General features: G+C 33.4%; 3 protein-coding genes and 1 pseudogene across 3 annotated transcripts; 1 reads left to right on the top strand and 3 right to left on the bottom strand.

The window, feature by feature from the left end:
• The first annotated feature begins 20,662 nt into the window (after positions 1–20,662).
• LOC107849795 (auxin-responsive protein SAUR68) lies at positions 20,663–21,500 on the top strand. The gene has a single exon (XM_016694352.2). It carries the CDS (start codon positions 20,937–20,939, stop codon positions 21,381–21,383), a length of 447 nt encoding a protein of 148 aa, XP_016549838.2. The 5' UTR covers positions 20,663–20,936; the 3' UTR covers positions 21,384–21,500.
• Positions 21,501–30,147: 8,647 nt separating this feature from the next.
• Positions 30,148–30,243, bottom strand: LOC124889823 (annotated as a pseudogene).
• Positions 30,244–30,330: 87 nt separating this feature from the next.
• LOC107851272 lies at positions 30,331–36,479 on the bottom strand. The gene is made up of 6 exons (XM_016696225.2): positions 36,427–36,479; positions 34,886–34,958; positions 33,246–33,490; positions 32,223–32,310; positions 30,812–30,878; positions 30,331–30,693 (listed from the first exon to the last, which is right to left on the bottom strand). Exons 3-6 carry the CDS (start codon positions 33,454–33,456, stop codon positions 30,640–30,642), a joined length of 420 nt encoding a protein of 139 aa, XP_016551711.1. The 5' UTR covers positions 33,457–33,490; positions 34,886–34,958; positions 36,427–36,479; the 3' UTR covers positions 30,331–30,639.
• Positions 36,480–42,958: 6,479 nt separating this feature from the next.
• LOC107851229 (probable cysteine protease RD19D) lies at positions 42,959–46,731 on the bottom strand. The gene is made up of 5 exons (XM_016696170.2): positions 46,475–46,731; positions 45,010–45,350; positions 43,924–44,043; positions 43,578–43,821; positions 42,959–43,463 (listed from the first exon to the last, which is right to left on the bottom strand). The coding sequence occupies exons 1-5, from the start codon at positions 46,665–46,667 to the stop codon at positions 43,192–43,194; spliced, it is 1,170 nt and encodes a 389-aa protein (XP_016551656.2). The 5' UTR covers positions 46,668–46,731; the 3' UTR covers positions 42,959–43,191.
• Positions 46,732–61,426: the final 14,695 nt, after the last annotated feature.

The following is a 61,426-nucleotide window of genomic DNA, read 5'->3' as shown; positions in this document are numbered from 1 at the left end:
TATTTTTTTAGATAGAACGGAGATTGAAGAGTACACAATTGTAAAGCGCGTCATATATATATTGAATACTTTATTATCAGAAAATTTTCACGGCTCACTTTTCAATTTGGTTATTAGAAGTTCTAACAATCTAATCTTTGATTGGAACATTTTATGTATACTGTTTTGACTACTACACACTTCTACATACACGACTATTGTTCCATTGCTGTGTAATACTGATAGGAGTAGTTAGTTAGTTACCCGATAGCTGAGTTAGTTGTAGAAGTTGTTGAATGTTGTTAGAGGTTGTTAGATAATGATTAGTTAGTTACAATGAGTTGTCAATGAGTTGGATATATGATTCACTTCTTAGTTCATTCTTAGCTCAAGTCTATAAATAGACTGATAATTGTAAAGCTTCACAAGAGAATAATAAAAATTCAGCTTCAATCTATTTTCTTCTTCTCCTTGATTGCAATCTACTAGGCTGCAATGCTTCTATTTCATATGGTATCAGAGCCACAAGCTCAACACTAAGTGTGTTTTCCATCTTATTTCACTGAGTTCACTGCGCAATTTGAGATCTCTGTTTCAGTACATTTTCGATCTCTGTTTTGAGTTTCTTCTTATTCGCGATTTGGATCTACATTACAGTTACATCCTATTAATCATGGCACCTAAAATTGATCAAAGTGATCTACTTTTCATTGGTGCATCTGATAGTTCTAGTGTTGTACTTGTTCCAATCAAATTAACTGGTTAAAAAATTTATAGTTTATGGAGTCGATCGATGCGTATTGCTCTCTTAGGTAAGAGATAGTTTGGATTTGTCACTGGAACCTTTAGCAAGGAGTCGTATAGAGAGTAGATTCATGAGCAGTGGGAAACATGTAATCTAATTGTGCTTTCCTGGATCATGAACACTATGAGTGAAAGTCTGCTATCTGGAATTGTTTATGCCATGAATGCTTATGCAGTTTGGGAAGATTTGATGGAGAGATATGACAAGGTGAATCATATGCGTATATATCAATTGCATCATGAAATCAATTGCACTCTCAAGGTACAGATTCAATCTCAACTTATTTTACCAAATTGAAGAGTTTATGGAGTGAGTATGATGTACCAGTGCCAAATCCTAGTTGTGATTGCCCTAAGTCTAGAGAGTACTCAGATCATATGTGTCAACTTAGACCTTCACAGGTTTTAAGTGGTCTATATGAGTCCTATGATCAAGCTAGAAGACAGATATTGCTCAAAGGAGTGACTTCTACTCTTAATCAAGCTTATACTATGCTTATAGAAGATGAAATCCAACACTCAGCTTGTATGATGACTGTAAATGACAGATCAGAACCACTTGCTATGCAAGTGAATTGAAATTGTGGTTTTGGACAAGGCAACACTAACTATAAAGGCAGAAAATATAAATACTGTCATCTCTTAGGTCATACCAAGGAAACTTGTTATAAGTTGGTAGGGTATCCAAATGACTGGAAGAACAAGAAGAAACAAGGCGACAATTCTAACTTCAAATCACACAGAACACTGGCAGTAACAGCTTCTCCACATGCAATGGTGGTAAAAACTTTGTAAACACTGGTAATAAGTTTTCTTAAGCTCCAACTATGGTAGCTAGTCAGGTTGATGCTTCTAGTTCTAGTCATGAGGTGACTCGCACACCACTGGCCAAGCCTCATACATTTACTGAGGAGAAGTACACTCAGATTATGACCATGTTTATCAAGAATACCAAAGATATGAAACGAGTAAATATGACAGGTATTACTACTTGTTTTCTATCCAAAGCATGTCCTGACAGTTGGATTATAGACTCCGGTGCTACATATCATATGTCTGCACATAGGCACTTCTTCAAAAGTAATACCAGATTATATTCTAAACATTTGGACAAGTTGCACCTCCCAACAGTGATAAAGTGACAATCTCACGCACTGGAGAAGCCTACATTTTTGCAGATGAAGTGATCAAAGATGTTCTACTTGTTCCGGACTTCAAACTTAATTTGTTGTCTGTTTCTAAGATAACCAAGGAACTTTCATGCTTTGTATACTTTTATCCTAATTTTTGCATCTTTCAGGACCTCTTCAATGGAAAGGTGAATGGGATTGGTAGACAAGAGGGTGGACTATATGTTCTTAAAGGTGGTTGGACAGGAAATACTAATCACTCAAGATCAAAAACTTGCAAATTCATTGCAAAAGTCTCAACTTCTAGTTGCAGCTTATGGCACTTGGACACCCTGCTTCTTAGGTTCTCAAATGTTTAGGCATTCTGAAGAATCCTAGTGATGTAAATATGTTGAATAAATGTACTATGTGTCCACTAGATAAACAAAAAAGATTGTCATTTCCTACAAGTACTACTAGATGTTCCACTTATTCTGAAATTGTATACATGGATTTATAGGGTGCATATAAAACTTCTACTTTGGATAACAAATGCTATTTCTTGACTATGGTAGATGGCCATAGTAGATACACTTGTGCACCTATTGCAGTTAAAGTCTGAGACCATAGTGGCCATTAAAACATTTATTTCCATGATTAAAACTCAATTTGGAATGGTGGTGAAAACCATCAGATCTGATAATGAAACTGAATTTATCAACTCTCAATGTAAGACATTATTTCAGTACCTAGGCATTTTGCATCATACCAACTATCCTCACACTTCTCAACGGAATAGAGTTATTAAGAGGAAGCACAGACACATATTAAACATATCCAGAGCACTCAAGTTTCAGTCTCACTTGCCCATTAAGTATTGGGGACTATATGTAAAGGCTGCAGTGTATATAATGAACAAGTTACTATCTTCTGTTCTGAGTGGTAAGAGCCCATTTCAGTTGTTGTTTTTCAAGGATCCCAAGTTGTCTCATCTCAGGGTATTTGGATGCCTATGCTATGTAACTATCCTACTAAGAGGTGATAAATTCACAGAAAGGGACAAACCTGCAGTATTGGTGGGATATTCAGAGTCTCAGAAAGGATAGTTGTTGTTGGATTCCACCTCAAAGAGACTATTAGTCAGTAGAGATGTTGTGTTTGATGAATATACATTTTCTTTTGCTTCCTCACCAGCACAAAATACACAAGCTTCCTCATCTGAAGAAGTTATCGCTGACTTCTTGATCCCCATAGATACTGAAATACTTATTGAGATATCTACTGAGAGTTTTACTAAAGATGCTCCAATTAAGGAGGATGGCATTACTGATGCTACATTACCTGGTACTACATTACCTGGTGCAACTTCACTTGGCATAAATCATGTAGACACCTGTCAATATGAGCCTTCCCTGCCTCAACCATCATCATATAGACCAACAAGAACAAGCAGACCACCAGTATGTATGCATGATTATGTTGACACTTCTAGAAACTAGAGATAAAAGCATTCATTAGCCAACAACTTGTCTTACAAAAATCTGAGTCCTACTTATTAGTGCTATTTAACCAAATTCTCTACTTTAACTGAGCCTCAGCACTTTAAACTAGATGTACAAGATGAAAGGTGGGTAGAAACTATGAAGTCATAAATTCAAGCCTTGGAAGCCAACAACACATGGATCATTGTTGATCTACCTAAAGGGAAGAATACTATTGGTTTTAAGTGGATATACAAATCATATATCTTGCAAATGGTGAAGTGGAGAGGTTCAAATCAAGGTTAGTGGCCAAAGAATATAGTCAATAGGAAGGGTTAGATTATCATAAAACCTTCTCACCGGTGGCTAAGATAGTTACAGTCAGATGTGTGATTGCAGTAGCTGTATCTAAAGGTTGGAATCTTCATCAAATGGATGTGTATTATGCATTCCTACAAGGAGATCTTGAGAAGGAAGTTTACATGAAAATACCAAAAGGATTTAGAAGATAGGGGGAGCACAAGGTATCTAAGTTGATCAAATCCTTGTATGGTCTTAAGTATGCCTCCAGGCAGTGGAGAGGCAGTGGAATCTGAAGCTCACGCATACCTTACTTGATGCTGTTTTTACCCAGAATACACATGACTATTCCCTATTCACTTTGCATTAAGGTGATGATATTGTTATAGTGCTTATATATGTTGATGATTTGCTAATTACTGGGAGCAGTGCATCATTGATTAATGCCACCAAAATCAAGCCGTATCAGCAGTTCAAAATAAAAGACTTGGGGGATCTCAAGTATTTTTGGGGTATTGAAGTTTTAAGATCAGCATCAGGGATCATATTGAACCAAAGAAAGTACATTCTTGAGTTGATTGCTGACACAAGACTTAGTGGTTCTAAACCTACTATTACTCATTTAGAGTCTAATGCCAAGTTAACCTCAATTAAGTATGATCAATTCATGGCCGCACAAGGAGGTAAGTTGCTATCTGATATTTCATCTTACCAAAGACTTGTTGGCAAACTTATGTATGCCACTATTACAAGGCCACACATTAACTTTGTTGTCCAAACTCTCAGCAAATTCATGCAACACCCCAAGAAGTCTCACTGTGAAGTAGCTACTAGGGTGCTCAGATACCTTAAAGGTTTTGTTGGTCAAGGTGTCTTGTTAAAGGTTGAGCCTGCTAATACTCTGACTTGCTAGTGTGACTCAAATTGAGCTGCTTGTACAAACACCAAAAGATCAGTTACTGGTTATGTCATTTACTTTTGTGAATCACTAATATCATGGAAATGAAAAAACAACACACTATTTCCAGGAGTTCTACTGAAGCTGAGTACAGAAGCATGGCTTCAGCAGTTGCAGAGCTCACTTGGCTGGTTGGTTTGTTACAAGAACTCAAGGTTCATGTCACCCTTCCTGTTCCAGTCTTTAGTAGCATTAATTCAGCCATTCAGTTGGCAAACAACCTTGTGTTTCATGAGATAACCAAACACATTAAGATTAGATGTCATTTCATCAGGGACAAGATCAAAGATGGCTTGATTAAGGCTCTGCATGTTCGGTCTCATGATCAACTTGCTGACCTACTTACCAAGGGCCTGAGCCTTGCTCAACATACTCATTTACTTGGAAATCTTGGTGTGCTAAATATTCTGCACCCTGCAGCTTGAAGGGTAGTGTTTTGACTACTACATATACTGCTACATACACGACTACTGTTCCATTGGTGTATGATACTGATAGGAGTAGTTATTTAGTTAGTTACCCGATAGTTGAGTTAGTTGTAGAAGTTTTTGAATGTTGTTAGAGGTTGTTAGATAATGACTAGTTAGTTACAATGAGCTATCAATGATATGGATACATGATTCACTTCTTAGCTCATTCTTAGCTCAAGTCTATAAATAGACTGATAATTGTAAAGCTTCATAAAAGAATAATAAAAATTCAGCTTCAGTCTGTTTTCTTCTTCTCCTTGATTGCAAGCTATCATTCTGCAATGTTTTTATTTCACATATACACACATAAATCTTTGACTAATAAAAGTACAATTGACAAAAACCAGGAGAAATGATAAGTGTAACAATAACAAAAATTTTAGTCTAATATAATAAGTATTGCATTCTATGGATCCTTTGCGATAATTGTTTATTGTTTTATGTTCACAGTTAAGTTCATATTGGCTCCAATAGAATGGTAATATTTTGAGCACTTCGTGTGATATTTGGTCTAACTTGTTCTGTCTTACCACTGTACATCTGATACTAATGCATCTACGGATATGTGCATCTGAAGATCCACAGAGGATGGATCGTATACATTGACCTTCCTCATATTATCATATCTATATTTGCTCTACATGTGCTCGCACTTTTAGAGTTTGACCTTTAATAGTACTAATGCTGCATATAATTATGGCTCAGTCCCAAATAAGCGCTGAGATAATCTTTAAGGATCATAACTGTTAGGAAATTAAGATTTATCTAGAAACTCCTAGTTAGTAGATATTTTCATAGTAGAAACTCCTAGATATTAGATATTTTTTGGAATAGGTTCTTGTAAAATATCCTAGTGTAGTATCTTGAATAAATATCTTGTAGAATTATCTAGAAATTCTAGAGAAATAAAAGATAAGGATCACTAGATTTTTCTTATAGATGTATCTAAAAGGATATCTAGAATCATCCATGGACAAGTATAAATAGGAGGCACATTGTGCATTTATATCCATCCAGCAAAAATAGAAAACAAAGTTTAAGCTTTTCCCTTCCTTGCAGTTTCTTTTGTAGCAATTTACAGCTGCATCGTTTTCACTATTTCAGCTTGTTGTTTTCCAATCCTTCTTACCCTTCTTTTGACATGGTATCAGAGCCCATTTCTTGCGGGATCTGAATCTATTTTTTTGTTGATTGGCTCATCTTATTTTTAGCTCTTTTTTATTTGATCTATTTGCTTAAAAACATGACACCAAAAAATCAACCAACAATGGGTCCTTTAATTTTCTCGGGGGAGAATTACCATATTTGGGGAATTAAAATGAAGGCTTATTTGAAGGATCTCAACTTGTGGGATGCCATTGAGAGAGGAGAACCTATTTTTCAGCCATTAAGAGACAACCCAACTCTCAATAATAGCAAAAAATATGATGAGTTGGTAACTAGATCTCCAAGAGATCTCACTTACGTACATTCAAGCCTTACAGAAGTGATGTTTACAAAGATTATGGCTTGTGAGACAGCCAAAGAAGCCTGGGATAAGCTAAAGGAGGAGTTTGAAGGTAGCAATTGAGTTAAGTCTATTAAGGTCTTAGCTTTGAAGAGGGAGTTTGAGCTCTTGAAGATGAAGGATTCAGATAGTGTGAAAGAATACTCTTCCAAGCCGATGGATATTGTGAACCAAATAAGGATACTTGGTGAAAACTTTTCAGTTCAGAAGGTTGTAGAGAAGATCATGGTCAGCCTTCCGGATAAATTTAAATAAAAAATCTCAGCTATTGAAGAGTCTTGTGACTTGACTACTCTTTCAACAGCTGAGATGATCTCTAAATTGCAAATCAAAGAGAAACGAGTAACCATGAGAAACGGAGGAAAAGTTGAAGATGCGTTTCAAGTAAGGCATAAATTCAAGCAATAAAATAAAGACCAAAAAGTATCTTTAGACCACAGTGGAGAGGGGAAATCTGGTGGATACCAAGGTGAATCGTCGAGGAGAGGAAAATTTTCACCTTGTGGTATTTGTAAGAAGACAAACCACTTGGAGAAGAATTATTGGCAGAAGTCCAAGAGATATCCTATTTAATACAGATACTACAAGAAGTATGGGCACATTGAGAAGTATTACAGGTGAAAGCAAACTCAAAGTGGTCAGTCTTTCCAACGAGTAGATTTTGTGGAAGATCACCAAGTTGAAAAAATAGAGGAGAAGGTATTCATGGCTTCGCACAAATCACGTGTTGATAGATATAATTGGTATGTCGATAGTACATGCACAAGGCACATGACAATTGATGAAAATCTATTTGTTAGCCTAGAAAGGTCTGGTAGGACCAAAGTGAAGCTTGGAGATAGTGTACTAGTGCAACAAGAAAGAGGATCAGTGAAATTCCCTACGGACGAAGGTATGAAAATCATAAACGATGTTGTTTATATGTCAAGACTAACTCAAAACTTGTTGAGTGTTACTTAGTTGCTTCACAATAATTATTCACTTACTTTTAAGGATAAAAAATGTGTCATTTATGATCCTAAAGATTGTGAAGTAGCTAAAACTAGCATGATTGGTAATTCCTTTCTAATTTCATGCTATTCTGCTGAAAGTTGCTCTTTTTATGTTGAAATGAGTGATACTTGGCTTTGGCACAAAAGATTCGGTCATTACAACCTTAGTTCATTGGTGTATATGCAATCCAATGGTATGGTGCGTGATGTACCCAAAATTGACATGTGCCGAGATGTTTGTGAGTCATGTCAATTTGGTAAATTACATAGACGATCCTTTCCTAAAGGAAGTCTTTGAAGGGCAAAGGAAAATCTAGAGTTGGTTCATATGAATATATGTGGACCAATGAAGACGGCTTCTTTGAGTGGGAATAAATATTTTATTCTCTTTATAGATGATCTAACTCGAATAACATGGGTTTATTTTTTAAGTAACAAAGTTTAGGTGTTTTCTATTTTCAAAGAATTCAAGGCTATAGTAGAAAAAGAGAGTAGCTGCTGATTGAAGTATATCAGGTTAGATAATGGAACAAAATATACTTTGCATCAGTTCAGCAAGTATTGTAAAGATGTGGGCATTCAACAACAATTTACTATGAGCTACACTCCAGAACAAAATGGGGTTTCTGAGAGGAAGAACAGAACAGAGATGGAGATGGCAAGATGCATGTTGGCATAAAATAAAATTCCTAAATATTTTTGGAAGGAGGCAGTCAATACTGCAGTCTATTTTTTGAATAGATTACTAACTAGACCACTCCAAAACATGACACCATTTGAAGCATGGAAAGGTATAAAGTCGTTTGTGAGACACTTAAAAGTCTTTGGTTCAGTCTGCTATGTACATCTTCCTGATGCTAAAAGAGGCAAATGGATAACAAGGAAGAACTCTGTATTTTGTTGGGATATAGCACAACTGCAAAAGGGTACAAAGTGTATAATATTCGTACGAAGAAGGTGCTTATCAGTAAAGATCTTGCGGTGGATGAGTCTAGCCACTATGATTGGGATCGAGATATTGTTGTAAGGAACCAAGATGGGTGTACTTCAGTTGCAGCTCAAAATCCGCAGACGATTTATATTTCTTCCAGTCTTATTATTGGAAAACACAATTCAGATATTGAATTAACTTCAAATTCTCCTGTGTTGAAGACCAGGTCACTAGTGAAGTTTATGAGCAATGCAATTTTGCTCTTATGGAACCATCTTCCTTTGAAGAAGAAGCAGATCATGAAGCTTGGATTTCTACAATGGAGGAGGAGCTTGCCATGATTAATAAAAATGATACTTGGGAGCTGGTTGATAGGCCCAAAAAAAGAACATCATCGGTGTCAAATAGGTCTATAGAACGAAGTTCAATCCAGATGGCTCCATTTTCAAACATAAAGTCAGGCTCGTAGTTAAAGGCTATTCCCAGTAGCCTGGAGTGGACTTTGGAGATACATTTGCTTCTGTCACGAGGCATGAAACAATAAGATTTCTAGTCGCTCTTGCAACACATACAAGTGAAAAATCTACCATTTAGATGTCAAATCTGCATTTCTAAATGGATTTTTTGAAGAAGATATTTATGTTGAACAAACGGAAGGTTTTATAGTTGTAGGTGAAGGTTTTATAGTTGTAGGTGAAGAATACAAGGTGTATAATCTTAAAAAATCTCTCTATGGCCTTAGACAAGCTCCTAGAGCTTGGTATAGTAGGTTGGATACTCATTTGTTGTCTCAAGGCTTCAACCGAAGCCTAAATGAGCCTACTTTATACTTCAAAAGGTAAGCTAATGGGAAGTTAATTGTGATATCCGTTTATGTTGATAATTTGATGATCACATGTGAAGATTCTCTTGCGGTTCAAGAAATTAAAAATGTTATGCTAAAAGTTTTTAAAATGTCTGATCTAGAAGAGATGAAGTTCTTCCAGGGAATGGAGATGTCTCAATCTTCTGAAGAAATTTTCTTGTCCCAAAAAAGGTATGCCTTGAATCTCTTAAAAAAGTTCAAACTTGATAAGTGCAAACCTGTTGCAACTCTGCTTGTTATGAATAAAAAGTTAATGAAGGATGATGGAGAAAAACGGGCAGGTTCAAAACTTTATAGGAGTCTTATTGGAAGCTTGTTGTATTTGACTGCTACCAGGTCAAATATGATGTTTGCATCTAGTCTACTGTCCCGATATATGCAATGTCCCAGCACCAAGTATCTTGGAGCTGTTAAAATGATGCTAAGGTATATTAGAGAGACAACTGATTATGGCATTTGGTACAGAAGTGTGGAGAATGGAGTTCTTATTGGCTATTTAGATAGTGATTAGGGTGGATGTTTGGACGATTACAAAAGCACATCTGGTTATTATTTTACATTTAGTTCAGGTATTTTTTTCATGGAGCATAAAGAAGTAGGATATTGTAGCTCAATCTTCAACAGAAGCCGAGTATGTGGCTACTGCATCTGCTACAAATCAAGGAATTTGGTTCACAAAAATCTTGTTTGATTTGGATCTTCTGACCAGAACACCAACAGTGATTTATGTGAACAATAAATCAGCCATTGCTATGGCTGAAAATCCAGTACAACACAAAAAGACGAGCATATCAACATCAGATTTCATGCTTTGCGAGATACCGAGAAAAATGGCAAAGTTAAGCTAGTGCATTGCAGAAGTGAAGAACAACAAGCCGATATTCTAACCAAGGCTCTTCCCACAAACAAGTTTGAGTTTCAAAGGTTGTTGCAGGGAGTTTCAATGAAAAATCCTAAGGAGGAGTGTTAGGAAATTAAGATTTATCTAGAAACTCCTAGTTAGTAGATATTTTTGTAGTAGAAACTCCTAGATATTAGATATTTTTTGAAATAGGTTCTTCTAGAATATCCTAGTATAGTATCTTGAATAATTATCTTGTAGAATTATCTAAATATTCTAGAGAAATAGAAGATAACGATCACTAGATTTTTCTTGTAGATGTATCTAGAAGGATATCTAGAATCATCCATGGACAAGTATAAATAGGAGGCACATTGTGCATTTGTATCCATCCAGAAAAATAGAAAACAAAGTAAAAAAGTTTTAGATTTTCCCTTCCTTGCAGTTTCTTTGTAGCAATTTACAGCAGTAATTTCCTTATATTTTTCTCCCTATAGCTTTACTTTCCCCGTTCCCTTTGTTTTTGATAGTAACTTACCATACTTCTCCATTTAAACTAATTACAAGATAACATTATACCAAATAAAAATAGAAGTAAGAATATTAAGATTTCTCTATATCTTCGTTGGCATTAGGCATATCTACATTTAACTATATGTAACTTCTTGAAGGGGAGCCTTGGAGTAACTGATAAATTTACTGCCAAGTGACCAGAAGGTCATGGGTTCAAGCCTTGAAAATAGCCCCTTGAAGAAATGTAAGGTGAGGTTGCTTACAATAGATCCTTGTGGTCGGGCCCTTCCCCTGACCCTGCACATAGCGGGAGCTTATATCACATCCCAAAATAACCCCTAGGCATGACTGGCTCCAGACAAAACCACTTGTCGAGAGAACTAATCTTCTATATATTCACAATATCTACAAACACTGAGATAAAAACATATACAACTCCACATGTACAAAATAATCATTAACACAGTGTAATTATCTAACAAGATACCGCATAGCGATTTATGAAAACAATAATAGTTTAGATAACAAATCTCTAACCCAAGTTCCACACTAAGTTCATGGAGTATCTAAAAAGAATTACACGAGTTCAACTTTCGGGCATACAAACCCAACGAAAGGAAACATAAGCTAAAAATAACTAAAGATGAATGGAAGCCTTCACGAATAATGCGAAACCTCACCTCAGCGACAGAATCCATACGTAAAGACAATCAGCCACGAGCCTCCCTCTCTACAACCGTATATGCAGGTATTATAATGCCCCAAAAATCTATCTCGAGACGTCACAAGGTGCTTAGGACCACAAGTGATCCCAAGCTAACTCATGAACTGGCATACTAATAAGCAACTGATTAAATATGTAATAAATATTGAATTTACTGTGCGGAAACATAATAATGATGGAACCTGTGACAGTATGATACTGATACAATTTTACATTCTGATAAAACTGAAGGACGAAATTGAAGTTTACATAAATGACTCTGACTGACATCTGTGAAGCCTCTACTATACTGACTATAGATAGCTAGGACGCGAACCCAACTACCACTAATCAATACATATGAATAAGAAAGTAAAGAACATAAACAAATCTAACTGAAGTCCCCGAAGTAGGAGGACTCATCATCTGCTGGCTGGAATCTGCAACTGTCTGAGTTTGAATGTGCATACTAAAACTTGTACCTACATTATGAGACAATATAACACATAGACATATATATGGATCAGTACTTTGGGGATGTACTGAGTATATGGGATGAAATGCATAGGAAAAACGTAATATCATCACAATTTATAAAATTATGCATGCTAAATATAAATGACTCACATAAGCTAGAATGTCTGAAATACTGAAATCTGGAATACTAAGAAACAAATCATACTTTATAAATATAGTAGTCATAACATTTAGTTCTAAAAGCTGTGCTAGTACTTTGTCTGTAAATCATACTGTCTAAGTGTAAAAAGGGCTCACTCTTAAATCTAAAAATTTGGAAATCTGAACGCTGAAATCTGAAGCTAATATCTTTCTATAAAGCATAATCAGAGTAAATTTATGAGCCTTTACACTTAGTTTTCTAAAAGCTTTTCTGTTCTAAAATTTGTAGTTTGTAAGCTTTACAACTTTAGGGAAAATACTTTATCTGAAAAGTTATTCATTATCTTTTACTAGCAGGGAGGTTCTCTTAATCGACATAAACTATGCGAGCAACATGGAGTCCAACATCTTACCTACATTGGGGGGAGCTGTTCTGCCCCTTGCCATCGGAATAGAACCTAAATCCATGCGATCGATCACAAGATAAGTCTGTCATCCACGTAGAAGTGGGAATAATCTGGCAATCTGTACCTACGCTGGCTACGTAGTTCTATGGAAGATAAGGCACGCTAATCCCATACTTCCCACTCGGTGCTAAATACTAGTCCCTTAACTATATGCTCATATTGTTGGAAAATCCGCTTTTAAAAGCCATAATGTTTCATACTGAAAGCTAACTGTGTAGTTGTTCATACAAAACTGAGTTCAAGCTGTAAAGTGGATTTCATGTCTTAGCTAAAGATCAAAAGATCAAATCTTTGTTCAAAGTTGTCTAAAATCATATCATGGGATTCTTAGAAACATAATCATACTTGAAATAGTCATATTCAACTAGGCTTTAGAAGTTCATGCTTCAAATTCATATCAAAACATTGTAATGCTTATGCTTGATAATGTAATGTTCTTAATTCAACTAAAAATCTGGAAAATATACCCATACGCATCAATTGACATAAGTAGTCATGTATTTCAACATCAAGAACACTTAAAACATCATAATCTTCAAATAGCAATAAGTGAGTATGAACCCTAAATTGAAATTCTTGTAAAATCATGTATATTTATAATTTAAAGCTAGTTTTGGACACAAGGATGAAAGATTTATCCTTGTTCAAACCCCACATACCTTAATAGTTTGGATTTGATGAATTAAATGTAAAAGCTTGAACTTTGAATCCTTTGGAGATGATCTTGGAATCATTCTTAAAGTTCTTGGATTAGAAACCCGAAATTCTTGATCTTTTTGTTGAAGAGAAGAAGATGGAATTGCTTATTCTTGGAGGAATTGATTAGGGTTGTTATAGAGGAAAAAATTGGAGAATGGGGGCAAATAATGCCCCAATTGAAGCTTTAGATCGTGTTTTTACGACCTGGGTTGAGGTGGAAAAAGACCCCATTGCCCCTCCATAATTTAAAACAAAAATTTGTGACCCGTATTTCCATTTGAAGGGTCACCACGACGCGGTGTAATCGCGTTGAGCTACTGCCTCATACGAAAAATGTCATAACTCTTAACTCGGGTAATGGATTTTGGCAAAATTGGTATCGTTGGAAAGCTAATTCAGTTATCTATGATTTGGTGGGTCTTGAGCTGAAAAATTCTACATACATCAAAAGTTATACACTTTCAAAGTTGACCTTTGTAGAATTGAACACCAAACATTGGACGAATTAAAGGATCTAAGCTCAACTTGGCTCTAAATGATTTGTAGGAACATTTTTCACCTAATAAGCATTTCATATACTGGGATAAAGGTCATGAAACATGCATTTCTAATTATCGTTAAAGGACATGGCAAATATGGCTTCACTGCAACGCGGTGATCCCCCCATTGCTATACTCACCGTGATGCGATGGAATCGCGGTGAGTCACTGGAAATTGAAAATTGCCTCTTTACACTCCACCGCAATGCGATGGACCTCTTGGCGCTATAATCACCGCGATGCAATGGAATCGCGGTTAGCTACTAGAATTCGACAATTATGAATTCACTCTTCACCGCGATGCAGTGGTTGCTTGAATGGCACACTGTCAACACTAAAATGCCATAACTTCTCAACTGCGTATCTGATTTGGGCGAATTTGATATTGATGGAAAGCTTATTCGATTTACCACACAATGAAAGGTCTAAATCTGGAAAATTCCATATGAAATAAATGTTATTCATTCTTAAAGCTAATCTTTGGCATTTTAGGGATGAAATTAAGCTAGGAAAAATGTGGGGTATTACATTATCTCCACCTTGAGAAAATTCGTCCTCGAATGTGGCTGGTTAGGATGAAAATACTGAGGAATTTGAGGCTATAAGTTATCATGCACAACTGAAATAAACTGTATGACTGAATCTCAACATAGTGAGCTACTGAATTGATCTGTGAGTGTATGAACTTACATGAAAATAGTCATATGGCTGAATCTGAGACTGGAAAAGAACTGAATAAAGAAAGACTATTACCTTCGGCTGAACCTGAGTTCATGAGGAAAGATAAGAGGTTTATGACATGAAAACTTGGGGTATTACAACACCCCCTCCTTGGGATTGTTTGTCCCCAAATGATACTGATTTAGTTGAAATACTAGGAAAAGACTGAAATGATATACAGGATACTTACGAACTGAACCATGACTTAATATCCGAATCTAAAACTGATGCATGATGTCAGTACTGAGCTGAATTTCACAATTTACTTGGATGTGAATAAACTATCTCTTGAAATGGCTATACTCATGAAATTGTTGGTATTAAGACTAGCCTAAATCAGAAGATGGAAAATGATAGAAATTTGACTGTCTGGCCGTCAAACTGGAATGTTGGCTATACGGACCGATTCATATTGAATGATCACACCCCAAATAAGGTGTTTTCTTTAACACTCTTTCTAAGGAGTTCTAACGATATTAGGGGAGCAAATAACTCTGGGCATGATCTGAACAAGACATCTGAATAACAAACTTCAACATTGCGATAACTCTATAGCATGGAACATAGACCTATAATTCATACGTCAAATAGAATTTCTAGGCCTTAACCACTGCAGCTTCTTACTTTCAAGCTTAGCAACACTTCTCAAACACTCTCTCAACTATACTATTCCCCTCAAGTACTATACTCGCTGGACTTACTTAAAATTCTCACAGGGCATTGATAAATGCATCTACTAATGTCTAAACTAAACTAAATTCTCTCACCATCTTCAAGCCTAACTCAAAATCACAAGATACACTACATAATACTGTAATACTAGTCTGAATCATAAATTCAACACACACTGCATTTCACAACTTCTCATCTCATGCATAATTCTCATTACCACTCTAACAACCACATTCAACCTCATACTAGACATTCACTAACACGTAGTGCATTCATCCAAATATATACAAACATGACATTCAAGCCTATCTTCATAACCACATATGCACTTCTAAACAAACACTCATAAAGCATCTTTTCCATATCCCACCAACCCCTACCAAAAACAACTTCCATGCACTATTCTTAAGAAGGCTCACTTAAAATATTCCCAACTAACCAAGTCATACACAAAAAACTTCACCTCAATATTCCTCTTTTTATAGACCTACATAAAACAAGCATACAACAATCTTCCCAAACATAACACATAAAACTTCAACTAACCATGACATGTATCAAAGACTTGGCCTCAATCTTACTTAACTTTTACTTCCTTAGCTAAAACAAGCATACAACGATCTTTCATCAACAAGAAATATTTACTATCTCCCATCTAGACAATTATTCGTCATCACTATCTTGACCTAAGGAAAGGTAACAAAAAGTTAGAACATGAAGACCTGAAATATGAAGGGATACTATGTATAACTTGACACTCTACTGAGACCTGAGGAATAGATCATTCACAACATGGATTCATTAAAGAGATCTAGTCTGAGGACGTACATGATACGAATCTGAATTTTTTGCTAATCGTTAGGAGTGTTGCATGAGTACTTGAAACTAAACATACTATAAAGCATGAGTACATAAGTCATGAGTTGCAGGACCTGAATTTGGAGTTCATAACTTATGGAATGTGATTCCGACTGCTAAATGAACTGGAACTCCTCATTTTAGGAACTAGGAGAGTATATGATTCTCTATCATATGCATGAATATGAACTATGATCATGGAAATGAAACGTAAGGCATGAGTAGGTGTTGGGATAACTGAAAATACTAAAGTAAGAATGGGTTGAGCCTTATCCTCACTTTCTGATGCTCTATAACATTCTGACATCATTACTAGAATCTAGAAGCCTGACTTGATTACTTATTCTAGCATCTCCCCTTTAGCTTTAAGACATCACTCTAAGTTGTGAACCACTATATAAACTCTAATCTAAACTGCAATCACTTTACTCTAGAGTCTGGGATATAATCAATACACATAAACTAAACTTACCCTGAGGGACTATAACTTCACGTATAACACCCAATGCTAATATCTTCTTTTGAGATTCAACTCTTAGATTTCTATGGCCCCAAAATTCATCACATAACAACTTAAACACTCACCAACTTAGATTCTAACACTTAACATGGATATCTCTAAAACCTTGCTGAACCATACTAACTTCTTTCATACTCTGCTAATATCACATCTCTAACTTACAACATCATCAACTTATAACCCATAAGTTAACTAACAAGGACATCGTATACCATATAGCCTCATTCATACTTATCAATTCAAGGGGTACTACTAACCACACAACACTTGATAAGTTTATAAAATAATGAAGCCCCATATCACCTTGGGTACTCTTCTATATATACCTGCAACATCATACATCATTGAAAACAAATAAACTTAAGCTCTTGCATACACTGTTCAAGCCTACTAAATCACTTCCATACAACTAGCCACACTAACCAAAAAATTATTGCATCCACCTTGCTAATCATATACTATTCAAACTTAGTGTCTGGTGCTAGGCATGATTAACCTCACATACTAATCTCACTTGGAATCTATAGAATAAAACATCAAGAAACACTAGTCCAGTAGTTCAAATCCCACATACCTTAATAGTTTGGATTTGGTGAATTAAATGTAAAATCTTGAACTTTGAAGCATTTGGAGATCTTGAACTTTGAAGCATTTGGAGATGATCTTGGAATCATTCTTGAAGTTCTTGGATTAGAAACCCTAAATTCTTGATCTTTTTGTTGAAAAGAAGAAGATGGAATTGCTTATTCTTGAGGGAATTGATTAGGGTTGTTCTTGAGGGAAAAATTGGAGAATGGGGGCAAATAATGCTCCAATTGAAGCTTTAGATCATGTTTTACGACCTGGGTTGAGGTGGAAAAAGACCCAATTGCCCCTCCATAATTTAAAACAAAAATTCGTGACCCGTATTGCCGTTTGAAGGACCACCGCGACGCGGTGTAATCGCGTGAGCTACTGCCTCATACGAAAAATGTCATAACTTTTGACTTGGGTAATGGATTTTAGCGAAATTGATATCGTTGGAAAGCTAATTCAATTATCTACGATTTGGTGGGTCTTGAGATGAAAAATTCTACATACATCAAAAGTTATACACTTTCAAAGTTGACCCTTGTAGAATCAAACACCAAACATTGGACGAATTAAAGGATCTTAGCTCAACTTGGCTCTAAATGATTTCTAGGAACATGTTCCACCTAATAAGCATTTCATATACTTGGATAAAGGTCATGAAACATGCATTTCTAATTATGGATCAAGGACATGGCAAATATGCCTTCACCATGATGCGGTGATCCCCCTATCACTATACTCACCGCGATGCGATGGAATCGCGGTGAGTCACTGGAAATTGAAAATTGCCTCTTTACACTTCACCGTAATGCGATGGACCTCTTGGCGCTATACTCACCGCGATGCGATGGAATCGCAGTGAGCTACTGGAATTCGACAATTATGAATTCACCCTTCATCGCGATGCGGTGGTTGCTTGAATGGCACACTGTCAACACTAAAATGCCATAACTTCTCAACCGCATATCTAATTTGGACGAATTTGGTATTGATGGAAATCTTATTCCATTTACCACACAATGAAAGGTCTAAATTTGGAAAATTCCATATGAAATAAATGTTATTCATTCTTGAAGCTAATCTTTGGCATTTTAGGGATGAAATGAAGCAAGGAAAAATGCGGGGTATTATAGGTATGCCAGTAAGAAGTGAGCTATATAAATATAACCCAGTAAGATCCTCGACCCGCTACTTTAATACCCCTGGAACAAGTGTTAGAAAATACAAAATACACAAACAATATGTACATAATATCTCTCATAAAGTAATGTCAATAAGATACAAAGGAAGTTCAAAAATGTCACTCTATATCTCAACTCAATCAATTCTCACGACTTATCATAAACGGCAGTGAAGGTGATTGGCCTAACACCCCGACAAGTCCACTGCAGCATATATAATGCTCCAAAAAGGTCTACTATGGCAGCATGTACAAACCTCTAACATATTACGGCAACATAAGTAATGTCCCTAACATGTTACGGCAGTATAAATAATGCCCTTAACATATTACGGCAGCATAAATAATGCCCCTAACATATTACGACAACTATGTATGCCCCTTGAGACTATAACGGCAGCGACGAAAAATATGTACAACACCCCTATATCACCTCACATATTATCACTAAACAGCTCTCACTAAACTTTACAAATACATATCCACAAATAATCAATACCACCAATTCTACCAAGTCACGCGCTTTTTCCAACACATGGACTAGGTAGAAAAACATAATTTTAATAAAGCAAATTTTAAAAGCAAGCATCAAAGCTTAAAGTCTCACTTACCTCGCTAATGACAAGTTCCACAACCTCAATATGCGTAGAACACCAATCAAATAGCCTTTAATGGATTCAATCTATGCAAAATATTAAATAATGATGTCAATTATACTATTTGAGGTCAAATCCCAATATCCTTATTGTACAAGGTTAAAGCTAAACCTTACTATCTCACACTATTATCCATGAATCAAGAATAATCTAATAAGGAAAAGTTGCCGAAACAGAAATTTCGAATTAATAACCCATGATTTCTAACCCACAAGATCACTAACTTCACTGTTTTCTACTACTAAGAAGCGATACCTGCGAATAATTCCTCCCACCACCAATCAATCATTGCCCTTCACATTATTTACCTATTTGATGTTTGCTTAGCAAAGAAAGTTACCAACAAAACACTTGGGAGCAATGACAAGTTTCATTAACTACCTGCTTCGTTTCTTCTTCTTTATATATATAAATACTTTTTCCACTACATATTCAACATTAACCAATATTAATCCCTTCACTTCAGATCAATCATAAGCCCCAATTAATTCTATTCTATCACTTAACATCATGAACAAACACCTGCACTAATATCATGAGCAACTATTATCCTACTGTACGTGTATTTTACTTTCCATGTCAAAGAACAATGAAAACAGAATTCTTACCTTAACAACTGAAAATCTTCAATCCCACTTTTGTGTTCTTCAACTTATATGTTTTTTTTTCGATGTTGCTTGCTTTCTCTTCCCAGAATAATGGGATTAAAACTGCCCTAATGTTCTGTTTATGCTAAACTTAACGTGAAACTGAAGCAACTTTTGGTTTGACCACTTTTAATTTCCTTAATTACTATTAATAATTGGTTATAATTACCAATTAACCCTTTATTAAAAGAAAATAATAAGTTGGTCCATTACAGCTTAGTGCACCGGACTATCCTTTTTAACTGTGTAACTTCTTGTTACTTGTCACAAAGGCCATTCTGCAAAATGACCACAAGGTGAAGCTGTTGCAATTGAATTTTCCTTCCTACTGTACAATGAATAGTCCTCTCTAACTATTCTTACAAAATTTCATTTGTTGAAGAATTCGCACTATGATACTACTGATGATCTTCTTAAGCGGGAAGTAAGATCAATAAACACATCGTCATTGCAAGGTATTGTAAAACCACCCATTGGATGATCAAATCCGAACTCCTCTTCGGATTAATTAGTTAAAAAAGTCTTGAAATAGAGGCAGCCTCAAGTATGATACTGGCACAACGAATCTCTTCTTTTGGCTCTCTCCTACATATACTGCACAATGACGTTTTGGAACTCCTCATGGATGTTGAAGACCTCATTAAGAACCGATTTGCAAGAATAAACGGAGCCACATTGATACCCATTGTCTCGAGGGCTATTTGGTAATTCCAAATGATGAAGGCGAAGGAGAAGAATTTAGAGAACTACACAGACAACAATTTGGTAATTCCATATATAAATGTTGTGGTGAAGAGAAATTTGAGAGACAACAGCACATGAAGTTTCACATGGTTTTGCCTATTCCATTAGTGTCCAAATATTCAGGCCATAAATTTGTTGAACAATAACACTACATGCCCCACTACTACTCATGATTTGGAGCAGAAAATACACCTAAAGATAAAAGCCACAAGAATGGATGAAATTGATGAATTTGTGCTGGACCACTTGGTTTAAGATATGGCTACAGCGAATTAAATAAATGCATCAAGCACTTTGGTTAAAACTAGACAACTAATAATCGTTAACCCTTTTAACTTAGCTTCATCCACAAATTTAAGGCCCCATATATGCACAGCCAACAAGCATGGCACATGGCTTTGCCTTCGGTGGTTAGTCACGATAACTTCAGCTCCAACCCAAAGCCTGTCAACAGCATTCTATATAAATAACCCCTTAACCCCTCTTCTGTAATATGTTTTCATCAACTACAACTACAAGCATTATCTGTTCGACACCAAATTGTTCTAAATTTCCAGTTTACTTTCTTGTTTCCGATCTTCCAAGAAAAAATGGCAATGCTGAGCGCTAAGAAACTCATCAAGATGGCCAGGAGATGGCAGAAGTTTGCAGCCAAGCAGAGGAAGAGGATTTCATTTCCAAGAAACAACAGTAATGCAGGCGGTTGCAGTACACCCTCGTCCTCTATAGTCGAAAAAGGTCATTTTGTAGTGTATACAATAGATCAAACGCGCTATGTATTTCCCTTGACGTACTTGGAAAATGAGGTCGTTATGCAACTTTTGAACATGTCTGAAGAGGAGTTTGGACTACCAAGTGGCGGCCCTATTACACTACCGTGTGATTCATCCTTCATGGACTACATCATTTCACTCATCAAGAAAGGCGTTGCTGCAGAAGATCTTCACAACGCGTTTCTCCTCTCAATTCCTTCATGTTGTTGTTCAACTTCTTCTTGTCATCAAGAAAGTGGCAATCAACAGATTTTTGTTTGTTGAGTCATGACATCATGTTTTATAAATGTTAGCTCAAAATAGACTTTATAGTAAGTGAAAAATAGGCAACTGAAAGCTTGTATCATTACAGATTGAAATAGAGACGCTTTAACATTCTCATCTTGGGGTAGAATTATTATCTTATTTCAGAAAATCAACTTTGTCCATCAAAATTTACAGACATATGAATCATGTCAACTGGCAAGTAAGCACTCCAACTTTGAGAGCACTCATCCAGACACTTCAACTTGATTTCAACTGGCAACTTAACAATCCAACTCATCCCACGATGTCATATGAACCCCAAACGCTGACGTGACACATAAATTTTGGAGGTGTCTGAATGATCATTTTATAAGTTGAAACATAAGAGTGCTCAACTGATGCAGTGGAGATGAACTGAGGTGTCTAAATATACATATTCAAAGTTAGAATATTCACTTGCCTGATGAGGCAAGTTTGAGTGTCCGTTTATACATTATGCCAAATTAATTGTAAAGAGTTCAAATAAAGTGAAAACATAGTACTATAAATTGTCATCCGGACAACTCAACCAAAGGACAAATAGATACATCCAATTTCTCTTAGTAATCTTCAATTTATTAGTGGTTTAATATTTTGGAACTTACAACATAATTAACAAAATGGGCCAATAATTGAGAACTATTCTGAGTTCCCTATAAATGTGCTAAACAATGATTACCATAACCCACACTTAATTACTCTAATTGAGAAATTTTCAGATGGCTAAATCTCAAATTTTCTCCCTGCTGTTTTTCTGCTTCCTCCTACTTGCATCAAAAGGTGTGTAAAAAAATCATTCTTTTACCCTTCTTTGTTCTTATTATTTTCATTATTATTATTGTTATTTCTATTATCATAAAGGAAATAGAATGTGATGCATTTAGATTCTAATTTTGTTAAAATTGTGTGATCATCCCATATAAAAGTGTATTGTTAAAAAAAATATATTTTCTTTACTTAATTATATTCCAACACGCCATCATGTGTGAAGTTACATAGAGTATTACTTTGAGGTTCGGAGGAACCCAATAATTTTTACTTGGACTCTGTATTAATATTAAAAAATAATATTTTATTGTGAATCCAGTAATTAAGACCAGCTACAAGTTTGACATCAATTCAAAACCCATAACATATAAATTAAATCTTAACTCAAGCTATACCGACAATATAAACAAACTCGCACAACCACATACATAAAATATTTGACTAAAACAACTTATTAAATATGTGGATGTTGAATTTTTGTGCAGAGATAATAAGTGTGGAAGGTCAAGACTGCAAAAGGTATAGTGGTACATTTGGAGGGGCTTGTTTTATGGTCAGGTTTGGTGAGTGTAACAACAAGTGCACCAACTTAGAAGGAGCCCTACGTGGAGAATGTGAGAGTTATAAGTGTTATTGCATCTTTTGTTGATGCAAACGGACCGCTCGATGCATAAAATATCTCACGGTTTGAAAAAGCGCTTTTGTTGATCATGAATGAAGTAATTGTATGTTACTTGTTTGGCTTAAAAAAAATAAAATAAAGACTACCACTATGTATGTGAGAAAAAAAAAAGTTGTGGAATGATTATATTGTTCTTTTTAATTAATTATATCGTATTTGAAATTTACTCTATTGTGTAACACCTACTATTAAAGAAAAAACACTCCTTAACAGAAATTCTTTATTGTTAAAATTAAATTCGAGACAAGGGAAGGGAATTTCTTGTTAAAATTAAATTCGAGACAAGGGAAGGGAATCAAGAAAAGGAAATGTAATTTTGCCAAAATCCTCTTAACAATATGTAACAAACTTTGTACAACTCATTTATTATATGCATGGCTCATTATAAATCCTCCATCATTATAAATCCTCCATCAGTACTATTTGATGAAATAAGATCTCTTGCTCTCGATTTATTTAAATAGAAGAAAATAATTTTTTCAGATTTCTTATATAAAAAAAGTAAAAAAATTTCTATGTGTAATCTTCAATATTATAGTTGTTTGCAGTAATGTTTTGAAATTTACTACTAAATTAAAACTACAACAACAACAACAAAAAATCCAGTGTATTCCCAATAAATGGGGTCTGAAGAAGGTAAAATGTACGCAGTCCATACCGCTAGCTACCACTAAATTAGAACTATTCCCAATTAATTATAAATGTGCAAAACTACTCTAATTGAGAAATTTTAAGATGGTTAAAATCCCAAATTTTCTCCCTGTTGCTTCTCTATTTTCTCCTCCTTGCACCAAAAGGTGTGTAAATTATCATTCTTTTGTTTCGAAACCTGCGTGAATACAAAATATTTTATTCATCGAGCTATACTTTTTAGTCTTCATTATTCTCATCATCTTTATTATTGTTATTACTATTTGTATTAGGAGTATTATAGACGAGATTAAATATGCAGCATGTAAATTCTAGTCAACTAATTCAAAAATATCCTTTCTATTAACGATTGCTCCAAAATAAGTGCAAAAAAACATTTAATTAAGAGCACTTAACGGTAGGCCAAATTAACCCATTTTGAAATAATTTCTAATAGTTCAAAGATAAATCGACCCATTCTTTCCTACTTTTTTTTATAGTAGAAATGTATTTTTGATCTAACTTAGATTGCACATTTTTAAGCTACTTAACTAACTGCGAGGACATTTCTTTCCAAAAAGAAAACGGTGGATAAAGTTATTCTATATTTTGAATAATTCAAAAATATTTTTAGTATCAATTGTGGATGTTATATAAAGAGTAAGTTGTTCTTAGTTAGAAAGTCCAGTCAGCTAGTAATTCGTCAAGTCAACTAGTTAGTTAGTCCAGTCATCTAGTTAACTAACTAGTACAAAAGTTAGTTATAACTACTATATAAACTACCTTTATGTACTAGTATAACATACTCTTTCAAGACGTCTAAACTACAGCTTCTACTTCCTCTTAATCTGAGTGTTCTTCTTCTTCTTCTTCTTGATTAAAGAATTCTCTGTTTCTGCCATAAATTCTGTATCATTTGTTGATAATATGATATCAGTTAGTTCTATGAGAATTGCATTATTGGCTAGAAATAAGTTGGGATTGGTTGATGGCAGTTGTGATCAAGAATCTTTCCCTGAAAATATGTGGAATCACTGGGAAATGGTTAATGCCATAGTTCTGTCTTGAATAATGAACTCAGTATCAAAAAATCTATTAGGTGGTTTTATGTATGCTTCAGATGCTAAAACTGTGTGGATGGACTTGCAAGAAAGATTTACCAAGATTGATGGTTCAAGAACCTTCAATCTGCATAAGAAAATTGTCACACTCACTCAAGGAAATGCATCTGTTTTTGTGTATGTTTCAAGACTGAAGAATCTATGGGAGGAATTTGAAACCCTTGTACCTGCATTTACCTGCAATTGTAACAAGTCAAAAGAGTATGTAGTGCATCTGCAACAATTGAAGTTGTTTCAATTTCTTATGGGCCTAAATGAATGTTATATTCAAGCAAGAACACAAATTTTGATGATGAGTCCAGTACCTACTGTGAATCAGGCTTATTCAATGAAAATTAGTGATAAAATTCAAAGAAGTATAGTTGCAAATGCTGGGATACTAGGCAGTAATCCATTGAGTGGAATCAATCAATTTAAGGTGCAATGTATACTCGATCAAATGGATATCAAACAAGTGGTTCTACTGGACATCAAGGAGGGAATAAGTTCAAGAAAAATCAACATCTGTATTATGATGTCTGTAAAATCAAGGGATAAAGTAGAGATAATTGCATCAAGATGGTAGGTTATCCTTCTGAGTTTAGGTACAAAAGGAAAGGCACCACAAATTATGGAATCTCACATGGTGTTGTTTACAATGTCACTTCTGATGCTGAGACAAAAACTAATGGTGTTGATCTCTACAGACAAAATATATCTTGTGATATGGTTACTGGTTCATCAAACCAGGTCCCTCGTGATGGCCAACAATATCAACAGCTTCCAAGTACTGGAACTACAAGTTGCGTCAATTCTTATATACCAAGGGGAAGTGCACCAATCACAAAGGACCAATATGATCAAATACTCAAACTACTCAGCCAAATCAATCTTGGTTCAATTGAGGCATCTGCAAATACAACAGGTATGCCTGAATATGTGGCATTAATGACATCTAAGTACCCTGAATGGATAGTGGACACTGGTGCCACCAATCACATGGCCTTAAGCCTCAATTTAATTGATCAAATATCAATAACTAAGGCTCCCTCTCTAAAAAGAGTACACCTGTCTAATGGTGATGTTACTTTAGTTACACACACAGGTTCCAGTGCTATATCTAACAAAGGCACAGTTTCTAATGTGTTTCATGTGCTTGAATTCAAATTTAATTTGCTATCTGTTTCCAAATTGACTAAAGAGTTACAATGTTATGCTTCCTTCTATCTTGACTTTTGTCTTTTTTGGGATCTCTTCAATGGGAGGGTGAAGGAGATTGGTAAACAAGTGGATGATCTATACATTTTGCTAAATCATCACTCCAACAATGATCAAAGTGTCACTATATCAGCACACAACTCAGAATTCACTACCACAGACAACTCAGATATTAACCTATGGCACATGAGTCTTGGACACACTTCTATCTTAGTCCTAAAGAGATTTTACCATTTAGTGTACATGATATAACTGATAAAATCACTAAATGCACAATATGCCCATGTGCTAAACAAACTAGATGTCTTTTTCCTCTTAGTACAATTAAAAGTTCTAGTATCTTTGAATTGATACATGTAGACATTTGGGACTTTATAAGGTTCCTACTTATAATGGAAACAAGTACTTTCTTACAATTGTTGATGATCTATTTAGAGTTACTTGCTTTTTTTGCTTAAACAAAAATCAAAAGTCTATCTCACTTTGAAACGTTTTTTCATTCTTGTTAAAACACAGTTTGATAAACAAGTCAAAACTATAAGAACTGACAATGGCCTTGAATTCTTGAGTCACACATGCCAAGACTTGTTTAAAAGCCTAGGCATTATTCATCAAACTGTTTGTGTATATATCCCTCAGCAAAATGGAGTTCCTGAGAGGAAACACAGTCATATACTAGAGGTTACTAGAGCTATAAGATTTCAAGCTCATATACCCATAGAATATTGGGGACACTGCATCCTAACTGCTATCTACCTTATCAACAGACTGTCCAATCAAATACTAAATGGTTTATCTTCATATGAAAAACTACATGGTAGAAAACCATCCCTAGGTCATCTCAAGGTCTTAGGGTATCTATGTTTTGCTAAGGATAATAATCATGACAAAATATTGTCTAGATCAAAGACAGCCATTCATATGGGCTACTCTGAGTCTCAAAAAGGTTATGTACTATTGGATCTTGCTGACAAAACCTTCTTTGTTAACAGGGATGTGATGTTTCATGAAGATGTATTTCTTTTTTTCACTCAAGAAGACAAACACAATCATGTGTTTATAGACACAAGAACTTAGATTCCCAACCTAAAGGAAGAATGCAGATTACCTACTGATGTCCCAGGTGAAGGAACACAACTGAGCACTGCATCACAACAAGATAGTTCCCTGCATATACCAACTTAACATACAGCTATACCTACTCAAGTACAAGATCAGCAAGATACTCATCAAGTTAATGTGGCACCTCCTACAAGAAGATCAACTAGAGGCACACAACCACCAAGCTGGATGAAAGATTTTGTTTCTCTAAACATTCATCATGATATTCCCTACAGTCTTGACAAGTATATGAGTTATGACCATCTGTCTCAAAAATATAGAGCATATGTGGCTGCTATGTCAAACATCACAGAGCCCAAATCATATAATGAAGCTGTTAAAGATCTAAGATGGGTACTAGCTATGAATGAAGAAATACAGGCATTGGAATTAAACAAAACTTGGAATGTTATGGCACTACCTGCAGATAAGTCTGTTATTGGATATCAATGGATATATAAAATCAAGTACAAAGTAAGTGGTGAAAATGATAGGTTCAAGGAAAGACTTGTAGCAAAAGAGTTCATTCAAAATGAGGGAATAGATTATCAGAAAATATTTTACCTGTGGTGAAAATGGTAATTGTCAGATCAGTTCTATCTTTGGCTGCATCAATGAACTAGCACATCCATTAAATGGATGTTTATAATGCCTTCTTACAAGGAGATTTACAGATGAGATCTATATGGATATGCCACAAGGCTTTCAAAGTCAGGGGGAGATCTAGAAACAAGTATGCAGACTTGTGAAATCCTTGTATGGATTGAAACAAGCACCAAAACAATGAAACATCAAAATATCTGAGGTATTACTGAAGGTTAATTTCAGACAAAGTCAATTTGATCACTCTCTTTTTATTAAAAAGTCTGATCAAGGTATGATTGTGGTCCTTATATATGTGGATGACATGATCATAACTGGCAGCAACATAGAGCTAATCAAGGAAACCAAAGAATTGCTTCAACAAGAATTTAAGATGAAAGATCTTGGAGAGTTAAGGTATTTTTTTGGGGATTGAATTTGCCAGATCCAGCCAAGGCATTACTATGCACCAAAGGAAATATGCACTTGAGCTCATCTCTGAAACAAGATTATCAACAGCAAAACCATTCGCTACTCCTATTGACTACAATATCAAGCTCACTTCAAGATAGTATGATCAACATATTGGTGACACATGTGATGATGATCCATTGATTGACTAAGGAAGCTATCAAAAACTAATAGGAAAACTGATCTACCTAACTGTAGCTAGACCAAATATTGCTTATCCAGTGTAAACTCTGAGTCAATTTCTACAAAATCCCAAGCAATCTCACATGAATGCAGCTCACAGGGTTATGAGATATATTAAGGCACAACCAAGTCAAGGTCTACTGATGTCTAGCAAGAAAATTGATAAGGTAATGGTATGTTGTGATACAGATTGGGCTGCATGTCCTCTAACTAGGAGATTTGTGATAGGTTTTATCATTAAAATTGGTGAATCTTTGGTATCATAGAAATCTAAAAAGCAAACAACTATATCCAAAAGCTCAGCAGAAGCTGAGTACAGAAATCTAGCAACCACTACTGCTGAACTAACCTGGTTGCTAGGATTGTTAAATAACCTTGGAATAATCTTCCATGAGCCTACTACAATATCCAATGACAGCAAACCTGCCTTACAAATAGCAGCTAACCCTATGTTCCATGAAAGAGCAAAACACATTGAAATAGATTGTCACTTTGTAGGGGAGAAAATCCAACAATGTATGATCACAACACAGTATATCAACACCAAGGATCAACCTGCAGATCTTCTGAATAAAGGGCTGACTAAAGTACAGCATGAACATCTCAAGAGCAAGTTGGGTGTTATCAACATATTCACCATACCTAGCTTAAGGGGGGGGGGGGGGGGGGGAAGGTGGATGTTATATAAAGAGTCAGTTGTTATTCGTTAGAAATTCCAGTCAGCTAGTTAACTAACTAGTACAAAAGTTAAATAGTACAAAAGTTAGTTATAACTGCTATATAAACTACCTTCATGTACTAGTATAAAATACTCTTTCAAGACTTCTAAACTACAGCTTCTACTTCCTCTTAGTTTGAGTGTTCTTCTTCTTCTTGATTAAAGAATTCTCTGTTTCTTTCATGGATTCTGTATCATTTGTTGATTAACAACATCAATCAATCAAATACGTCTTAATTTTTTATTATTGAATAAGTACGTCTTAATTCCTTAATTCCTGAATGAATTGTAATTATAATCACATATCTACTTATTTGGCCAAAAATAAAGAGAACCACTACGTAGCAATAAGTAAAAAAAAAAAAGAGCTGTGGAATGACAGTATTAAAATAAGTACATGGCTGGGATGTTATTGTATGTGACAATTATTCTGATATTTTTTTGCCGTCTTCCTCTCAATATCTTTAATAAAAGTTATTTTTTCACTGTCAGAAAGCCCCATTAAGGAACAATTTCACCATTCTTGTTATACGATTGAATATTTGCTTGTAAGTGTTCGGTATGGAGCAAAATATGTTTCGTGAATAATGTTTATTAAAAGGTGTTTTCTAAAAAAAAACAAGTTGTTTCTAAAAAAAAAAATTCCAAACTTATTTTCTTGTGTTCGTGTTCAATACGTAAGTAAAAAAATATTTTTCTGAAAGAATTTGTATATAATCTAGATAAATACTACGGGGGTGGCTCAAGGGTAAAGCTAGTAAAGTCTTTGCTTTAAACCCCCAAATTTTGAGGCCTCAAAATTTTTAGTAGTAAACTTTATAATTTCAACTTCACTTGAAATAATAATGAGATTGTGAAATACATTTTTAAAAAAATATCTAAAAAATAATAAATAAAAAAAAAGAAAAAGTTAACTCATTTTTACAAGAAATATTTTAAAACTCTAAACTGAACAACTTAAACTTTATATGAATAAATTAAGTTTTAACAACATCGGTTAAGTGTCTATACAAGAACAAATAAAACAACTCTAATAAACAATTGAATGTCTACATCATCGATCAACAATAGAATGTCTATACACTCAACAACAACAACAACAAATCCAGTGTATTCCCACCTAGTGGGATCTGGGAGGTAAGATGTACGCAGTCCATACCTCTACCTCTGATGAAGTAGAAAGGCTGTTTCCGATAGACCCCCGGCTCAAGAGAATGTCTATACACTAAAGTAAAGAAATTGATTTTTTTTCATAAAAGTTGAACAAATCTCTATTGACTTTTTATGAAGAAAAATCTGAACCATTTCACATCACGTCATCATCTTCTTGCGCAGGGACCTTGTTAATCTTCTCTGTATCATTCCAATAAATTGGAAAGATTTCCATGAATATTACGGTAACGGCAAACATACTTTATAAGCTAGACCAAAAAAATAGCTAATGACCATAAACATATAAACAGGTACAAATAATTGAAAACAAAGCTTACTTAGGATTTTTAAGTATCTGCTTGAAAGATTCAGTACTTATACTTCAACAATATTTGATACAACATAATTCAGAGGAGACTCTCAGAGGATCGTTCGCCTGTTAACGGTACCAGACAATGACTACAAATGGTACCACAGAAAATGGAAGGTCCTATAAAAGATCAATGGCTAGAAGAAGTTGAATGTCCAGCTAAATATCTTATGCGTCACACTCTCGAAGATGCACAAGATTTCCGATGTCTGTAAAATAATCTGCACAAGATACATAGATGAAGCTGTCTTCACAATTATCTAGTCGAAAAGCCCCTCATCATGCCAGATATCGACTAAAAAGTCGACCATCTCCTGTGAAATACAGAAACAAATCCAATTACTATTATCACTAGCCAAATCATCATCATTCTTATGAAACAGCAAAGGAGCAGAGTTCTGACAGAATAATATAAATTTCAAGATTTCTTACAGTTAAAGGTATTGGCTCGGAGAAACGGTCAGTTGTAGAGAGCAAGTCCTCGTAGGTTGTTGACCAGCTGCATGAGAAATTCGTAGAGCTTTCAGTCTAGTGGTACGAAATAAGAACAGTAATTGAAAGGTTCGATCCAAGTCGAAGGAGGAACACGTTTTCGTTATTTATTTGCATACAATATACTTCACTGGACCAGCATATAGCGGAAGTTTAATGCACCGGGCTCCCCTTTATTGCCACACTATGCCAATATCATGTAGGCATGTATTCGGACCACGAACAAAATCTAAGAATTACAGTAAAAAAGTTCAAGATTGATGCTTTTAACTAAACTCTGTATTTACCCTCACCAAGCATCAGTCTATCCAAACTTCAGAATTAAATGCTCTTGAACTACACACTCAAGTTCACTGTCCTCAGATCGTCCCTTTTCTCATACTTTCTTTATCTCTTAGAATAAACTTACGAAACCTTTAACCACCGATCATGAGCTACAAGGATTCCTTTCTGATTGGCACGCATATCTGCATTCACATACTAACATCGAGATATATGTATTGTATGCGAGTTCAATAGCATATGTGCAATTCAAGATGGCCATGTACAGAGAAAGTGTAAAAGCTCACCACTTGTTCACTCCAGAATAAAAGAGTGTATGTTCTGTTGGCCATTTTGAGATGGAGAAATGCGTGCATTGCAATATCCATTTCATGCCCTGCACGCAAACTTATTTCCTCTAGAGAAAATAGAGAAAAGCAGTTCAGATTGAGAAATATCTGCTGCATCAAATCATATGGCTATGCCAATATCAGAAGCCATGCAACATCAAGTTCACTAAATCTCTATCTCCCTAGCTCGTTGACCTTTCCTGATGCATTACAGCCCGTATTAGACTGACATAAGTATCAACTTTTGATAAAAGGTAAAAGCTAACTTGGGCACCTATGGAATTGGAAACTATAGTTTCTTCTCATACAATTCCTTACGCTTTCCCATTGTCGGACAGCTATTTATATGTTCATTACTGTTCCCTAAATGCATAGCCACTGAACCACCTCTACATGAAATTGCCACAGTTAACTGAACACCGTAGTGCAGAAGACAACTAGACATTCTTCTGGTACTTATGGTTGTATATGCCAACGTTGCAGACAGTTGCAAGATATTGTTTCTACCTCATTCAAAGAGTGTCAGAAAGTCAAGTACAAGTTATCTTTCTCTGTGCTGTAAACATCAAGACTTCCATTCATCCCTGTATCTCTGACAACCGAGGATTTCTCTGAGGCACTACGGAGAATACTAGGCACTACCAAGAGCACTAAGAACTTCAGCTATCATCTCGAACATGAAACATAAACGGGACTCTTCTGAAGTTTGATTTCTGTATACTGTGGGTGCAAGGCGTTACCTTATAATTGGATCCTTCGGCATCCTTTCTGACTTCCTTGATACGTCTCCAACCCATTTTCTTCTGTTCTCATGCCATGCAATAGCAGCTGTACCATAAACAATAATTCCATATTAATAACACCAGAAGAATCACAATGTCTAAATCACAATGTCTAGACTAATACAGTTCGGATCATCCTTTTTAATGAAGTCACCAAGAATACAAAGCCTGTTTTTTAATGTAAAAGAAGCTTTAGTCAATATGAGCTTTCACGTTGTTCATTTTTAGTGAGTGCGCTAAGGTACAAATCAGTAGGTGTGAGAATATGAGCTAGGAAAAGAAGAATCTCAAAGGACGGTAACTGCTTCAACGTAGAGTTTCTGTGCTGAAGTGTATCCTCTTCTATAAATTCGGGGACACCAAAATTGGAGGAAGCTCGTTCAAATGAGGATTTATTTATTGAAATGTGAAGAAACTAGACAAGAAGTCTAAGGATCACTGATGACCTCAAGCCACTTTCAAATTGAAGATTTTGTTTTAAGAAAATGGACTTGGGAGAGCTATGTTCCTGTAAAAATGCATGCGGAGACGAAGAGGACCCCATGTGTATGTGCAGGGGAGTGGCAGATTTATCAGTGTCTGTTAATAGTGGTTAGTTGCTTAATTTATGACAAAAGGACTACAACAATCTAGCTCTGGTGAACCTTTGAGGTTTGAGGGAAGAGAAAAACCGACTGACTGATTGAGAGAAGCATTGAAACAGGTACCACACTCTACAAAAAAATGAATTGTGTAGTCTCGATTATTTTCTTAAAGACATCCTGAGCTATAGCATAAATAGAGCATGTTCACCAACAAGTGAAACTTCTTTACTAATACAAAACATTTGCAAGTCAAGACTGTTTCCTTGAAGTCATCTTGAGTGGTAGCATAAACAGCGCATGTTCACCAAAAAGTGGAACTCTTTGACTAATACAAACATTTGCCTCGATGAGTTAAAGATATTTGTTTCTAACTACTCAAAAGGAACAGAAAACAAACCGTGATTGACAAATACAAGAGGGCTTCTGTTATTTTCTAAAGGCTTCTTTGTGTCCTCGGACCCCCCACATAGCGGGAGCTTCAGTGCACCTGCCTGGCCTTTTTCTTTCTTTGTTTCTCTTGTAGATGTATATCTTTCTACAGGCAGCTTGTCAATAAAACACGAATTTCCAGTATCTACTTCCATGGCCCCTTGGAACAGAAAAAGCATTCCCTTCCCGGATGATGAAAAAGTAGTTGCTAACCTGCACATTTATTAAAATGTCTCCTTGAGATTGCAATAAAAGGTACTGGATACAAATTGCTAATAAGTCATGCACAGAATCATATTCTGAACTGAAATTACCCAAAAAAAAATGTAAAGATGCTATACGCTTTTACATACTATTGCATCTTGAAATGCAATGAAATATCAATTGCTTCTGTTCAGAAAGCAAGCCGAAATTTATATTTTAATTTTGTGCGCCATTTTGGGTTACATAAAAAAGGGATCAATTATCACTTAAGCCTTGAAGGATTTAGACCCGTTTGTTTCAACTTAAAGGAAGTCTTAATCTGAATAGTTCATATCCGGCCCCATCAGAGCATTTGTGCTTTTTTTCCCTTTTACAATCACTTATTTGCTCTTCACTTAAAGAACTCGGAAAATATAACCTTCCAGCCTCCACCAAACAACCACTACCACCATTCATCACCACAGTGAGCAACCACCACCACTAGTGAACATAGTATAACTATTACCAGTGCCACAACCACCAAACACTACTACCACCATCGGATCACCACCACTACACAACACGACAACGACCAGTCGACCATTGAACAGCTATCACCACACAAGCATCACCAACCACTATTGTACAACCACTACTTCCACAGTCCACTAACCACAACCATCACTCTAGCAGGTATTACCGCACAACCATCACCAAGCCTGCCATCACCTCACAACCATCACCATTGGCCACCAGAGTGGTTGACTACCGCCACTGCTCACATTTCGAGATTTTTATCAAAAACACATCTTTACAACACAATGCAAATTAAGATTTTCTTTAATATTTTAGCAACATACTATTTAATTATTACTTTGCTTGAACTTAAATTTACTTCTTGTGTGGAGGGTCTATTTTTCAATAGACCTCTCCACACGTCAAAGGTAGGGGTAAGGTCTGCATAGACCTTACCCCGCCCTCCCCAACCACTTTTGCAATTATACTGGATATGTTGTTTTTGTTGTTGTTTGATCTTAAATTACTAATTTTTTAATAAAAAGAAATGATACACTTTTAGATCCAGAAAAATAACCATCTTAACCAGAGAGCGTTCATAATCAAATAATCTTAATAAATCAAATGTGTGTTCAAATCCAGACACCTTCATCTTGAAAAAAAAATGTCTTTTCTCTGCCAAGGGCAGCAAGATCTTACATGTATCTTTCCCAACATTAAAGACAAGTTCTACCTATGACTATGGAGGCGTTAGTTTCGATGTTACATAGACTAATCATGAGTTAGAAACTATCCAGTTAGTTTGAGTATTCAAACCGATAACATTTACATTCATAAATGATTTACGATTGTTACCTTTTCGATATAGAACAATAACATTGATATCCTTGAATGACTTACAAATGTTACCTTCTCGATATGGAACAGAACTTAGCAAATTGCCCTAACTCAATAACTCCGCCGCACTGCAAAAGCCTTTCATCTAAACCAAACAAGTGAACAAACTTTTAATTCTTTACATACATAATCTAAATATATGATAAGAACATTAAATTTCCCATTATCCACTAGCTACATATGTTGAATCTTAGTCAACCTTAAATCAAAAGGCCTAAATTATGTCAATCCTTTTATATAAGGCCAAATTACATCAATCTTGACAAAAATTATACAGCTAAAACACAATTGTACTTGAAGAATTAACCCGAACAGGCGTCCACTCAACCGCATAAACTTAAAATAGCGGGAAGATGTATAACGTATGTATAATCCATGTATTATATATGTAAAATCTATGTATAAAAAAAGGGCAGCCCAGTGCACTGCACTAAATCTCCCGGGTCCGGGGAAAGACCGGATCACAAGGCCTATTGTACGCAGCCTCACCTTACACTTGTGCAAGGGGCCATTTTCACGGCTTAAACTCGTGACCTCCTGATCAGATGACAACAATTTTATCAGTTACTCCAAAGCTCCCCTTCGTATAATCTATGTATCGAGCTATGAGAAGTAACAAGTGAATTTGGCCGACTATTTGTGTAAAGATCAATTTTTACTTCCCATTGCAACTGCCAAAAACTAAAATTTTCATCTTAGCTTGAAAAATCTTGATAGACAAGTAAATTCAGTTTGTACCAATTCATCTTACATTGAATATATAACACATAAACAATTCCGAGGAATCTTAGTAGCTCAGTTGGTATTTGGTTGGCTGGAGATCTTAACACAAAAAATTCGGAAGATCTTAATAGCTCAGTAAGTTGACCACCTGAACACGCCAAAAAATTTCGACGAATCTTAGTAGCTCAGTTAGTTAGTTGGTTGGCTATCTAAACACATAAAAAAAAATCCGAAGAATCTTAGTAGCTCAACTGGTTGGCTACCTAAGCAAATACAAAAATTCCGAGGAATCTAGGTAGCTCAATTGGTTGGCTACCTGAATATATAAAAAAATCCCAAGGAATCTTATTAGCTCAATTGGTTGACTACCTCAATTTTCACAGCAATTTAAATTAAAACACAAAAAAACAAAAATTCTTCAAGTGTGTTCCCAACATTTTTTACAACAAAAACTTTCGAGGAATTAGTAGCTCAGTTAAAAAAAATCCGAAGAATTATAGTAGCTCAATTGGCTGGCTACCTTAACAAATAAAAAATTCGATAGGAATCTTAGTAGCTCAGTTAGTTGACTAACTCAACTTTCACAACAATTCAAATCAAAACACAAAAAAACCACAATTCTTTAAGAATGTTCCCAACATTTAAAAGTAAAATGGCGTCATCTAAACAATCATATATCAATGTAACACAACAAGTGCATGCAAGAATCACCATAACATAACATAAAAATATATAAACGAAAAATAAAATACTAAAAAATATAAAAAATAAAAAATAAAAAAATAAAAAACGAAAGGAAAAGAAAAAAGAAAATAGAGAATGAAAAGTACCTTTGAGTTTACTGTGAAGGCAGCCAAGAGAAAAGGGAGAAAAGAAAGAAAGAAGCTAGGAGGTAAGTGGCTATTTATAGATGAACTTCTTTAATGGGTCCTACAAGGGAATTAAAATAATCATTTTCTTGACTTTTATTATTTATTATTTGCTCCGTTCTATTTTAGTTGTCAAGTTTTTTCATATATATATAGTAAAATAATACATTTTAAGATATTAATCAAAGTTGACAAAAACTTCATGACAAATAAAAAGAAACGAAGAAAATATCGTTTACGGTATCAGTAAATTCAATTACTCTTGTTGTTATAAAGTAAGTATCGATTATCTTAGTTTACGAAATTACTTTTATTAATTATATCTTTTCTTTTTAAAATTGAGTACTATTAAGAAGTAGTCTTTTAATATAAGAGTGTCGAATAAACATGCTGCTAATTTTGGTCATGAATTTTAAGATGTCACTTATTTTGAGATAATTTTTAATTAAAAATAACATTTATTTTAGAACAGATGAAATAAAATTATAGTATTAATATTAGATCATCAAATTTATCTCTAGTTAAATATTATTCATTCTTAATCAAATATTTTAGGTCAATCGAGTCGTGTTTAATAAAGAATATTTTAATCTTTAGAATCAACTTTTTTTTATGTGAATTTGAATTAATTGAGACATTGAGTATAAATAAAAATATTTATTTATGTATTTAATTTTTTTTCGGGTGTCTTGATTAGGTAGCAACATGTTTTTCAGCTGTCAACAGTTTGGTTTCTCAAATTCATTCTATCATTTTCAACATGACGTGGCTGTTTTTGTTGTCTTTGTTAATGGATAATAAAGCTATGTGTTGTGTTAAATGACTAAAAACACCCTGCACCATCTTTGTTGATAAGGGTATTCTTGTCTTTTTATTTGGATTTTTGGAATTAAAAGTTAATAGAATCTAATTGGATCTATAGTGGGGGGCATGAGACAAATGATTTTTGGTTTATAATTGATTGGTAGTCATGTCAACAAAAAGTTGTAAGGAACAAGTATTGCAAAAATTACTACTTTAATGATTTTAATATAGTATCGAATCAATTTATATATATATCTTGATTAATTTAATTTAGAACGTATTTGCTATAATATTATTAGTGTATGTGTTAAATAGCTCCATTTGCTAAGTCTTACAAAAATAGAGAAATTAGTCTCTCTTGAAATTTTGAAAATACTACATACTTAAATGCAAATTTTAATAAAATTTAACTGAGGCAAATTTAAATAAAACAACATGAATATAATGTTGATACAATTAATCGATTCTAATTTGAATTTGAAGTGTAATACTTTTTTCATAATTAAATTTAAATAAGACAATATGAATAATGTCGATATAAATAATTGATTTTAACTTGAGTTGAGGCCTAATACTCTTTTTGATTTATTTTGTTCGTGAACTTATTTAAATAAGTTTAATGCAAGATATTTGTCACTTTAGAAAATAAAAAAGAATATTAATCATTAGGTTTTTTCAGGTACATCTAATTTTTATTTTAAAACTAAATTTATTTTCCTTAATTCTAATACATTAATGTAAATGATTGATTACTTGCGTGAAACACGAGGTATATTGACAAATCATATATTGCTTGTCACCATCAAAAAGATACTGTGAGGGTGTTTGGGTGTGCTTATAAGTTAGTCAAATCAACTTATGAGCACTTTGTTGCTTATAATGGTGTTTGGTGAAGTTATAAATTGTTTAAAATAAGTTGATTTTGACTTTTTTTTAAAACAAAATCAAGAAGCAGCCAAATAGGTGCTTATTTTTTTGAAATGTTAAGTTGACTATGAAAATTTCTATTTTATCCCTTGCAATTATATGTTATTCCAATTTTACCTTTAATCAACAATCTTATTTTGTCTTTCAAATAAATTAATGGGCTAACTAGTCCCGCTTCGAATAAAAAAAAAAAACTTAATGATACGAAATCTTAACGTAACCATGAAGAAATGAATAGTCTTTTAATATATAATTATATTTTTCAAACACAAACATTCAACACTTTAAACTCTTTAAAAAAAAAAAATTAGCACACAAATTAATAGTCATTCATGAAAATATTTTTTAAATATATATTTATTTTAATTTGAATCATTTTAGCAATAAAAATTAATAATAATCAACTTTATATATTATTAACAACTATAAGGGTATTTTAGTTATTTTAACAAAAAAAGTGCTTAAAAGCATTATTTACCAAACACATCAATAACTTTTTTTAAGTTTTAGTACTTTTATCCAAACACTTAACTGCTTATTTTTAAAATAAGTCCAGCACTTTCAAAAATACTTTTTTCAGCCGTTTTTTTTCAGCTTATCCAAACGGGCTCATACTCCTGACCTTAATAAAAATTGTAAAAATGGATAATGATGACAAAAATGATAAGATTATAATATATTATTCAAAAATGGCAAAATATCAATAGCAAAATAAATACGAAAACACCTTGTTACCAAAAATATATAGAATGGATAACTTCGAAATCTTGAGGTTAGGTCTTTACTTTGTTACGTAGTTTGGCAAAAGTTGTCAATTAGCTTTGGTGGGATGGTTGGTGTCATTTCGATTTGAGTGGTATGAAGAATATATAAAATTAAATAGATATTTATAGTAATTAAAATTTAATATTCATATTACACGTTATAAAAAATGTGCGTAGAATTATTCTTTTTTTATGATGGCTCCACTTATGAATTTGAATTGTAAAAATAAAAATTATGTTGTAGACGTTGCTCACAAATGGACCGTGCAATAAGTCATTCAAATAATCAAATGTAATTAGACTTTAATACGAAAATATTAAATGAAAACAAAATTTTTGCATGATTAATCAATTAATTTGTAGTTAAGTTTCAACTGCTGATAGTTAATGGTTGGGGGTTGATACTAATATATAGTATTAATTTATTGTTCGGCATTTTATGAGAAGCAACTATGTTTTCTTTGTTTTCATCAGCATCCAAGTATCTCTTGTATAAGATTTGATTAATTCGAATTTGTATAGATTGATTTTAGGAAGAAATGTTTTCTAATAGAATTTCTCTATATATAAGGTTTAAATTTGAAATCTCTAAAATCTTTAAAATAAGGATAAAGAAATTATATTCATCTCACTATAACTGTTATTGAATATAAGAAAGAGAAAGAAATTAGGGGTGTATTTGGTAGTGTTGGTTTGGGATTTTTAAATATCAAATTAAATTATTCGCACTGACTTTTAAAATATATAAATCAAATCAAATTATGACAATAAAATGCTCAACAAATAATAATAACAAAATATTATAGAATAAATTATTTAAATTAACAATGTTTGTGTATAAGTACTTGAAGCTTTCACGAATAATATAATCTACAACTTACTAAAATTTTTAGTTAATTTAATTCTAGGAGTTTATGATCTTTTTAATTGGCCAATTCTTTTTCTAGTAGCTTTCTTGGTTGATATATTTTTTAGTAGCTTGTGGAATCCCGCATTAATAAACTAATTGCTTGTTCCTTTGTTTGGCCAACCTTTTCTAAAGCTAAAAGTGGTATTTTAAAAAAGTAATTCAAAGTTAAGGTGTATGATCAGTTTTTTTAAAAGAAAAAAAAAATTACTTTTTGAATAAAAATAGAAGTTGTTTCTAAGAAGCAAAAACAAATATATTCTCCTCAAAAACCCCTTTTTCGAAAAGTTCATCAACACTAAATTATTGTTCCAAAATATTTTTAAAATTAATTAGTCAAATACAAACTAATAAGTACTAAACTGTTGATCACAATAAGTTGCTTTTAAAAGACTCATCAAACAGATTGATTATATGCATCTTTTGCAGTAGCACTTTAGTCCCATCTTTTTTAATCTTAATTCCTATCTGTTTTAGTCTTGATGGATTATTGATGGACAGAATTATCTGATACCTATTGTTGATAGGAGGTGGCAGGTACCCGAATTAATCAAGGATGGAAAATTTAATCTTAATTCCTATCTGTTTTAGTCTTGATGGATTATTGATGGACAGAATTATCTGATACCTATTGTTGATAGGAGGTGGCAGGTACCCGAATTAATCAAGGATGGAAAATGGCAAGTATCTCATGAATTAATTGAGGCTGACACTTTAATTTCTTCCCATTTGCATTAGCTATACTTGTTGCTGGTAGGAAGTGACAGGTATCCCGTGGGATTAATCAGGGATGGAAGGAGGCAGGTAACTCGAGAAATTAATCGAAGGTCAGAACTTTAATTTCTTTCCATCTGTTTTAGCCTTGGTAGACATAATCACCTGGTACTTGTTACTGGTGGGAGGTGACAAGTATTCCGTGAAATTAGTCAAGGTATAGACCCGAACATCACAATTTTAAAGAAAAATAAAAAAATAGAGTTGCTTTTATAAAATTCACCAAACAGATTGTACTTTGTGGAATATTTAATGAAAGATCATCTTCTAGGTATCTTTTGTAATAGCACAAAAAAACAATTTTGGTTGTTAATCAAGCTTCTTTCGTGCCTGCATTATTCATGCCAAACAAGAAATGCTATTTCTTTACCTTTCTCTTTTTGTTTTGCCTATTGTATATATTATTATTAGTGGTTGGAAGATAGAATTGTTAGGGGTATATCTATATTAGTAGCTTAATACGGCTCAAATTAATTGACTATCTTTTCTTATAAACTCGTATTCGCATTAAAAAAGTTTATCAAATATTTAACGGTAAACCTAAAGATACGTCTAGAGTTTATAAACATTTATCTCAATTTCTTGAGATATTATATTTATAAATAATTTGATATTTGCATGTCCCACTTTTCTTTAATTTCCACCCGATGTCCCGATACCCCTATATCGGAACCGATCAGATCTGAGTCTTGAAGGTAAAGTGCTCCGAGGAAACTCGAAAAGCTATATGGGAATCTTGTTAATCAAGAGAAAATTCAAGGCACCCACGAAAATTCCGTGGCTTGATGCCAAAGAGCCTGACATTTACCCTTATTTTTGCACATAGATCAAATTATAGATAAAAATAAGAAAAAATTACACAAATCTCATATTTAAAACACCATATTACCTAATATCCCTTAATATTTTAAAAATTTACATAAAATCCCTATTTGCATATATTTAGGGATGATACATATGCTATAACTTGCACATGCCTCTTTTCACGCTATCTCTCTCATCCTTTTACGCATCATCTTTTTTTTTTTCCTCACAAATTAAATTTGAGTCAACTTCATTTCCCATTACTTCAACTGACTGATTTCAACCGTAATCGTTCATCCTTTAACTGACTGATTTCAACCGTAATCGTTCATCCTTTGATTTCAAAAATTGACAGCTTCTTCAAAGAGGTTAGCTTTTGATTTATGCTTTAAAATTCTTTTGTGTTAGTTTATTTTATCTTCAATGGCTAATGAAGATTGAAGAAATTCAGAAAAAAAAAAACTATTGAATATTGATTTTTTTGTTCCAGAATTGAAAAACTTTGAGTTTCTAATGTGGTTTGCTTCAATGTCGAGCTGTTGTCAAATAAAATTGCATTTTTAACGCTTGTAACAGTTTAGACAAAATTTACGTTGTTAAAATCAGAGAAAATCTGTTACTTCCTAAAATACTGTTACATATGTATCACTTTTAAATATGTATCACTGCTTAACATATGTATCACCAGTTCAAAATTAAATTTTGGGATAAGATGTAATTAGCAAAATAAACGAGATTTTATGTAATATTACTTAAACTATCAGAGATTTTTATGTAATATTACTTAAACTATCAGAGATTTATGTAAGTTACTCAAAAAATAATGGCTTAAAATTGATGATTTTAAACCTTTTGATCTCTCTACTTATGTCATGGACAAGCACTCAAGATTAAAAACCTAAAGCCTTATCACAAATTAAAACTTGTATGAACCGTAGTTCAGACCAGTAATGTGACGAACTTGGCCCATCCATTGAGCCTCTAAAATAGGAATAACTCGAGCCCAATAATTTTGGATGTTCTAGTTTACAATACATATATACACAAAGTGTATAAACTTTGTATACTTTTACTATAAATGTATACCTATAGATATAATATATGTATCTCTGCGCAACATAGACAATTCAAAAGAGTTGGAGCATATATATTACGTATATGCTTGAACCATAATGGTGCCAACGGCATCCAAAGGTGTGGCCTAAGGTGTGGCCTAGCGATGAAATGATAGAAACCTATGATTTTCCAAGTTCAAATTCCAACAAAAGACGAAAATCCTAACACAGAAAATACCGGGTGATTCTTCCGAGCCTAGCCTAAATAGACAAGGTCACTTTTTATGACTAAATAGACAAGATTTCTTTATGTCTGTTGCTGGTGTGAGAGGAATCCCGCAGATTCAATCTATGTGCACAAACAAATAATCCATTGACCATTTTGGATGAACGTAATCAATCTAGGTCATAAAATCTTTCACCAAAATATACTAGTTATGATAAAATAGATCAAGAAATAACAAAGCAAGAAATCTCACACATTAAACTCTCACAAAATTAACCAATAAAAACCACATAATAGAATCCATTGGTATATGTTGGGCCAAGCCAACTTTCATGTCTAAAACAAAAGAAACCTTTAGACATGTACCTAAAAGTTTCAAGAAGAGAACTTCACTACAAATTATTTTATAACTTGAAAGAGTTTAGGAGCAGGGAGACTATAGATCTAGTTATATAATTCATCTTCTTAGGAGGTTTGAGTCATAACAGCTGAAACCATTGTGTTCATCCCACACATGCCATGTCCTCTACAAAGTTTATAGTAGCCGTGTTCTCCCCATCGTTTTCCCCACGAGTTCTTTATGATCCAGTATGGCTGGTTGCTCAATCTCAGTATTGAAAACCCCTTCGAGCCATAACCGACAAGCAAAACTCCATGGTTAACCCACCTCTTTCCGCATATTAATGGGCATGATACACCTCCGATGTACGTTTGCATAAACACGGCGTTCAAACCGACTATACACAAAACAAACGTTCAAGCTAAGTACCCATTAGTCTAGTTGCACACACCATATCAAGAAATGTTTGCACATATCGTATCAAGAGATATGAGAGACGAGGGGCGCTTACCTGCAAGAGGTCCATGATTGACTAAATAAGCAGCAATTTGTTGCTCGTCGACGGGAATATTGGTGAAATTGGAGACTTTTACAGCGACTTTGTCCGGTTGAAACTTGCATTCACCGCGTTTGCCAGTGTATGGGTAAGAATCTTCGTCTTCTATTCCTCCTGCCTCGATTAAGTAATTGTATGCATTTGTCATTAAGCCTCCTTTGCATCCGGAATTACAAGACTCTTTATCCTTCTTATCACACTTCCGAAGAGAAAAAAGAGCGGTCATTGGTCACGAATGTAATTAGTACTACACAAAGGCACAAAGCAAGACACTTGATATACAAATCTGAGAAGAGCTAACCGTGTGATCACAATCTACAAGCTGTTGTTCACTAAGGTTTAGCAGCTTGCCGGTGGCAATGAAGTTGGCGCCTTCAATGGATCCAGTCGTACTAAACGCCCAGCATGCCCCACAAGTACCCTGCATTGCCAGTATGTGTGTACATCACTAGAAACCACATCATGTTTCACTTACTAGCTCGTAACTACAGCTGAACAAATTTGTTTGCCAACTTGTGTACCAGAATAGTATAGTTCTAAGTATAACCTTCAAGTCATTTGTCCAAACAATGAAATACTATAATATTGCATCTCTTAACATGTATCGATATAACGATATAGTGGTAGTTTCTTGTAGTAATTGTTTTGAGTTTTCCTTTAAACATACAAACCTAATGTGCCTTAACTCACTTGACACAAAACAAACTATTCAAATTAACCAGCTCTATACAGTAAATTCAAGGCAAAGATCGAAACTGCTTTGCTAATTTCAATAGTGTGAAACAAAAATGACATAGGCTGTAATTTTGGTTTTATAATTGTGAACTACAAAACTAAGATCATCAGTGGCAAGACTGGTAGCTTTCATATTATCATGATTTCTTATACCAGATGCAATCCATAGAGCAATTACTAAATCTTTACAATATGACCACTAATTATTACTCCTCCTATTTCAATTTTTGCATCTCATAACACGCTCCTAATAGCTAAAAGTTAGCTTATATAATTTCCGACGGAGGGTGGGCACATGACCACCCTTTGATATAGCTGGCCTAAATTGCTCGGACTCTCCAAAAATGTGGGGCACCCATATCGAATCCTTCAAAAATACATCATTAAGGATCGGACACACATTCGTCCGACATTTTTGAAGTCGGAGGCATAAAGTACTTGTTGTATGAGGACTTTCAAATGCGGAAACCCCAATCAGGATGATTGTTCCACCCATGATAAAGCAAATTTAGTAACAAAAAAGCCATGTAGCAACAACAACAAATAATATGATAATGTAAGCAAAGGAATCAATATATAGGTAATATATAGGACAAGAAAATCTAGCTTCTACAGTACTAACTACCAACATTATATATCATACAATTCTCACCTGCATTTTCACCTCAGTAACAGCACCTTTATCTCTCCAATCAAAACTCTCCGGCAAGTCCTTCACTTCCAACGGCGGCGCGTGTGATCCAACCTCTCCCAACAGAGGACTCCGATCACCACCACCTTTAACACCCATATACATCCTCTCAAATTCCTCCGATGTCAAATCGGAAAACTGCGTAACACCATGCACAGCAGTAGGATCCAACGCTTGGTGTTCAGCTGCCTTTATGAGATTCTTAACGAACACGCCAAGACGATGTATGTACTCTTCCCGTGTGGTGTACTTTTTGTCGTATTGTTGTATGAAGGACTTGAACCGATGCTCCGCTGGAGTACCTGTTGGGGTCAAAATCGATATTACGCCATGCCTAAGCTAATAGTTGCGAATTACAAATTATAAATCAGATGATCAAAGAAAACTATAGAAACTTTATACTCCCTCCATCCCAATCCCAATTTATGTGGCCTAATTTGATTAGAGACGGAGTTTAAGAAATAAAAGAAGATAACCGTAAGGGTCGAAATTGATATTGCGTCATAAATATGCGTAAGCTAGTAGTTGCGAATTACAAATTATAAAGACATAAATCAGATGATCAAAGAAGACTATAGAAACTTTATACTCCCTCTATCCCAATCCCAATTTATGTGCCGTAATTTGATTGGAGGCGGAGTTTAAGAAAAAAAAAATAACTCTAATATGTTTCCTAACATTCCCTTTGTAAAGTCACTTTAGTGCTATTTTTGATGGACTTTTTTAGTTAATCGGGACCTAATGAGGATTAAATGAAAAAGGTGCCATTAAATAGTTACCGAAATAAAAGATAACTCTGATATGTTTCCTAAGGGTAAGGCCGTAAGGGTCGAAATCGATATTGCATCATGTGTAAGCTAATAGTTTTCCATTACAAAATTATAAATTACAAAGGCAATAAATCAGATGATCAAAGAAAACTACAGAAACTTTATACTCCCTCCATCCCCATCCCAATTTGTGTGGCGTAATTATATTTGATATTTGATTGGAGACGAGTTAAAAAAATAAAAAATGGCTCTCATATGTTTCCTAACATGCATACCCTTAGTAAAGTCACTTCAGCGCTGCTGTTGATGGACTTTTCTAGTTAATTGGGACCTAATGAGGATTAAATGAAACGTGTCAAAAAGATTTGATTTCTTTGTGCATGGAAGGAAAAAAGTATGCCACATAAATTAAAAAACCAAGGTGAGTAAAATGATATAAATTTGACCAACTGATCTACATAGTATACAAATTATACTAAAAGACATAAAAATTATTTGAGAAAAAATCTCAAATAAACGAACTTCTTAAACAACTATATTAGGAATACTATTGTATTATGTTTGAGAAGAAAAAGATCTTTTATTTACATAACTTCAAAATTTCAGAAAAACTTTTCGAAGTAAGAGACAATTATGATAAAATTGAATTAAAATACCAAGGTAGTTATGATTGTGGTTGTGATGGTTGTCTCCGCCGTGTGCGGTTGTTGTTTGGTGGTTTTGGTCGGTGACTTGCCGGATTTTGAAGTCTTCTTGTGCTGTTGTTGTATGGTGGAAGGAAAATAGAGAAAGTGTGCATGTTAGAATTGTGATGGTTAAAGCGTATGTTAGACATCCTCCTTTGTCCATTTTTTGATAATTGTTGCAAGTATTTGCTCTGCTCCTTTATGGAATTTCGCTTCATCTTGAGTGAAGAAGAAGAAATTATATAGGCAAATGGTTTCATTTGACTAGGTAGTGGAATTACCATTTTGGTCATTTGACCACAACTAGTACTTCACTTAGAACCGTGACGGAGTTAGAATTCTTTTTTTAAAAAATTATAAATAAACATACGAATAAATTAAAAAGCGTTCAACATATATTTTACATATATAAAAATTAATATTAACTATATATATAGTTTAATTTTCTATTGAAGAAAGTTCAGATAAATTCCTAATTCAAGGACAACTTTATCTCTGTATTTAAATGGAAAATCTATTAAAAATAATTTATTAATTTTTGTAAGATAAAAATAAAATTACGTATATTTTAATATTATTATGGTTGTTGTATATAATTATAGTCTTTTAGTTCTGTAATTTTTTATTTGATTTCAATTTGATATAAAATTTAAAAAAGAAAGAAAAATTTCGTATCTGAAATGTATTAAAATATAGCTTCTTAAGTATATTGTATTATAATGTGGAAATAAAGTGAAACTAAAGTCGGCAAATTGATCTCCCAAGCTTATGCTCAAAGACCATATCAAATCCTAGATCTATGTCTCAGAACGAAATACTTAAAAAGTAATTAAAAATTTATTTGAAATAATTTTTTGTAAAAAAAATAGGATAAATAAATTAAAATAGTGGGAGTATAACACAAAAGAATTTGTTGGGGAAGAAATGGGCAATTTAGGGAATCTAAAAGTATTAAATGTTGCATGCAAGTAATTCACTTTGTTATAAGACACGTAGTAGAGTTTGAAGCGGCAAGCTTCTATTTGTTCGACACCTTCACAATTTTGTCCACTTAATAAGTTTCTCTTGCAACATACAGTCAGTAAGTTAAGAGACATAATTAAAAAGGCAAAAATTAAAATAAAAAATATTTTTTTTTCAGGGTTGAGAAATCATCAGATTGTAAATATAATGAACAAAATTCCTCTATTTATAGGAGAAATTTACTTCTAGTCTGAGTAAAAGACAGATGCTTCAAATTCTAATAGATATCAAAGTAGATCTTGATAGACATTTACTATAATGTAAATACATTTATAACACTTCCCCTTGAATGTTTAATTGGTAGATAATGTGTCTCGTTAAAAATCGACTAAAAAAATCCAGTAGGAAAAAAATCTAGTGAAGGAAAAAGAGTACACATCTCTAATAACATGCATTTCGGCTGCCTCATTAAAAATCTTACAAGAAAAACCCAGTGAGACAAAACCTCGTAAGAAAAAAAGAGTACAGCGCGTATTAACTCACCCTAATGAGAACATCCTTGAACCTTTGCATCCCGATCTTGTGCACCATCTTCTTAAAAGTTATAATTGGAGAAGACTTGATGAATAAATCAATCACATTGTCAGTTGAACGAATCTGTTGCACGTTAATATCATCATTCTTTTGTAGTTCATGTATGTAGAAAAGTTTTGGTAAAATGTGCTTCGTTTTATCTCCATTTATGAATCCTCCCTTAAGATGTGTTATGTATGCTGAATTATCTCTATATAAAATTGTAGGTAGATTGTCATATTTCACACCACATTTTTCTCGAATGAGATGTATTATGGACCTCAACCATACACATTCTCGGCTTGCTTCATGAATAGCTATTATCTCAGCATGATTTGATGAAGTGGCTACGATAGACTGCTTTGTATATTTCCAAGATATAGCAGTATCCCCACATGTGAACACATTGTATGTTTGAGACCGAGATTTATGCGGGTTAGATGAGTACCCAACATCAGCATGACCAGTAAGATCGGGACTGCAATCTTTAGAATAAAATAAACTCATGTATCTTATCCATTTCGATGTCTCCTAGTAGAGGTAGAAATATACCTTACTAACAAATTGAACGAAAGACTATATTGGGTCTTGTAGTTTTTTTTTTACAAGATACATGAGTGCACCAATTATACTAAGATATGGTACTTCATAACCAATTCAAATTGGTATATTTCTTATTTCAGCAAATAATCTTATTACTTTTGAAAACTCTCCAAGAGTTTCAATAATTTTCAAGCTATAAGCTTATACAATATAAGGATTATCAATAAGTTTCCCAAAAACTTTTATATTTTGAATCCTTAAAGAAATTTTCATACAAATTTTGTCAAAGTGACAATATTCAACATTTTATGTGTGACATCTTCAAGTGTCTGAACTGCAAATCAAATAAATTTTCACCTACCAAGATGCATCTTTTCATGTCACTTGATAAATGTTTCTACGTCAGCATGCTTAAATTAACGTAGAATTAAGATCCTCATAATCTTTCATAATATTTTGCCAGTATTGTGTCAAAGATATTGATGATATATCATTTAGTATCGATTCACAATGCGACATAACATTTTGAGATCTCATCACTTCATTATTTTCAGGTACCTGACACTCTCATAAGGTTTCATGAAGTGTTATGTCATAGGCTCTTCAAGCACATATTACCTTCTAATTATGATTATTTGCTCCTTATTCTATACAAGTACTATTTCATTTGGAATCGATTGGTCTATCACGCTTTACGCATGCATAGACTTTGTCCTTTAGAGACATAAAATAGGAGCACTTGCAGCTTAAATATGAGATGCATTCGGCATTTGACTTGAATTATCTTTTGAATGAGCATCTGATGATAATTCCTAACATACTTCATAGTTGCTTATTAATCTCCCCCTTATGTTAGGAAAGATAACATACATCCTCTATCTTCTTTGATGGATCCATCTTTGTACATCATGTTATATTCATTAATCGTATACCGCACATCAAAACTATTAGATGGAATAGTTGGTTCATGACCTTGAACCAATTGAGGGGAAGAAATAATCATAATCTATTGATCTAATGCATACAAGTGTTATTGTATGCAACATATCATATTTCAGATCAACACATGAAGCTTTGTTCTCATTAGCGATGATTTAGCTATTTATCGAAGGCATTCAATGCCAAACCATCATCATCAAGATAACTTTTTTGATTGCACAATCTGAAAATTATGTTCTTAACTCAATTTTGTTGAGCAAGCAACTTTATGAATGTCAAACTGCAGGTTGACAATGAATGTACATGTGATCATCTTATTGATGCATCTTTTCAACAGATCACATGATAGGTAAACGGGCCCCTATTCACCTTTTATTCTTTTCAGATTTTGAGGGATCCAATCCCAAAATTAGTTGGTCCAACCAATGTATCATGAGAACAAGCAACATTAAAGTTCATGAAGAATTTTCGAATTCTTCAATATATGTTTAATACTTAATATGCACATCTTTAAGATGTCGCAATCGTTCATGTCAACTTATGAACTTTTATGCTAGTAAACTCCAAGTTTACCATGATATGTGTTTTTGCTTTAGTAAATTTTAAATTTACTATTATAGGAATAAATTTCAGGTTTACTACTTTAGAAGTAGATTTCAAAATAACTTTTCTCAATTATTCAACCTCTTTCGAAGGTGAGTTGTGATACCATCACAATCAAGTGCACGTTTGCATTAATAAGATTTTCATTCCCCAAGAATGGAATATAATCATGCCTTAAGCGTATCAAATTATGATAGCTTAGAATCTCTTTCAAAATATTGCTACTTCAGGAGCAACTCGAGGCATACATATGATCTAGAGAATTTTTCTCTAACATATCTTATGATCATAATACGCGTGCAAAAATATTATCATTTTTTATGATCATTATCATATTGTCGGTCCACGCGTATATTCGTGCATTCAATCACTTGTTTTCTTTCAAACATATTATGCACTGCTACCACATACACCTCAAGAATGAAGTAGGTTGTCATATTTCAAACTTATAATATATTGCTACCACACATTCACTTCATGGAATAGAGCATATTCAATGGGTCGAATTCCATGAGTTTTCATCAAACACCTATTATTTTGCCTTAGTCATCACAATATCATCAATATGGTATATTGAGATTCAACCTCAATATTTGATCCATATAAAGGTGTTTTAGGCATAAATTGATGGGATTTGAACACAATATTTTATTATCATAGTGCATCAAGACTTTATCCCGATGTCTTACCCTTTTAATGTAATAATACATGAATTCACCGTCTTACCATCTAGCCTTTTAAAATACTACTACTTTATTGATTACTAACGATCACCATATTTACTCAAACGAGCCACTAAAAAATTCAAGCATGCAACTTATCATAGTGACCGAAAACATAATTTAGCAATTCATCAATTTAAAAGTAAGAGAATTCTGATGCCATGAAACTTGAGTTTTCAATGAATTACCTTTAGATGATATATGTATCATTTTTAAATCTTCATAAAGCAATACTACTGAATACCTTCTCTTTTCAATATAAAAATAATTTATAAACCATAAGAGTTAGAAAACATACAATAAATAACAATATTGACCAATTACAAGCCAGTTACCTCATGTTACGAAGAGTATTTTAATTGATTAGGCAAAAATCCTTATAAAACAATTACCTATCATATGTTAGTAGCTTTCACGTGATTCTTAATATAAGACAGCAAATAACCTTTGTTATGGAAAATAATTATTTTTCATTGTATGTGTCTTTTATACGTGACTTGAAGAAGTTTCAAAACGGTCCTTTTCTGTAGAACAATTTTGCTCAACGCAAACAAATGTCAAAACTTAAATTATAAATTTTGAGAATCATACTTACCTTGATTTGACATAGGGTAGAGTCTCGTGCTGATAACGCGTTATAAAATAAGAAAGAATAAATGAAAAGAGTAGAGAGAATAGAGAGAGTAATTCTTATTTCTTCTCTTGAGGGATGAGAGATCATCAGATTATAAATATAATGAACAAAACCCTTCTATTTATAGAAAAAATTTACTCTTAGTCTGAGTAAAAAATAGATGCTTCAAATCCTAATAGATATCAAAGTAGATCTTGATAGATATTCACTATATGTAAATACATTTATAACAATGCATTAGTTCTGCAATTATTAATATTTTATTTGATTTTTTTTTATATATAACGTATGCAAATTCTGAGTATGGAGAAAACTCTGTTGGGAACGCTGCTACCTTAATGAACACTGCAACGCATAATTTGAATTAGTCGGAGCTCCAATGAGGACACCAAGATAAAAATAAAATATTAATTATATATTTTATTTAATATTATATATTAAGGATTTGTGGGCAATCGATCCTAATGCATTATGATCAAAAACACAGTTATGTTTTAAAAATATTTTCATATTTTTTCATTATATTTATGAAGAATATTTTTATAAATAACTTTTTAAAATAAATATCATTTATGTTATTTTAATACATTGAATTAGATATTACATAAGAAAAAAAAAATCTCAATATAATTATTATAAATATAACCAATAGCTTTATTATTAATACACACATTATTGATCCTATATTTCATTCAGTGGCAGAACCATCTTTATTTGAGAGATTCATCTGAACCTCCTGGTAATATACTGTTTTTATATTATTTTTACATGGTTAAAAATACTTTTTATGATGAATAGTAAATGTTGAATTCCTTCAACTAATTTGTATATATATTTTTGAACCCCTTAATAAAAATTCTGGCTCCGTCACTAATATTATATATGAAATTGAAAAGTATAATTGGCCAAAATTTTGATTGGAAAAGCTGGAGGCCCATTCATCAAGTATGTAGAACCTAAGAACCCATTTGGAATTGGGAAACATTGTGCAAATGAAATTGCAATATAATCTGTGAAACTGAAAATTGGCCCAAAAATGGATCGAAAAAGTTGGAGGTCCATTTACCAAGAACCTATTTGGATTTCAAAATCAAATTGAAGGCAATCCAACATTAAAAAGGGATAAATTACACAAAACTCAAGAGATTATATTATACAATATTCCTTATTGTTTTAAAATTTATATAAAATTCTAATTTTTAATTTTAATGTCGATACATCTTGTAACTCACCTACCCAATTTCCGCTCCTCCATTAACGCATGCAATTATTTATTTTTTTCACAATCCCCCCCCCCCCCCCCCCCCACTAAAATCTCTCCCAATTTTTTTTAAATCGATTGAGACATATATATATATATATATATTTAGTTATTCATACATGTTTATACTTTAATGGTGATTCATATCAATAATAAATATGATATTATTATATGGGTATTGTGATGATTCATACGATAGATACAATTTGTATGGTTTTATTGAGTGATATATATGATATTAATGGGTGATACATATGGTATTATGATGATTCATATGGTAGATACAATTATTATTTCAATTATTAGGTGATACATTTTGTTCATATCGGAGGAGAACGGAGCAGCCAAACTGTTCCGGTGAACCAACTTCGGTTCATTAAAAAATAACCCACTTACCATCAAAAAACCCCATAACAGCCTATCCAAAAAATCACCTCATTGGCGTTACCAATAACCCATCAAAAGTGACACCTTTGCGTCAATTCCGACGAAATTTTTAAATTTGAATTTCCAGTAACACAACCCACTCACCACGGAAAAACTCCATAGCAGCCTACCAAAAAAAACATCCCACCGGCGTCACCAATAGCCTACCAAAAGTGACCCCTTCGTGTCAATTCCGATGAATTTTTCAAATTTGAATATCCGGTGATGGGTGATACTTCAAATTTGAAATTTGATCAAGGGGAATTGCGGATTTTCCGTATATAGAAAATTCAACTTGTAACTGATTGAGCGTGTCTGCATAATAAAACAAAATCCGTTACTTCCTAAAATAAATATCTAATCAATTTTAAATGTATCGCTTCTTATATGTATCACGTTATAACAGATGTTTCACAATTTTAAAAAATTGAGATATGATATAACTACCCAAATAATTGAAATAACATAATAACACTTAAACATTCAGAGATTTATGTAAGTTTCCTTTAAAGAAAAGGAGAGATTCTTTTGAATTAATTACAAGGTATTATAAATGTATTTACATTATAGTGAATGTTAGGGGTGGGCATAAGATACCAAAAATTAAATTACCGAATCGAATCGAAAAATTTAATAATTGGTATTCGGTAATGTTGATATTTGGGATGGTATTTGGGAGTAAAATTTTAAAATTGGTAAAAAAATATTACTACCGTTTGGTATTTGATATTTTCCGAATATCCAATTATAGTTAAGTGACCCATAGGCCACATACCTCGTCCACACTACAAAGGCCACCTACTTGTGTGAGTATTGCTCAAGCAAACTTTGAACTATTAAAGATATTCATAAAGTAAACTCTTAACTTAACACAACAGACTTCCTTGCAACCAAGATACGATAACTTTTGATGAAAATATTACGCGAAGACTGAAAATCAGGGCGTAGAAGGGAACAACAGAAAATAAGTCTTTATGACATGATACATAAGACCATTGTTGGCTGCACTTATCTAATTCTAATGTTCCTAACATAGGTCGGAATATGGCTTTAACCAAGGGGACTTGGTCAAGCTTTCTTAATCCTTGTGTTCACATGTCAACAACAGATGAAAGCAAAACTCAGCACTTTGCAGAGAACATAGCATATATTGCTCTGCATCACATTTATAAGAAGTAATATTATGACTTTACATCACATTTACATCCAGTTTGTGTTACATTCAGTTTGATGTAAATGTTATTCGTGTTACATCCAGTTCTCCCCTTCTTGGAGTTGGATCAAACTACAATAACATAGGTTTTAAGGTGCTTCATTAATTAGCCATACTTATCAACGTGTAACAAGACCAAACAAAATTGATTTTTTTGATCTAAAATTGTGTATTCAAAGGTGTAAAACTACCAAATAAAATTGATTTTTTCTCAAAATGTTGATTGGAAATCACCACTATTATCACCAAATAGGATCACTACAACCATGTCCAACTTTAATATGGGAATACCGAATTTTGTATCGAACCAAAATTTAATTTATCGATTACCGAATCGAAGTTTAATGGTATGGTATTTGGTATCTACTTTCAATTACCAATTATCAAATTACCGAACCAAAATTATGAAAATTCCGAGTCGAATACCGAATGTCCACCCCTAATGAATGTCTAGAAAAATATAGATAAGATCTAGTTGATATCTATTAAGATATGAAATATCTACCTTTTAAAGAGAAACTAAAAGTATTTTCCTCTGTAAAAATAGTGAGGTTTTGTTCATTATCCTCAATCTTATCATCTCTCATCGATCAAGAAAAATAAAGAAGCCTTCCCTCTTCTCTTTCAATTTATTCACTTCTTATAATAAAAAATCATTTAAGGCACAAAAACATAAGAGAGTATGACAACAAGATTCATCCATCAAGCAAGGATGAAAATCGATCTTAGTGATCCAAAGGTGCCGACTGAAAAAATCACCACTCAATGAATAAAAGTCACTCTAAGGTATGGCTGTCAAGTGGGTCGGGCCGGGCCAACCTAAAACCAGCCCATGTTATTTAATCGGGTGAGGGCTGGGCCGGGTTCGGATTGAGGTCTAAGTGGGCCGGGCCGGGCGAGCCCAACAGTAAAAAAATTAAAACCCACCCTAACCCGGCCCACTTAACTCAACCTGTTCAAACCCACTAAAACCCGGTCAAACTCGATTAAAATATCGATCAAACCCGATCAAAAATATAAAAAATAAAACTTTCTTTCAATATACATTACATATACCCACCTATATACATTATAAATACGTTAAATAATATATATACACTATATATATAGTATATACTACATTAGAATTTAAAAAATATATACACATATACACAATTAGTCAATTACTCATATATACGCACCATTCAATGTATATATACTACTACTTATAAAATATACTACAATATATATACATTACGATAGATATAGATATACTTATATAATAAATTATAAAACATATACACATGTATAGGTTAAATATACACTTCTATAGAAGATATATACACGTGTATACGCACCATTCAATATATATATACTACTACTTATAAAATATACTACATTATATATACATTACAATATATATAGATATACTTATATACTAATTTATAAAACATATACACATGTATACGTTAGATATACACTTCTTTAGAAGATATATGCACAAATATACAAAACATATGCTACTTAATATAATAAATTAATAATATTTGGTAGTAAATTAATAATATATTAGAAGTAAGTTTTTAATTTAAAGTAGAAAACTAGAAATTCAATTTAAAATTTTAAATTGTTAAATGAAAAAATATAAAAAGCAAGGACTAAGGAGTATATGAATTTGTGAAATTTTATTGATTGCAAAATGATTCAAAATTTATAATTTACATGAATGAAAAATCTAAAAATTATGCATCATTTTTTCCAACTCATTCATGTTAATATTAACGGGAACTTGCATAGGATAGTCGAAGTCAACGGGGGCAAAACCATGCATTGAACTTGATTCTGCTGAGTTCTCCCGTGAAGTCATAATTTCTTCAAGTTTTAGCTCGTCGCTCGGCTCCAGTTCCATTCCTTGGTTTCTTCTTTCCGCTCTAATCCAATCTCTGAGGCAAACTAGAACATTCATTGCATTGCTTCCCAATGAATGTCGGTTGTCTCCAAGCTGCTGTCGTCCCTGACTAAAGGCACTCTCTGATGCAACGGTTGACATTGGAACATTCAAGATATCTCTAGCTAATCTTGAAAGCATAGGATATTGTGTTTCATTACTCCTCCACCAATCCAACGTGTTGATCCGTCGTCTGCGATCCTCTGGTGCCGTCCGAAGATAATATTTCAGCTCTTCCCGATAAGTTGATGTATAAGTTCTCTCATCAACACTGTTCCAACAATTTAAATCATAAAACGAATCAGAAAAATCACTATGGGCCGGCCTTTTAAAAGACGATGGCTCCTCGGGAGGATGAGGAGCGACAGTTGGAGTGATATTTGTAGGTACAGCTAAATCAAATAAATCAGCATAGTGATTATATAATTTTTCTATGTAATCCTTTGCATCAGTCGTAGCCGTCCACAAATCAGGTTGTACTTGTTCAGAATCATGGTTAGTAGTTATTTCTAAGTTAGTATAAATAAGAGTACTAAAGTGACACATATTATTATATTTCATGCACGGATTTAGCATAGCACCAACCAAGTAAATAGGGGGAATCGGGAAAAAATATTTTTTAAATTTCGTAAACATGGCGCCAACAGCTTCTTTATAACCTTCTTTATTTTTATATTCTTTGAGCAAACCAGAAATATCGGCTATATATGCCAAAATATTACAAACAGTAGGATAATAAGCACCGGAAAATTCAACCGTAGCTACATAAAATTTTTCTAAAAACTTAACAAGATCATTAATTACAAGCCAATCAAAATTATGTAGCATGCAATCAGCAGAATCAGTAAATGAACCGCAATGTTGGTTAAAAGCTAGTGTAATAGGAATTCTATATTTATAACAAGTTTTTAAAAATTCATACGTAGAATTCCATCTAGTATCAATTTCCTTAGGCATCAAAATCGGTGTAAGTCCATTTTCTTGTCATTTAACTTTAAATTCTCTAATTCTCGATCTACAATTATTTCCTTGAATAAAACCAACGGCAAGATGAAATTTTTCAATATAAAGCTCAAAAAACTCAAGATCATCTTTTACAATTAAATTATATATATGACATGCATACTTAATGTGAAAAATTTCAGGCAAGGGCGGAGATAGCGTAGATTTTATTTTTGTTATAACATTCTTGTTGTTAGAAGCATTATCAAAAGCAATACCTAAAATTTTATTTTCGATACCATAATATCCGGCAATTTTAACAATAGAATCAGCAATAAATTGTCCAGTATGTTTACGATCTTCATCATATAAAAAAACAAGAATACGTTTTTGCATCACGAAATTACTATCCGACGATTAAATAATCATTTTTATTTACAGCACGATCAAGATCAGAAGTTAGGGACAATCTACATTGAATATTTTTTAACAATGTTGATAAATAAAAACAATATCGTGAATAAAGTCTAAAAATATCAGACCGACAAGTAGTTCTAGTAATACCGTTAAACATAGGATTATAAATTGCTTGTATATAACGAATAAAGGCATCAGAAGAAGGAAAACTAAAAGGCAAACAACCCACGGCTACCATTTTAACTATTTCTTCCCGGTCCCTCAATTTATTATACTTCTTCGCTACCCGACCGATTGATGGGTTCGTTCTAGTTTGCATTGGCCCACCAAAATCCCCACCACCTTGTGCAATATTTAACTCTCTTCTGTGAGCATCATTTATATGTCTCATTAACATATCCGTACCTTCTTGCTTGCCTCCGTTTTTATGCTTATATATTTGTTGACAAATATTGCATTGCACCTCAGTATTTGATATCGTTCAAAAAATTGTCATGCAACACTAGTTCTTTTACGAGGTCTTGGGGCACTGGGAGGACGGGGAGGGAGATTAACCGATTCAAATCTAACGTTAGCATCTCCTACTACGGGTGTCTCAGCAATATTTGCATTATCTTCGTCTAAATTAACCGCATCTACTTCATTTTCTTCTTCTATACCGTAATTTTTTTGAGCTTTTACATAATCCATATCGTGAGCACCTACACCTATTTCTTCCTCAAAAGGTGTACCAAGTGGTACCGAAGGCGAAGGCACACAGGTATATCTACTACTTGAACTACCTCTATCGCTAGTAATTCGCTTTTTACTACCACTACCGCTTCCGGGACAAAAAATTTTAACACCTTTAGTAGCGAGGTTTCTTAATTTATCCATAATATAAATTAAATTAAACTAAAAATATTCAAAATACACAAATATAATAAAATTAATATTAAACAATTAATACAATAAATAAAAATTAAACGTAAGAGATGCAACGACAATACCAAATTTGGGAAGTATCCGAAGGTTACGACTTTAGAAACTTTCGCTCGTACTTTGTAAACGAAAAATTAAAAAATTAAAGTGAACTCTTTAAGAAATTAAATATATTGAATATTTGAGAATTGAGAAATGAGATTTGAGAGAGTGAAAAATTGTGTGAAAAATGATTTGAAGTTGTAGGGTATTTATAGATTTTTTTTGGGATTAAAAAATATTTTTTAAAGTTAATTTTTTTTTTTTTAATAAATGGGCTCAAACTAGCCGTTGGCAAAACATCTTTAAAAAAAAAAAAAAAATCTGGGCCGGGCTGGGCTGATTGACCGGCGGGCCTGGATCGGACTTGGTCCGAGTCGGATTAATCGGATCCATTTTAAAAAAATAACCGACCCGAGATCCAGAACCCTAAAGCCCTAGGGTTTACCGGGCCGAGTTAGTGCCCGACCCGGCCACTTGACACCCTTACTCTAAGGATAATAAGTTGATCTTTCCCCAAAACTCACATCAACAAAAAGACTTGACAGATTGATGTCTAGCTCTTCACCATCTGAGTCTATAATATATTTTAAGGATTGAGTTTTGTTCGCTAATAAAAACGATACTAATAAATTATTTTAAAAAAAAAAAATTATTTTAACATCAAAATTTAAGTGGTGTCACAAAATTAACCTACTTATACAAATCATTCAAAGAATTCACCATCGTCCTACATCAATACCTAAAGTAATTAGTGCACAACATGAAATGATATTCACAAACTGTGTTTGTTTAGTTATTAATTTTATAAAACCAACTATTTGAATTAATGTTAAATTCACATCGAAGATAATTTCCAAAGTCATTATCTGCCCCATAGATATCTTCCTTTGAACTAAGGGTGTTAAGTGGGCCGGGCTGGATCAGCCCGGAACCGGCCTTTTGAATTTATCCGGGTTGTGGGTTGGGTCCGGGTTGGGGTTAAGTGGGCCAGGTCGGTCCGGGTAAAAAATTTTAAAATAGTCCTAATCCGGCCTACTTAACCCAACCCGGTCAAACCCACCTAAAACCGGTCAAACCCGGATAAAAATTCGATCAAACTCAGTCAAAAAAAAAGTTTTTTTCAATGTACACTATATATACTCACCTATATACATTTTAAATACGTTAAACAATATATATACACTATATATATATTATATACTACATTAGAATTTAAAAAATATATACACATATACACAATTACACATATATACGCACCATTCAATGTATATGTACTACTTTAAATAATACTAATTTATAAAATATGTACACATGTATACGTTAAATATACACGTCTATGGAAGATATATACCCATATATACACACCATTCAATGTATATGTACTACTTTAAAGTTTAAATAAAATATACTACAATATATATACATTACAATATATATATATATATATATAGATAGATAGATCGATAGATAGATAGATAGTTATATACTAATTTATAAAACATATACATATGTATACGTTAAGTATCCATGTCTATAGAAGATATATTCACATATATATGCATCATTCAATGTATGTTTACTACTTTAAATAAAATATACTACAATATATATGCATTACAATATATATATATATATATATATATATATATATATATATATAGAGAGAGAGAGAGAGAGAGAGAGAGAGAGAGATAGATAGATAGATAGATAGATAGATAGATAGTTATATACTAATTTATAAAACATATACATATGTATACGTTAAGTATCCATGTCTATAGAAGATATATTCACATATATATGCATAGTTCAATGTATATTTACTACTTTAAATAAAATATACTACAATATATATACATTACAATATATATATATATAGTTATATACTAATTTATAAAACACATACACATGTATATGTTAAATATACACGTCTATAGAAGATATATACATATGTATACGCACAATTCAATATATATGTACGACTTTAAATAAAACATATACTACAATATATATAAAATTTATAAAACATATACACATATATACATTAAATATACATCTATAGAAGATATATACACAAATATACAAAACATATGCTACTTAATATAATAAATTAATAATACTTGGTAGTAAATTAATAATATATTAGAAGTAAGTTTTTAATTTAAATTTGAAATTCAATTTAAATCATTCAATGAAAAAAAATTACAAAGTAAGGACTAAGGAGTGAATGAATGTTGAGTTTTATTGATTGCGAAATGATCCAAAATTCATAATTTACATGAATAAAAAATCTACAAATTATGCATTATTTTTTCCAACTCATTCATGTCAACATTAACGGGAACTTGCATAGGATAGTCAAAGTCAACGGGGGCAAAACCATGCATTGGACTTGATTCTGCTGAGTTCTCTCGTGAAGACATAATTTCCTCAAGTTTCTGCCCGTCGTTCAGCTCCGGTTCTATTCATTGGTTTCTTCTTTCCACTCTAATTCAATCTCTGAGGCAAACTAGAACATTCATTGCATTGCTTCTCAATGAGTGTCGGTTGTCTCCAAACTGTTGTCATCCCTGACTAAAAGCGTTTTCTGATGCAACTGTTGATATTGGAACATTCAAGATATCTCTAGCTAATCTTGAAAGCACAGGATATTGTGTTTCATTACTCCTCCACCAATCCAACGTGTTGATCCGTCGTCTGCGATCCTCTGGTGCCGTTCGAAGATAATATTTCAACTCTTCCCGATAAGTTGATGTATAAGTTCTCTCATCAACACTGTTCCAACAATTTAAATCA

The sequence above is a fragment of the Capsicum annuum genome, chromosome 12 (genome assembly GCF_002878395.1).
Source record: "Capsicum annuum cultivar UCD-10X-F1 chromosome 12, UCD10Xv1.1, whole genome shotgun sequence".
NCBI classification, from domain to species: Eukaryota; Viridiplantae; Streptophyta; class Magnoliopsida; order Solanales; family Solanaceae; genus Capsicum; species Capsicum annuum.
This window is presented reverse-complemented; position numbering and strand designations above follow the sequence as displayed.

Coding starts and splice junctions, on each gene's coding strand:
- LOC107851229 (XM_016696170.2), bottom strand. CDS start 46,667: ATGGACAAAGGAGGATGTCTAACATACGCTTTAACCATCACAATTCTA. Junction 44,044..45,009: donor TTACTGAGGTGAAAATGCAG/GTGAGAATTGTA, acceptor CTGGCAATGCAG/GGTACTTGTGGGGCATGCTG. Junction 43,464..43,577: donor CAATCATGGACCTCTTGCAG/GTAAGCGCCCCT, acceptor TTTTGTGTATAG/TCGGTTTGAACGCCGTGTTT.
- LOC107851272 (XM_016696225.2), bottom strand. CDS start 33,456: ATGCTTTTTCTGTTCCAAGGGGCCATGGAAGTAGATACTGGAAATTCG. Junction 32,311..33,245: donor TCTTGTATTTGTCAATCACG/GTTTGTTTTCTG, acceptor TTTATGGTACAG/CTGCTATTGCATGGCATGAG. Junction 30,879..32,222: donor CCGAAGGATCCAATTATAAG/GTAACGCCTTGC, acceptor TTTCTCATGCAG/CTGGTCAACAACCTACGAGG.
- LOC107849795 (XM_016694352.2), top strand. CDS start 20,937: ATGGCAATGCTGAGCGCTAAGAAACTCATCAAGATGGCCAGGAGATGG.